This window comes from Chiloscyllium plagiosum, unplaced genomic scaffold (assembly GCF_037043375.1).
Source record: "Chiloscyllium plagiosum isolate Xiang-an unplaced genomic scaffold, Cpla_swu_hap1 HiC_scaffold_40, whole genome shotgun sequence".
Taxonomy (NCBI): domain Eukaryota; kingdom Metazoa; phylum Chordata; class Chondrichthyes; order Orectolobiformes; family Hemiscylliidae; genus Chiloscyllium; species Chiloscyllium plagiosum.
Window position 1 is genome coordinate 61,955,027 of NW_028270178.1, and position 72,089 is coordinate 62,027,115.

The 72,089-nt window shown below is 44.3% G+C and overlaps 6 non-coding genes across 6 annotated transcripts; all 6 read right to left on the minus strand.

The window, feature by feature from the left end:
• Window positions 1-23,803: 23,803 nt before the first annotated feature.
• Window positions 23,804-23,876, minus strand: trnar-ucu (transfer RNA arginine (anticodon UCU)). Its single transcript has one exon. It is a non-coding gene; the product is annotated as a tRNA-Arg (tRNA).
• A 3,649-nt stretch (window positions 23,877-27,525) lies between these two features.
• Window positions 27,526-27,598, minus strand: trnar-ucg (transfer RNA arginine (anticodon UCG)). Its single transcript has one exon. It is a non-coding gene; the product is annotated as a tRNA-Arg (tRNA).
• A 2,129-nt stretch (window positions 27,599-29,727) lies between these two features.
• trnas-aga (transfer RNA serine (anticodon AGA)) lies at window positions 29,728-29,809 on the minus strand. Its single transcript has one exon. It is a non-coding gene; the product is annotated as a tRNA-Ser (tRNA).
• A 1,437-nt stretch (window positions 29,810-31,246) lies between these two features.
• On the minus strand, window positions 31,247-31,319 carry trnar-ucg (transfer RNA arginine (anticodon UCG)). Its single transcript has one exon. It is a non-coding gene; the product is annotated as a tRNA-Arg (tRNA).
• Window positions 31,320-33,448: 2,129 nt separating this feature from the next.
• Window positions 33,449-33,530, minus strand: trnas-aga (transfer RNA serine (anticodon AGA)). The gene has a single exon. It is a non-coding gene; the product is annotated as a tRNA-Ser (tRNA).
• Window positions 33,531-34,967: 1,437 nt separating this feature from the next.
• trnar-ucg (transfer RNA arginine (anticodon UCG)) lies at window positions 34,968-35,040 on the minus strand. Its single transcript has one exon. It is a non-coding gene; the product is annotated as a tRNA-Arg (tRNA).
• Between the last annotated feature and the right edge of the window lie 37,049 nt (window positions 35,041-72,089).

The following is a 72,089-nucleotide window of genomic DNA, read 5'->3' on the forward strand; positions in this document are numbered from 1 at the left end:
TCCTCCTGCAAACAGACGGTTCCTGCAGTCTTGCGATTACAACGGAAAAAGAAATGTTCTTTGAAGAAATGCCAAAATGTCTAAACAAAATCAGCAGCTCTTGTCCATCTATGATGAGAAAGGACAGTGAATGCTTCGAGTCCAATGATTCGTGTTCGGAACTGATGGGATGTGTGGGTGGGTGAAAAATGTGGAAGAGGGCAGACAGGATCCAGAATGATTGAACTCGATGTTGGGTCCTGAAATCTGCATGGTCTTTCAGTAGAAAATGAGTTGCCAATCTTCCAGCTTGCGCTGTGCCTTGAAGGAGAACTGCAGCAGACCAGAGACTGGTATGATGGCTTGGGTACACAATGCAATGTTAAAGTGACAGGACACTGGAAGACCGGGGTAATTTTTGTTGATTCTGGACTGAACTTAAATGATCTCAGCTTTGTCACCGACTCTGTTTTCCTCTCTCCATTGTAGAGAGATCACCTTCTCAGCAGGAACTACAGTTTTCTGGATTGAATGAAGTGCAGACAAATCACTGGAAGATGTGTCTCGACGTTTCCACAGTGAGGAGAGACATCGGAAACCAGCAGGAAATGTATCTTACAACATAGAACGTTACAGTGCAGTACAGGCACTTCGGCCCTCGATGCTGCACCGACCTGTGAAAATAATGTGATGTCCATTATAATGGAAAATTAACATTTCTTTTGAAACCAATAAAAGCACAGGGAAACAAAAAAAGTAAGGGCCTGACTTTGCAGAGGGCAAGTGATGCAGACAGAAAGAGAATCTATGTATATTTAAACCGAACTAATAGCAGACTTACAAGGCCAGCAAACTACCATATCAACAGCAAAGGAATTAGAAAAAAACAACAACTCCATGTCTGGAAAGGAACTCGAATGTTTCAGGCCACTGACCTTGAAGTGTTGTGAAGAAGAAGCGAATTGTTCTTCAAAGGGAATATGTGAAAGCTATCAGGCACCCATTACATGAGGCGTCTTGCCAATGTATTACCTGGGACACGGGAAACCTGAATTTGATGGAACTCCACGTGCTACATGCTGAAAACTTTCGCCCAAGAGAAGGAAAAACGGAAATTAAAGATGGAACAGCAAACACATAAAGCTCAGCTTACTATGATGCAAATGGTCGCCCAGCCGTTGGAAGGAGGTGGTGCGTTTAAAGAAGGGCTGGCAGAGGTAAATCTGGCGGGTGCTTTGTTTGCAGAGCAATGGACCACTGAGTGAGGCAGTGCACGCCCAGACGACCTCAATCGGCCCTGGAGGCTGGGCAGCAGGGTGACTAATGGAGGAAGGTTGAGGTGGAGGTGGGCAGCCCCAAAGTTACAGGTAAACCTCTTTGCTTTATGTTTGGCAACGAATACTCGCTTATGCTCATCTCTACTGCTAACCTTATGGGCACTGAAACATGTCCCACCTCTATACTGAGCACTGAGTTTGCGAAGCGTGAACGAAATTTTCAGTACAACCATGATGCATATACTTCAATGCTTACATCTATGTTATATGTGGAAGGTGCAACTCTTACTTTTTTGGAAGATTCTCGGGCAACATATTCAGAACATAAATCAAGGCAGTTCAGAGAGTCGACGCAAATAAAGATGAACGGAAGTTTCCTGAACTTAATGGGTGCATCAGGAATCGTGACTCGAGAGAGATTTACCGCACCCCAATTGGGCGAAACCAGTAATGGGGAAACATTCCAATTCTCATTTCTGTTATCGGAATCCTGTTCTGTAAATCTGATCTCAGAGTGAGACTGGGATCGGATTTGCGCAGTACCCCGACAGGCTTGCAGGTAATGCAAAAAGAAGACTTAACAGTGCAGGCTGGAAAATACGAATTCTGGATCAGTGGTGCTGGAAGAGTACAGGAATTCAGGCAGCATCCAAGGAGCTTCGAAATCGACATTTCTGGCAAAAGCCCTTCATCAGGAATAAAAGCAGAGAGCCTGAGGCGTGGAGAGATAAGCTAGAGGAGGGTGGGGATGGGATAGAGTAGTATAGAGTACAATAGGTCAGTGGGGGAGGAGATGAAGGTGATAGGTCAGGGAGGAGAGGGTGGAGTGGATAGGTGGAAAAGGAGCTGGGCAGGTCGGACAAGTCCGGACAAGTCAAGGGGACAGTTTTGCTGGAGGTTAGAAACTAGGATGAGGTGGGGGAAGGGGAAATGAGGAAGCTGTTGAAATCCACATTGATGCCCTGGGGTTGAAGTGTTCCGAGGCGGAAGATGAGGCGTTCTTCTTCCATGCGTCTGGTGGTGAGGGAGCGGCGGTGGAGGAGGCCCAGCACCTCCATATCCTCGGCAGAGTGGGAGGGGGAGTTGAAATGTTGAGCCACGGGGCGGTTTGGTTGATTGGTGCGGTTGTCTCGGAGATGTTCCCTAAAGCGCTCTGCTAGGAGGCGCCCAGTCTCCCCAATGTAGAGGAGACCGCATCGGGAGCAACGGATACAATAAATGATATTAGTGGATGTGCAAGTAAAACTTTGATGGATGTGGAAGGCTCCTTTAGGGCCTTGGAAGGAGGTGAGGGAGGAGGTGTGGGCACAGGTTTTACAGTTCCTGCGGTGGTAGGGGAAAGTGCCAGGATGTGAGAGTGGGTCGTAGGGGGGCGTGGACCTGACTAGGTAGTCACGGAAGGAACGGTCTTTGCGGAAGGCGGAGAGGGGTGGGGAGGGAAATATATCCCTGGTGGTGGGGTCTGTTTGGAGGTGGCGGAAATGTCGGCGGATGATTTGGTTTATGCGAAGGTTGGTAGGGTGGAAGGTGAGCACCAGGGGCGTTCTGCCCTTGTTACGGTTGGAGGGGTTGGGTCTGAGGGCAGAGGTGTGGACGAGATGCGTTGGAGGGTATCTTTAACCACGTGGGAAGGGAAATTGCGGTTTCTAAGGAAGGAGGCCATCTGGTGTGCACCATACAACGCGCAGCCCTCCAATCCCTCTGCTCCAATCCTGACCACACCATCAAGCCAGCGGACAAAGGGGGCGCAGTGGTAGTCTGGCGCACTGACCTCTACATCGCTGAAGCCAAACGCCAACTCGAGGACAACTTTTCCTACCGCCCCCTTGACCATGACCCAACCCCCCATTACCAAAACAACATCTCCCAGACCATAAGAACCACATCACCTCAGGAGATCTCACACCCACAGCTTCCAACCTCATAGTCCGGGAACCCCGCACTGCCCGCTTCTACCTCCTTCCCAAGATCCACAAGCCTGACCACCCTGGCCGTCCCATTGTCTCAGCATGCTCCTGCCCCACTGAACTCATCTCTACCTACCTCGACACTGTCCTATCCCCCCTGGTCCAGGAGCTCCCCACATACGTTCGAGACACCACCCACGCCCTCCACCTCCTCAAGACTTCCGTTTCCCCGGCCCGCAACGCCTCATCCCTCACCATGGAGATCCAATCCCTCTACACCTCCATCCGTCATGATCAGGGCCTCCAAGCCCTCCTTTTTGTCCTCTCCAGACGTTCCTAACAGTACCCCTCCACCGACACTCTCATTCGTTTGGCCGAACTGGTCCTCACCCTTAACAATTTCTCCTTTTTATCCTCCCACTTCCTCCAGTCCAAAGGGGTAGCCATGGGCACACGTATGGGCCCCAGCTATGCCTATCTCTTTGTTGGCTACGTAGAGCAGTTGATCTTCCGTAATTACACCTGCACCACTCCCCACCTCTTCCTCCGCTATATTGATGACTGCATTGGCGCCAACTCGTGCTCCCGCGAGGAGGTTGAGCAATTCATCAACTTCACCAAAACATTCCACCCTGACCTTAAATTTACCTGGACCATCTCTGACACCTCCCTCCCCTTCCTGGACCTCTCCATCTCCATCAGTGACGACCGACTTGACACTGATATTGTTTACAAACCCACCGACTCCCACAGCTACCTGGATTACACCTCTTCCCACCCTACCTATTGCAAAAATGCCATCCCGTATACCGAATTCCTCCGCCTCCGCCGTATCTGCTCCCAGGAGGAGTAGTTCCACCATAGAACACACCAGATGGCCTCCTTCTTTCGAGACCGCATTTCCATTCCCACGTGGTTAAAGATGCCCTCCAACGCATCTCGTCCACATCCCGCACCTCCGCCCTCAGACCCAACCCCTCCAGCCGCAACAAGGGCAGAACGCCCCTGGTGCTCACCTTCCACCCTACCAACCTTCGCATAAACCAAATCATCCGCCGACATTTCCGCCACCTCCAAACAGACCCCACCACCAGGGATATATTTCCTTCCCCACCCCTCTCCGCCTTCCGCAAAGACCATTCCCTCCGTGACGACCTGGTCAGGTCCACGCCCCCCTACGACCCACCCTCACATCCTGGCACTTTCCCCTGCCACCGCCAGAACTGTAAAACCTCTGCCCACACCTCCTCCCTCACCTCCTTCCAAGGCCCTAAAGGAGCCTTCCACATCCATCAAAGTTTTACCTGCACATCCACTAATATCATTTATTGTATTCGTTGCTCCCGATGCGGTCTCCTCTACATTGGGGAGACTGGGCGCCTCCGAGACAACCGCACCAATCAACCAAACCGCCCCGTGGCTCAACATTTCAACTCCCCCTCCCACTCTGCCGAGGATATGGAGGTCCTGGGCCTCCTTCACCGCCGCTCCCTCACCACCAGACGCATGGAAGAAGAACGCCTCATCTTCCGCCACGGAACACTTCAACCCCAGGGCATCAATGTGGATTTCAACAGCTTCCTCATTTCCCCTTCCCCCACCTCATCCTAGTTTCTAACCTCCAGCAAAACTGTCCCCTTGACTTGTCCGGACTTGTCCGACCTGCCCAGCTCCTTTTCCACATATCCACTCCACCCTCTCCTCCCTGACCTATCACCTTCATCTCCGCCCCCACTGACCTATTGTACTCTATGCTACTCTATCCCCACCCCCACCCTCCTCTAGCTTATCTCTCCACGCTTCAGGCTCTCTGCCTTTATTCCTGATGAAGGGCTTTTGCCAGAAACGTCGGTTTCGAAGCTCCTCGGATGCTGCCTGAATTGCTATGCTCTTCCAGCACCACTGATCCAGAATATGGTTTCCAGCATCTGCAGCCATTGTTTTTACCTGGAAAATACGAATCACAACCCGTGATGCATGTCAGAGAGCGATAGGTTCCTTGAGCGATTCACTCACCCAGGAAGCAAGTAGCCATGTTAATCCCATTAACACCGCTTTTCTTGCTGGAGATATGCTGCACCGCACAGCACACATACACCGCGATGGTTCTGACAAATCATAACAGAAGGATTGGTTCAGGAGATTGGTTAAACCAGATCAGTTGTTATTGTGCGAATTTTATTGGAATGATCACAGATGTCACTTTAAACTTTTCTCAGTATCTGTGACGGTAAGTAGACCCTTTTTTTTTTATGTGGAAGGCTCTTTTCCTCACGGATCATTGGCGAAGGCATCCAGCGACAGGTGTCAGAATGTACGACGGCACAAAAAACGAAAATTGTATCTTCAGGGTCGATGTAGGTATCTGCTTCAATGCATTTATAAGGACGGATAGGAAGAAACTAAATTGGCTAATTCAGGCAGACAGGGCAGTCCATGTAATCCCCGCCAGGAGTGTCGTCTGGCGTTTACCTATAGTAGATGTCTCTGACCCAAGATTAAGAAGGGTCGCAACTGATTTCAGGGCAAAAGGCAAACACGATGTGGGGCTCATACGAACCCTTAAGAATAACCCCGAAGTCTGAGTATTGTCCTTGCATAGCAAAAGAGCCGTTAAAACCCGAGGCTGTGCAAGAAATTACTCCAGTCTTTGAATCTCTCTTCTAGGCTGGAGTGATAATCCCCCGCGAATAATCACTGGTGAGAACACCCATTTTTTTCGTTAAAAAAGGCACACATACCAGGTGAATTGGGGGAATGGAGGTTTGTTCATGACCTGCAGGTTATCAATAACGCTGTTGTTCTGCACACCCCAAATGTTCCCAACCCCTTTATTATACTGGCTCAAATTCCACCGGATGTAAATGGCTCTCTATTGTGGATTTTGCAAATACCTTGTTTTGTGTACCGTTACACGCCGACAGTCAATTCTGGTTGACTTTTCCATTCAAAGGCCAATAGTATACTTTCACGTGACATTTTCAAGATTACTGTGAGTCCCCACCATAATTAACGAGGCTCTACACAGGAGTTTGGAGACTCTTGTTTTAACCGGGAAGGGGTCAGCCCTTCTGCAGTATGTAAACGAATGCTTAATCGCAGCATCAAATAGAAACAATGTGAGAAAGGTAGGCTTGCGGTGCTCTGCCATCTAGTCTTGCAAAACTACAACTTGTGGAACAACAGTTGAAGTTCTTAGGTCACTTAATATCTGAACAAGGAAAGGTCATTGGTCAAGACAGAGTTCAAGCAAACCAGCAAAATTCAAAGCCTCACATGAAGAAACAATTGCTATCCTTTTTGGTCATGTGATCCTACTTAGAATGTTTAACCCACATTACGCAACCCTTCAGGCGCCCAAAATTGACATAGCTCATGGTCCAGGTTTGCAGAGCTAGAGTCCGTTGCCGTGACCCCTGAGGCCTAGAGTGCCTTTTTTGAATTGAAATGGCACTCCAAACTACACCGACACTGGGATTCCAAATCCAAACAAGCCTTTTGTACAAACAGTGGATGCGAAGCGTGCCTGCATGACATCTGTGCTGATGCAGAATTACGTGTGGAAAATTGAGGCCAGTAGCTTATTTGTCACCTCAATTTAGATCCCGTAACGGCAGTTTTGCATAAATGCCTCCGTGTTGTGCCTGCATTTGAAATGACTGTTGGAGCTTCCAGGGACATAGTCCGCTTTGTTGAATTAAACCTACTGGTCCCACATGCAGTATCCTTACTGCTTTCTGAGCAAAACAGAGCACACATGTCGGCAGCACGTTGGCTCACATACAATGCTATGCTATTGGAGAAGCCTGACATGTCAATAAAGCGATGTAACGTCCTTAATGCTGCTTGTCTTCTCCCCACATAAGGAGACGGAAACCCACATGACTGTGTCGCTGTAATTAATGACATTTGAAGCCCGAGACCAGACGTGTAGGATTCACCAATTTAGAATCTGGATACGGCGTTCTATTGTGGATAGGTCAGTATTCAGAAGCAAAGAGATAGGCCAGTGTCTGGTATGTTGTAGCAACTACCCACGAGGTAGTCAAAGCGGGATCACTTCCTTCTCATCTGTCAGCGCAAGCAGCAGAGCTGATTGCCTTGATTGAGGCATGTAAATTGGCCGAAGGAGGAACAGTGAATATTTACATCGACAGCAGATATGCATTCGGGGTTGGACATAATTTTGGATCCCTGTGGAAAAACAAGGGCTTCTTGACCTCCACTGGAAAGCCAATCACATAACATGGCCTGATCTCTGACCTCCTGAATACAGTCCGATTGTCTAAATCAATCACTATATGTCCATGTGAAGCCCACAGGAAAAATTATGATTCAATTTCTCAAGGCAATGAAAATGTAGACTGAGCGGCAAGGACGGCAGCCAATCAGCCGCCAAGTGATCAGTTTGACATGTGTATGTCAAATATTTGTAATCCAAAGCAGATTTATGGGAGTTACAGTCGCAGGCCACATCGAAAGAGAAGCGTGAATGGACAAGGGCAGGGTGCAGAATGAGGGAATGGATGTGGTGTGGCCCCAATGGTAAACCCTTTCGACCACGATCTTTATTCCCTTTCTATGCCAAAGTAACACACGGTAAGGATCATGTGTCAAAAGTGGGGATGTACGACAATATTTCAGCACGCTGGTACAGAAAGGGATTTACTCATTACTCAAAAAATAATGTGAATAATGTGTTATCTGTGCCACTAATAATGTGGGGAGGGGAATACAAATGAATCAGGCAGAACACCCCCAATCCCAAAGACCCTTTGAACATTTACAGATGGAGTTTATTGAACTAACACCCAGCGAAGGGAAAAGGCATTGTCTGGTAATAGTTGATGTTTTCCCAAGGGGTGGAAGTGCTCCCACGTCTAAACAGGATGCCAGTGCAGTAGCCAAGGCTTTGCTAACTGAAATAATTCCGAGATGGGGCATCCCTGAAAGGCTAATCAGCGACAATGGAAAGCCATTTATAAATATTGCCCTCCAGCAGATCAGTGATTACTTGTGAATAAAGGTGAGGCAACATTGTGCCTATCACCCAGGGAGCGGTGGGGCAGTGGAAAGAGAGAAAATTACCCTTAAAAATAAATTGACAAAATATTGTGAGGAACTAGAGGTTACATGGACAAAGGCATTTCCAATTGTGCTAATGTATATGAAGGAGAGGAAGAGTAAATCTTAGGACGTTTGAGATTTTGTTTGGAAGGTGGCCCAATACAGGAATTGGCCCAAGACCGATTGTAAGACAGGTAACAGACCACTGTGAGGACGAGATGTTATGTTACGGTATAAAACTCTCCACACTTCTGTCTCAAATACAGAATCAAAAGAAGGGCAGCACTACCCCAACCTACAGAAGGGAAGATGCACAATCTAGAACCTGAAGACTGGCTGGTGGTGAAAGACTTCAGGAGCAAAAGCATGAAGGCGAAGAGCTGGCTGGGATTGTTCCAAGGGCTCCCTACAACACAGACAGCTGTTAAGATTGCCGAAAGAGCCACGTTGATACACGCCAGCCATTGCAAACGTGTAGCTGACATTGAGGAGACATTGGACAACACCGGATCCAAATAAGTGTAAGTAGTGATTAGTAGACTCATAGAAATATGGGGCTGCATGGCAGGACGAGTCGTGAAGGCAGGGGTGTCTGGGATAGAACCGCAGTCGGTAATCTTAACCAAGGATGTTAAGTTGACATTTACATGCCACCCATGCCCGTTTGGTAACCAAGACGACTATAAATAAGTCACTAAATATTTACGCAGAGATCCTTGTGTACCCAGTTACTGGCACTTAGTAGTATCTACCACGGCTACAGATACACCTGACACGGGATATCGGTTTCCTGTTATCAAGGAAGGAGGTGCCATGGCAAGGGTAATAATAACCAAGATTCAGAAGAGCGATGACGAAGCCTGGTGGTGTGGAATAGATAGACCCTTCTCCGATATCCATAGACAGATGAATATAGTGATACAGCCTCGCACCCACCCTACCCGAGATGCAGTGCAAAAGGTCCTCCAAGAAATAGTAGCTCCTGGACTCGAAAAGATGAATGTTCAATAACCCGAACTGCAGATGGGCGGAAAGGCCTTTTCCTAGCGGACAGAAATAGAAGAAAGAAAGAAACTGATACGCAGCTAAAATGATCACAAATGAAAAAAAAAAGTGGATTCATTGAAAAAACTTACAGCGACATATTTCACTTTCCGTGGAAGTCTACTGTTAAGGACTCAGTGCTCTCACTGCTGTAGCAATGCGGGATTTCCTCTGAACGTTTATGTTGTTGACAACCTTCCCAAAGCAGGGAATGTTGTATGGAATTGGCAATTAATCGAGTATTGTCACAAACAGGATTCAGACTAGCATAAAACAAAGAAGTGCGAATCCTGGAAATCTGAATCAACAACAGGAATTGACAGAGAAACTCTGACAGCATCTGTGGAGACAAAGAGATTTAATGTTTCATATCACAGATTCAGGCTACTTATGCTTTTTATTGTTTTATTGCCGGGGTAATTGTCAATTTCACTTCGTGAAACAGCATACTCACCAGAATCTCTCATTAGCTGATAGACGTCATGTGTAAAAATGCAAAATTTCTTTATCGGCTGTAATGCTGTTGCTGTTGCCCTGAGTTGGTGAAAGGCTGGCCTTCATTACCTTTTTCTTCGCCTTTATGTCAATGAGCAGCCATAGTGAATGGATAATTTCTGTTTGTCTCCCTTTGTGTCTCTGTACCATCTCACTCTCTTCTACATTCTCCCACTCTCTGTCCGTCAATATCCCTCATTTTTCATTTCTACTCTTGGAAAAGTGTTAAAATAGGAGGCTGTTCCGTGACTTTCTCCGCCCCCCCCCCTTCCCCCCGGCCAGAGTGTGTAGAACTGGGCTCATAGTCTCCAAGTAATGTCTGTGTTACTTAGGTCTGAGATCAGATGACATTTGTTCACTCAAAACGTTATGAGCTTTTACAATTCTAAATAGTATTCATAATAGACCAGAAAAAAAGGAGTTTCACTCCAATTATAGGATTTCTATGATGCCATTGCCGTTTGCCTAAAATCAATGAATGGTGACAGCAGACAATGAGAGCAATTATCTCATTGGATGCGTTATTACTACAACATTGTCCTGCAAGTCTGCAGTGTCTCCTGCGTCTCTTCAGTATTCCCAAAAAAACTTGAAAAGACGGACGGAGAATAATAGTAGAAGAGATAGACAAATCCTTGTCGAACAGAGGAAAAAGAACTCTGCGTTGAATTAGCAGGATAGAACATAGATTAATGGGTCCACATCAGGCGGTAGGGCTTGGTAGCAGGAAATAACAACGGACTGAGCTCAAACACAAGAAGCATGCTGAGCCGTCACTTTCGCGATGTTGGATAAACAATACGGCTCTTACAAAAAGTTTAAACAATGAACTTTCAATGTACAGAACATTTGACAGCATTTGACACCATTAACGCCTGGTTGTTACTATATGCTTTAACTGACGAAACCACAGACACTATTCTTCAAATCAATAAGGGCATTTAATCAAGTATATGATCACAGTTAATCGGACCACCTTTCTGTAATAAAGCTGCTCCATGAGAATTTATATCAACGTCCGCTTGTGCAGGAAGGAAGTTCACAGCTGGTGACTCTCCACTGAAAATGTACAGGAAGAGGCAATCTCTTCTTGCTTTGATTTCAAACGGATGCCTTCACCTCTTTAACCTGACAGGATAAACGGTATGCGTTCATCATCCCTGGGCCGATTTACCGCGTGAATATGCATAGAGGGAAACTCATACCAAGAGACCAGGGTAATTGTGGTGAATTTACCAGGAGTGGTGTCTGAGTCGGTGTTAACAGTGGGCAGTAAGGGCTAAACCATTAGCACTGACATTGATCCTTGTACCAACAGCTCCTCACTCACTTTCTGCCTCATTCATCCCAGTCATCATTGACTTTCAGTTTATCCTACTTTCCCTTCGAAACTTTACGCTTGTTCCGGACCACTTTCGGGTGTCCACTTGGAAACTGCAGCTTTTTCAAACGAAATTCTGGAGAATGCACGTCACTCTTTGGGATAGGCTTCACTGCCCAACCATAATTACTCAAGAGATTGAGATGGTAAGTTACTTTACTTCGTCCTCGAAGTGCTCAACACAATGATACAGCCATGATGTCGATAGGGAGGGAGTTCCAAGAATTAGACATAGCGACATTGAATGTACAGCGAGATAGTTTCAGCTCAGAAAGGCGAGATCCTTAGAGGGGATTTGCAGTGACAATTTATTCGTGTATGTGCTGCCATGGCTGCCAGAGGATGTGGTGGAGGCTCGTACAATTGCAACATTTAAGAGTCATTTGAAATGGTATATGAGTAGGAAGGGTTTGGAGGGATATGGGCCGTGTGCTGGCAAGAGGGACCAAATTGGGTTGGGATTTCCGGTCACCATGGGCAGGTTTAAACGAAGGGTCTGTTTCCCTGCAGTACATCTCTATGACTCTATGATTCCAGTTGGATGCAATCAATCACTGGATTCCTTCTGGCAGAATCGGGTCTGTGCTCTCTGTGGAAGCAGAAAATGGTTTTCATTCAGATTAGCCACAAGAAGAGAAATAAATCTTCATTTCCTGACTTGGAATTTTATCCAGGCCTGGGCGATTCAAACCCAGACTCTGAAGCAGGGACTCCACTGAAGTTGACAATAACCCTTTCGACCGAACCTGTACAAACTCTTGTGCCTTTCGTTCTTTGTCCCCACATTTTGAAGCACCGGTCCTTGCCGTGGGTGGTGAAGGAGCTAACTACTGCCTCGCAGAAAAACCGTGGGGTCAGAGACCCGATCGATCTGTCATGCAGCGGGGATTGCATTGCTCAGAACAGACGTGTTTGCTGTGTGGGACTGAAATTGAGCTCGATCACACACAGATACGGTGCAACAGCTGCCAGCAGATGTGGAGATGGTTGGGATGGTTTCATTCACACTCTGGGAAAAAGACTGGATCCTAAATTCAGGGGAGCTAAGTGTCACAGATAGAAGGCTGAAAATTGGTTTGGGAACGATATGAGTCATGACCGAATGGTGGGCAGACCAGATGGGCTGAAAGCTCTAACTGTCCTCCGATGCCTTCTGGTCTCTGGCCATCCAGTATCTAAGGAAATAGAAACAGAGTTAATCGTGCATTTCGAAGTCCTCCTCTCATAACTCGGTGAGGTGAGAGGTGGAACAGATCTGCTATTAAATTTTGAGACTGGGAGAATGTTTGGAGACGGAGTAATAAAAGAGAAACTGAGTATAAAGTTGAGAGTCAGGAGATATTCAATAAAAAAGGTAGACGGAGATGGACATGGAGAAATAAGTGTCACTGGGCTTGAAGATTTAACTCGGTTTTCCATTCCAAGATTCTACCAGACCTGCTGAGATTTTCCCGCAATTTATTTTGTTGGTACTGAAACAGAAGGGAGAAGTGTGATCCTGGACCAATCAGCTATGTCTGCTCTGTGGACGTTTGAATTCCCTGTTCGAACAAATCACTTCTGACCCACACGGAAACCTCACTATCCTGCATCACCCCCACCTCTGTTACTGACAACAAGCTGTTCATGACGTAAACCCATATTGGTACACAACAGCATCATGTACCGAGTGAATTGGGAAAATTTCAGGGAGAGTTCCATTCGGTTTCCATCAGAGCATTCTCATTCAGTTAATTCAGCAGCACCATTTGACATGCAGCTGTCACTGTCATGTGGCCATTCGCATTCGACGTCTCTGGACATTTTGGTTGGGGCACGTTTGAAATGGTAACTCACGTTTTGGAAGGGACATCGTTTATAGCATATTCGGCTGAACTGGTAACCTTGTCTCTTGCACCTGCAGTACAGTGGAGACAGTTTTCACTCAGAAATCAAGAGATGATCAAAAACGGAGGGAAAAATGTGTCAACAAAACCTGCCTCAGCGAGCGAATTCGCTCTTGCAACATTAATGGAGAGCGGCAAACCGATTAGCAAACAACAGCTCCCTGCGTGGGTCTCGACCCCACATCATTGAGATGAAAGGTCTCAAGCTCTACCGACTGAGCGAACCAGGACAGGATTGGTGTTGGTTAATTTATGATTTCATACTGAGTTTAATTCAGCTGACACGGCAATTTTCAAAAATCTCGTTCATTCCTCCCCATTTCAAATAACATTATTCAAGTCTTTCAAATCACAGATTTATTCCTTCAGACTATTACAATCCATTTAGGCCTTGCCCCGGGATTTACGATTCTCTGCTAATATTTTGACCCTGATCCTTAGGTCGCCGAACTGATTCCCAGACACTCTGGTAGACTGCCAGTCAATCGGGAAAATACCTCAGGAAAACAAATCGTTTCTGATTAGAGTGTAGGGAATCCCATCTGCTGAAGAGACAGAGTCCTCACAATTCAACACTTTCTTTGTTCTACCTGCCTACAAAGTTTACCACTTCTAATATTCGAGAGAGTAATTCTGATTATAAAATGTTTTAAAAACAGGAACAATCTTCTGAAGCCATTTCCAATTTGAATTCGAATTTTTTACCCTTTCACACGGTAACAGCCGTTCCTGAGGAAGGAGTTTCCATTAGGTGTGTCCCAGGGCTGGGCAGGAAGCCGCTGATGGAAACTGCAGTGGCCCCTTTCTAGTGGCAGCAGGGGTTTGTAGAGAGTGGGGTCACATTCTGCTGCACGTGACCGTCTCACTCACTGTGGACTCAGGGTCAATTATGGATGAGTTCCCGTGGTTGTATTGTCAGTATATGGTCGGTCACAATACTTGATATGAAATATTTGAGGCTCTGTGCTCTTTTTGGGCTTGGACAACCAACATTTCAGCCAAATGCTCTGACCATTTGAGACACAGCAACTGGCAGCAAAATTGTGCGTCTACACATCCAAACGCACAGTGCTCGAGAGGAAGTGAACAGCAGTCGTTCTCATTATTTTAAGAATCAGTTGCTCATGTTCCCGTGTTTATCGCAGAGAGGGTGAGAGACTCGAGGAGTAACAAACACACCCATAAAGCAACATCAGGACCTGTGTAGTTCTGTCATAAGAAGCTGCCTGCAGTTGTTCTATTGCAAAGTTTGGTTTCAAACCCACGACGCAATAGAGACTGGACCCGAAACCCAGCACATTAAACCTCTCTGGATTAGTGGTGCTGGAAGAGCACAGCAGTTCAGGCAGCATCCGAGGAGCAGTAAAATCGATGTTTCAGGCAAAAGCCCTTCATCAGGAATACAGGGCTCTTCAGCACCACTAATCCTCAATCTGGTCTCCAGTATCTGCATTCATTGTTTTTACCTACATTAAACCACTCGGCGACGCTCCCTGACGATAACTAAGCGCCAAACCTGTCAAGACTAATGTTTCAGCATCGCTTCACTTCAGGCAATTTCCCCTGGCACTTTCTATGAATACCTTCGCATAATTAAAAAAAAATATTTACAACAATTTGAAAGGTTTGTACGGTGTGGACATTAGTGAGAAGCTGAATATTCTTCGATAGTTTTCCCCGGAGCTTCAGGCCTGAGGGATGTCCTTGGAAAAGTTTACAAAATAATGAGGTAGACGAGCAGAGAACATCGTCAATCTACAATTTTTCAGAGGTCACGTGAGTTTAAAGCGAGATAGCATAGGTTTTATGTGAGAGCAGTACAATTTGAAAGGGAGACATTTTTGTGCGTGTGGAATAAATTGCCACATTTAGTGGCATCTAAATGGGTATACAGACAGGAAGTGTTCGGAGAGATAAGGGACAAATATTGGCAAATATGTTCAGATTAGTTACGGTCATCTGTTCAGCAGGTGCAAGTTGGAGAAGAAGGCAATTCTGTGACACTCCAGTACCTGACAACAGTTTCAATAGACCACTTGCAAAAACGCATGCTGTTTGTTACTAAGTCAGCGTGTTTGAATTTTATTTTTTCTTGAGGCGTAATGTTTTGAAATGACACAGAGAGGAATGTTTTCCAGACATTTACAGACAATGACCATTCTCCTTGATACATTCCCAAGTTCTCCATCAAATAATCTCGTTGACTAAAAAAAACCTCAGAAATCGTGTTATCCCCTCAACTCTCCAGTGAATCCAAAAACTGACAGCTCTGAACGTGGACAAGGTGCAAAACGCAAAAGGCAGAGTCATTATCAGACACACAAACTCATTACTTCTGTCTGTGAGGCAGTGCGAGACGTGTATGTCAAGAACTGTTCACACAAATAGCACCGAAACAATTCCAAACGGAGCTTGCCGACATTCTGGAGATTTAGTGCATTGCCAAGTAACAGAAAGAGCTCAAGTAACATAAAACATAACAGAAAAATGTACCATACAAAGTGAATATTACCAATTATATTCTCGATTAAATTAGGTCAACAATGCGCTGATGCCTCCATCTGATCGAGCGAGCCAATCTCCAGGCTCCCTCACCAGGACAGTAATGAAGGAAATGAGAGAAATATAACAAAGTTTTACGTTGCGATTGCCCAACTTTTAGCCACAACAACAAAAAACGAGGGAGCAGATTTAGTGCAGGATCTGGCTTCACAACTGCGGTGAAATAACGACGTCCACTCACTTTCAGGGAAAACTGTGAACAACTCACATTGTCCAGAATATGAATACACAGCGCGGGCTGTTTAGTTCCCATATTCTACTGCTGCCCCGATATTCATACGAAAATGTACCTTTCAAAGAGAGCGTTTGTAGCTGTGGAATGACAGTGGCAGCTGTTTCCCCTCGCTCTTACTGCCGCCCTTGGTAGTGTAGGGGCCGATATTCTCATCTTACACGCGGTAGTTGAGTGTGCAATTCTCTGTTGTGGAAAAGCGGAGTGTTTTGGAGCAGAAAGATGTGAAGTTCGGATGCTTCTGGAGTTCTTGTTGAAAAGTTCGGTGACGCGAGGAAGATGGTTTGCAGACTTTTCCTCGCCTGTCTGGGTGACATTCTCAGCGCTACAGAGGTTCATGTGAAGCGCTGCTCTCATGTTTTAGTACGAATTCATTTGGTTTCATTCCTGCTGCTTCCGTTTGTTGGGGTTGCAGATTGGGTCCAACGGATGGAATCCGTGGATGAGTGCCCTGCTTCCAGGAATTGTCTGGCTGTCTTCTGCTTGCCCTGTCCGATTATTGTTGTACTATTCTAGTCGAATGTGTGGCCCTTGCCGTTTGTACGTATTGCTACTAGGGACTGCTGGACTGACGCCCACACAAATTCTTTGCCAAGAACCAATATCCACACACTTTCATTCGCAAATGCATGGCACACAAAGTTCGCAACGAGGATATGCTTTGAGGTAATTTTTAAATCATGCTTCCCTGTATTAAAAACAAATTCTGGAAAACGATATCCAGACTCCTCCGAACACTCGGACTTATGACAGCACAGAAACCGAGAGCCTCACTCAGACAACAACTCACGAGAAAACAAGGCCCAATCCGCATCATGTGCAGGTCAAACGTGGTTGACGACATTCCCCGCAGGGACTGCACGAAACACGACATAGGAGAAAGAGGCTGACAACTAGAGAGCTGCATTCATAATTTCTCCTGGACTGTAAACACCTCGGACAGCTGTTCCTTGCAGTTATGCACAGAATATTGAATGTCTCTGATTCCAAGGCTTGGAACTCGGATGATATGACCGTCTGAAGCACTGGTTACTTCCTTGTGTGAGGTAACTCCTGATGGAACACATGTAACACTCTATTGCTCATTGAGAAATATATCCAAAATAGGAGCTCAGAGCAGCATTTCTGTTGTCTTTCTGGTGCTGTCCCTGACATGCCCTGTGGCACTACACTTATTCTGTGATTCCTGAGGGTTTGGCACATGATTCCACGATCGCATTATGGGCAGTAATCTGCATTTTCGCTTCAATAACGGGTGTGTGAAGCGGAGGTCCACCATTCTCTCTTCAATTTTTCTCTTCTTTTGCGCAACTGCAATACAGTAAAGGATCAATTAATATTGTAAGATGATATACAGAGGCCTGTGAAATATCGAAGTTTAAATGACATTTATGCAATGGTTAGAGATTACCTCGATTCAGTAAATAAGGACGTAAAGTCTGTTTGGCTGGAGTTGAGGAACAGTGAGAAATGAACTCACAAGCATGTGTAGTTTACAAGCCCACTCGCAGTAACCACAAAGCGAAATAAATCGTACAAGGAAAAAATATTGTGTGTGAGTGACGAAAATGGCAATAGTCATGCGTGATCTTAACTTCCCATCTAAAACTCTCGGTTCCATTGTAAAAACGTTTGGAGAACAATAATCAAAAAAATCCCACATGTCCCATAAAACATCACGAGGGATATCTTGGTAATTGATTACTCTACTGGTGACTTAATTTCCCTATATTCTTGAAAACCATCTCTTTAATTGTGAGCATCAGAAAAGGCTTTCTTTTGGCAGCAAGAAATAAATATGTGATGAACCTTTGTTCGTTTCATGTTTTAGAACACTGAGACTCCTCTGCACTGCACATCTTTTGCGTTTCTATCGATTTTAATAGTAGCGTGTCTTTTGATTCTTCCCAACAAAGTATATGAACTCGCATTCCCGACATGAAACTGCATCTGCCAAGAATGCTCTAATTGTTGGACGGAATCCTGAGGAACAGAATGTACATGTATTTGGAAAGACAAGGATTGATTCGGGACAGTTAACATGGCTTTGTGCGTGGGAAGTCATGTCTCACAAACTTAAATGAATTTTTTGAAGTAACAAAGAAGATTGATGAGGACGAAGCAGTAAATGTGATCTATATGGACTTCAGTAAGGCGTTCAACAATGTTCCCCATGGGAGACTGATTGGCAAGGTTAGACCTCATGTAACAGCAGTGGACCTAACACCGACCCTTGTGGTACGTCGCCAGTACCTGGACATCAAGAAGAACATGTTCCATCAACTATAACAATGTTTTCTATTGGCAAGCCAATTAATGATCAAAGCTGCCATCTCTCCCACAATTCCATTCCATCGCATTTTTTATAATAGCCTATTGTGGGGAACCTTATCGAACAACTTGCTGAAACCCATATCCACCACATCAACCGGTTTACTGTCATCTCCCTGTTTGGTCACTTTGTCAAAAAAGTCAATAAGATTCGTTAGGCAAGGCCTACCCATCACAAAACCGTGCTGACTGTCCCTGATCAGATTTTTCTTTTCTAGATGGTCATAAATCCTATCTATAATAACCTTTTCCAACACGTTACTAACAACTGCAGTGAGACTCACTGGTCTGTAATTAGCAGGGTTGTCTCTACGACACTTTTTGAACACGGGAACAACGTATGCTATGATCCATTGCACAGGCACTATTCGTGTAGATAACGATGATTTGACGATCGATGCCAAATGCTCATCAATCTCTTCCCTTGCTTCCCAGAGGATACGAGGACAGATCCCATCCCCAGGGGACTTGTCTGTTATCACATTCTGCAGTATTTCTATCACCTAATCCTTGTGAACCTCAATCTCTAGTACTCTGGACGCAAGTATCTCAGTATCTTCCTCTCCTTTCATACCTTTGCTGTCATTTGTAAGGTGCGAGGCACCAATGTAAAAGAAGAAAAGCACAAAGGTAGGAAAAGATATTTGCAGGCAAACTGAGTCAAAATTATTTATTGAAAGGAAAGGAAAATCACACTTGGCAATTTGCCATATCTCTTTGCGAACATGACCAGCAGAAGTAAGCAAGGGAGATATTGATTTGAGTATTCTCGGACCTGAAGCAAACAAAGGTTAGTGACACATTCATTTCTTTTTCTGGCGAACGAAATGATCTTTCCTGATGGTTACAATGAAAGAGATGGTTCCCAATAAAAGACAGAGATTAATTCGCATGTAGATATATTTCAATGTGACACGATTCATTTTCAGTCCCTAATTACCCCAGAGATGGAGGAGGTGAGTTACTTTTCTTCACTCTTCAACTCCTCAGCACGGAGGTACAAACATGAAACCGCTAGAGATGGACTTCTTGAATTGGGAACCAGAGACACTGAAGAAACTAGGCAAAAGTGAGGACTGCAGATGCTGGAAACCTGACTTTAGATCAGAGTGATGCTGGAAAAGCACAGCAGGTCAGGCTGCATCCGAGGAGCAGGAGAGTCGACGTTTCTGTTGCCAGTCATGCTCCGCTGCACAAACAATTTTCGTTTTTGGCTCAGATTTCCAGCACCTGCAGCTATTTCTTTTATGTTAACCTTCATAATGTTTTGGACAAAACCAATGACCTGCCAACATCGGAAAATCGGCAGAAGTACTGGTACACCGATAAGTTTGCTGAACAATACAACCATTCCATGAGCGGGAATACGATCCGGGCCACGGTGCTGAGAGTACCGAATCCTCACAAGTAAATAACAAGACAAGGCGATAGATACTATCGTATTTGGTGTAAATAAAACACCCTGTCTGAACATTTTCGTTGCAGATTTTTTTTCAAATTGTCTTCGAAGATTTACAAAGTGGGAAAAGGCCATTCCGCCCGTGTGCATTGCGGCTAATCAGAGAGCCATGTATTCCAGTCGCAGTTTCGAACTTTGGCCCAAAGCCTCGTGTGTTCTAATGTTTCCAGGTCAAATGTCAATGAGGTTATCCTATGTTCTTACATTGCACAATAATGGGACAGAAGTATAACGAATTGTAACTCTTTTGAGGAACTCATGCTCATTTTCACCCACAGAGGGAGACACACCAGAAGATACCGCCAAACTGACGGAGGTGTCCGTTGTGGAGAGCTGGAATTTGAAATGGACAATAGGACAAATGCAAGCTTTACATGCGGAAGCACAGAGGAGATGTCCCGAGAGAACTTTACAAGGGGAGCGTCAACGTATACCACGGTTAAAGCGAAATATCCCCCCTCGAGCCAGGTAGGACATGAACGTACAATCTTCTGATCCGAAGTCAGACGCGTTATCCATTACGCCACTGGCAAAAGAGACAAAGCTGTACTTGGCAGAATGTCGATATGTAATGCCATGGACTTTCACGGAATCAGAATTAAAAAGGTGAACAAGCACCGAAGATAATCACCAACATTGCTTCACTTCGAAGTTTCCAATTTGTGAAGCAGTGCCTTTCACTGGCAAAGGAGAGACATTTGTCCTCAGCTGCCTGCTTCAGGGTCGCCTCCTTCTCTGCTGGAAGTTTCCATCGTTTTATTCACAGTCACGACGCGATTTCATGATCCACTCCAGTGAAAAAGTGTCATGGTGTCGTCCAAACAAGACCCTGCAGAAACTCGGCGAGAAACCTCTGGTCATTTCGAGCTCAGGATGTGGAATTAGACGAGATGCGTGACACCTTTTATTGGCGCTGCCACTTCACTGAAATTAGCGGCTCAAAACGAGCCGTTGTAAGCATCAGCTTGATTTGTACCTTCCTGCATTGCATTTACTCAACAAAATCAGATCGCTCCCATCCGGCCCAGCTGACTTATCTATTTTCACACTCTGCAGTATTTCTAATATCTCTTTCTTGTGAACCTCAATCTCTTCTCGTCTAGACGCAAGTAGCTCTGTATCTTCCTCGCCAACATTTTCATTTTCTATAGCGAACACTGTCGAAAAATATTTATTTAGTGCTTCCCCTATCTCCTCTGACTCCACACACAACTTCCCACTATTATCCTTGATTGTCACAAATTTAACTCTCGTCATTCTTTTATTCCTGACATACCTATGGAAAGCCTTAGGGTTAACTTTGATCCTATCTGCCAACAACTTCTCATGACTCCTCCTGGCTCTTCTCAGCTCTCTTTTTAGGTCTCTCCTGATATCGTCGGAACCCTCGAGCGCTCTAACTGAGTTTTCACATTTTGTCCTAACATAAGACTTCTTGTTCTTCTTGACCAGGGATTCCACTTCCTTAGTAAACCACGGCTCACGCGTTCTATATCTTCCTCCCTGCCTGACAGGTACATACTTATCTAGGACACACAGGAGCTTTTCCTTGAATAAGCTCCACATTTTAATGTGCTCACCCCCTGCAGTTTCCTACCCCATTCTACGCTTCCTAAACCTTACCTCATTGCATCGTAATTTCCCTTCCACCAGCTGAAACTCTTGCTCCGTGGAGTACACCTATCCCTTTCAATCACGAAAGTAAACCTGAGAGAATTGGGATCGCTGTCTCCAAAGTGCTCACCTACTTCCGAATCTAAAACCTGGCCAGGCTCGTTACCCAGTACTAAATCGAAAGTGGCTTCGTCCCTTGAAGGCATGTGTACGTACTGTGTCAGGAAGCCCTCCTGCACACACTGGGCAAAAAATGACTCATCTATAGTACTCGTACTGTAGTGATCCCAGTAAATATTTGGATATTGTCTTGAGTGTTCCAGAGTTTTTCATTGTCCCAGAGTCCAGATGAAGTTTGCATTCCTCACGTACGTGAGCGAGAATGATTTCAATGTCTCAGATCAGTTCCTGTCCCGAGAACATCAGAGTCAATGTCCCGTCCTCTACTCGGTCCGACAGTTCACACTTCTTCATTCTCCTCTGATTCCATTTCCCAAAGAGTTTCTCAAGATTTACAAAGCTGGAGCCTAAATTATATGGTTTGCTTCCTAAACATTTTTTCAACTGCCAACTGACAATATTTTCACAGTATCTCTTCACAATCCTCTGGCTTGCACCATGTCCAGGGATGAGAAGTCCCGTTTGGTGGAGAGATTCCCGAGGCTGATGAGTTTCACTTTGGAACAAAGATGGTTAAGTGGCGATTTCCTGCGGTTGTTTCTAATGATGGGAGAGGGAGCGGTGGGGAATGAGCACTTTGACGAGCAGGAGGAAGTGTTGCCACTGACCCGAGTCAGAGAACAGTGGACAGGGATGAAAGGAATCTAATGAAAAGCAGCACTTCTGCTCAGGATGTTCAATAACAACTGCAGAAACCCGATGTGTCGAGCAGTGTATCTGGAAAGAGAAACAGAGATAATGTTTTAAATATGGAACATTTCTGATGTAGAACTCGAGTTTCCCAAGTCTAATCAAATTACCGGCCTGGTTCACAAAATAGTTTTTCTGAACTTTGAGCGAAAACTGTACCAGCAGGAAAGCATTCATAACGTAGTTAGCAGGACTCGAACCTACGTGAGGAAACTCCCAATGGATTTCTAATCCATCGCCTTAACCACTCGGCCATGACTACAGACGGCTCAGGTGCGTTGAGCATTGACCTAATCAGCCGTGATCTCATTGAAAGCTACCGTTGACTTGATGAGCGAAATGCTCCCATCTCCTTTCATACCTTTGCTGTCATTTGTAAGCTGCGAGACACCAATGTAAAAGAAGAAAAGCACAAAGGTAGGAAAAGATATTTGCAGGCAAACTGAGTCAAAATTATTTATTGAAAGGAAAATCACACTTGGCAATTTGCCATATCTCTTTGCGAACATGACCAGCAGAGGTAAGCAAGGGAGCTATTGATCTGAGTATTCTCGGACCTGAAGCAAACAAAGGTTAGTGACATATTCATTTCTTTTTCTGGCGAACGAAATGATCTTTCCTGATGGTTACAATGAAAGAGATGGTTCCCAATAAAAGACAGAGATTAATTCGCATGTAGATATATTTCAATGTGACACGATTCATTTTCAGTCCCTAATTACCCCAGAGATGGAGGAGGTGAGTTACTTTTCTTCACTCTTCAACTCCTCAGCACGGAGGTACAAACATGAAACCGCTAGAGATAGACTTCTTGAATTGGGAACCAGAGACACTGAAGAAACTAGGCAAAAGTGAGGACTGCAGATGCTGGAAACCTGACTTTAGATCAGAGTGATGCTGGAAAAGCACAGCAGGTCAGGCTGCATCCGAGGAGCAGGAGAGTCGACGTTTCTGTTGCCAGTCATGCTCCGCTGCACAAACAATTTTCGTTTTTGGCTCAGATTTCCAGCACCTGCAGCTATTTCTTTTATGTTAACCTTCATAATGTTTTGGACAAAACCAATGACCTGCCAACATCGGAAAATCGGCAGAAGTACTGGTACACCGATAAGTTTGCTGAACAATACAACCATTCCATGAGCGGGAATACGATCCGGGCCACGGTGCTGAGAGTACCGAATCCTCACAAGTAAATAACAAGACAAGGCGATAGATACTATCGTATTTGGTGTAAATAAAACAACCTGTCTGAACATTTTCGTTGCAGATTTTTTTCAAATTGTCTTCGAAGATTTACAAAGTGGGAAAAGGCCATTCCGCCCGTGTGCATTGCGGCTAATCAGAGAGCCATGTATTCCAGTCGCAGTTTCGAACTTTGGCCCAAAGCCTCGTGTGTTCTAATGTTTCCAGGTCAAATCTCAATGAGGTTATCCTATGTTCTTACATTGCATAATAATGGGACAGAAGTATAACGAATTGTAACTCTTTTGAGGAACTCATGCTCATTTTCACCCACACAGGGAGACACACCAGAAGATACCGCCAAACTGACGGAGGTGTCCGTTGTGGAGAGCTGGAATTTGAAATGGACGATAGGACAAATGCAAGCTTTACATGCGGAAGCACAGAGGAGATGTCCCGAGAGAACTTTACAGGGGAGCGTCAACGTACACCACGGTTAAAGGGAAACATCCCCCATCGAGCCAGGTAGGACTCGAACCTACAATCTTCTGATCAGAAGTCAGACGCGTTATCCATTACGCCACTGGCCCAAGAGACAAACCTGCACGTGGCAGAATGTCGATATGTAATGCCATGGACTTTCACGGAATCAGAATTAAAAAGGTGAACAAGCACCGAAGATAATCACCAACATTGCTTCACTTCGAAGTTTCCAATTTGTGAAGCAGTGCCTTTCACTGGCAAAGGAGAGACATTTGTCCTCAGCTGCCTGCTTCAGGGTCGCCTCCTTCTCTGCTGGAAGTTTCCATCGTTTTATTCACTGTCACGACGCGATTTCATGATCCACTCCAGTGAAAAAGTGTCATGGTGTAGTCCAAACAAGACCCTGCAGAAACTCGGCGAGAAACCTCTGGTCATTTCGAGCTCAGGATGTGGAATTAGACGAGATGCGTGACACCTTTTATTGGCGCTGCCACTTCACTGAAAGTAGCGGCTCAAAACGAGCCGTTGTAAGCATCAGCTTGATTTGTACCTTCCTGCATTGCATTTACTAAACAAAATCAGATCGCTCCCATCCGGCCCAGCTGACTTATCTATTTTCACACTCTGCAGTATTTCTAATATCTCTTTCTTGTGAACCTCAATCTCTTCTCGTCTAGACGCAAGTAGCTCTGTATCTTCCTCGCCAACATTTTCATTTTCTAAAGCGAACACTGTCGAAAAATATTTATTTAGTGCTTCCCCTATCTCCTCTGACTCCACACACAACTTCCCACTATTATCCTTGATTGTCACAAATTTAACTCTCGTCATTCTTTTATTCCTGACATACCTATGGAAAGCCTTAGGGTTAAACCTGATCCTATCTGCCAACAACTTCTCATGACTCCTCCTGGCTCTTCTCAGCTCTCTTTTTAGGTCTCTCCTGATATCGTCGGAACCCTCGAGCGCTCTAACTGAGTTTTCACATTTTGTCCTAACATAAGACTTCTTGTTCTTCTTGACCAGGGATTCCACTTCCTTAGTAAACCACGGCTCACGCGTTCTATATCTTCCTCCCTGCCTGACAGGTACATACTTATCTAGGACACACAGGAGCTTTTCCTTGAATAAGCTCCACATTTTAATGTGCTCACCCCCTGCAGTTTCCTACCCCATTCTACGCTTCCTAAATCTTACCTCATTGCATCGTAATTTCCCTTCCATCAGCTGAAACTCTTGCTCCGTGGAGTACACCTATCCCTTTCAATCACGAAAGTAAACCTGAGAGAATTGGGATCGCTGTCTCCAAAGTGCTCACCTACTTCCGAATCTAAAACCTGGCCAGGCTCGTTACCCAGTACTAAATCGAAAGTGGCTTCGTCCCTTGAAGGCATGTGTACGTACTGTGTCAGGAAGCCCTCCTGCACACACTGGGCAAAAAATGACTCATCTATAGTACTCGTACTGTAGTGATCCCAGTAAATATTTGGATATTGTCTTGAGTGTTCCAGAGTTTTTCATTGTCCCAGAGTCCAGATGAAGTTTGCATTCCTCACGTACGTGAGCGAGAATGATTTCAATGTCTCAGATCAGTTCCTGTCCCGAGAACATCAGAGTCAATGTCCCGTCCTCTACTCGGTCCGACAGTTCACACTTCTTCATTCTCCTCTGATTCCATTTCCCAAAGTGTTTCTCAAGATTTACAAAGCTGGAGCCTAAATTATATGGTTTGCTTCCTAAACATTTTTTCAACTGCCAACTGACAATATTTTCACAGTATCTCTTCACAATCCTCTGGCTTGCACCATGTCCAGGGATGAGAAGTCCCGTTTGGTGGAGAGATTCCCGAGGCTGATGAGTTTCACTTTGGAACAAAGATGGTTAAGTGGCGATTTCCTGCGGTTGTTTCTAATGATGGGAGAGGGAGCGGTGGGGAATGAGCACTTTGACGAGCAGGAGGAAGTGTTGCCACTGACCCGAGTCAGAGAACAGTGGACAGGGATGAAAGGAATCTAATGAAAAGCAGCACTTCTGCTCAGGATGTTCAATAACAACTGCAGAAACCCGATGTGTCGAGCAGTGTATCTGGAAAGAGAAACAGAGATAATGTTTTAAATATGGAACATTTCTGATGTAGAACTCGAGTTTCCCAAGTCTAATCAAATTACCGGCCTGGTTCACAAAATAGTTTTTCTGAACTTTGAGCGAAAATTGTACCAGCAGGAAAGCATTCATAACGTAGTTAGCAGGATTCGAACTTACGTGGGGAAACCCCAATGGATTTCTAATCCATCGCCTTAACCACTCGGCCATGACTACAGACGGCACAGGTGCGTTGAGCATTGACCTAATCAGCCGTGATCTCATTGAAAGTTACCGTTGACTTGATGAGCGAAATGCTCCCATCTCCTTTCATACCTTTGCTGTCATTTGTAAGCTGCGAGACACCAATGTAAAAGAAGAAAAGCACAAAGGTAGGAAAAGATATTTGCAGGCAAACTGAGTCAAAATTATTTATTGAAAGGAAAATCACACTTGGCAATTTGCCATATCTCTTTGCGAACATGACCAGCAGAAGTAAGCAAGGGAGCTATTGATCTGAGTATTCTCGGACCTGAAGCAAACAAAGGTTAGTGACATATTCATTTCTTTTTCTGGCGAACGAAATGATCTTTCCTGATGGTTACAATGAAAGAGATGGTTCCCAATAAAAGACAGAGATTAATTCGCATGTAGATATATTTCAATGTGACACGATTCATTTTCAGTCCCTAATTACCCCAGAGATGGAGGAGGTGAGTTACTTTTCTTCACTCTTCAACTCCTCAGCACGGAGGTACAAACATGAAACCGCTAGAGATGGACTTCTTGAATTGGGAACCAGAGACACTGAAGAAACTAGGCAAAAGTGAGGACTGCAGATGCTGGAAACCTGACTTTAGATCAGAGTGATGCTGGAAAAGCACAGCAGGTCAGGCTGCATCCGAGGAGCAGGAGAGTCGACGTTTCTGTTGCCAGTCATGCTCCGCTGCACAAACAATTTTCGTTTTTGGCTCAGATTTCCAGCACCTGCAGCTATTTCTTTTATGTTAACCTTCATAATGTTTTGGACAAAACCAATGACCTGCCAACATCGGAAAATCGGCAGAAGTACTGGTACACCGATAAGTTTGCTGAACAATACAACCATTCCATGAGCGGGAATACGATCCGGGCCACGGTGCTGAGAGTACCGAATCCTCACAAGTAAATAACAAGACAAGGCGATAGATACTATCGTATTTGGTGTAAATAAAACACCCTGTCTGAACATTTTCGTTGCAGATTTTTTTCAAATTGTCTTCGAAAATTTACAAAGTGGGAAAAGGCCATTCCGCCCGTGTGCATTGCGGCTAATCAGAGAGCCATGTATTCCAGTCGCAGTTTCGAACTTTGGCCCAAAGCCTCGTGTGTTCTAATGTTTCCAGGTCAAATGTCAATGAGGTTATCCTATGTTCTTACATTGCACAATAATGGGACAGAAGTTTTACGAATTGTAACTCTTTTGAGGAACTCATGCTCATTTTCACCCACAGAGGGAGACACACCAGAAGATACCGCCAAACTGACGGAGGTGTCCGTTGTGGAGAGCTGGAATTTGAAATGGACAATAGGACAAATGCAAGCTTTACATGCGGAAGCACAGAGGAGATGTCCCGAGAGAACTTTACAGGGGAGCGTCAACGTATACCACGGTTAAAGCAAAACATTCCCCCTCGAGCCAGGTAGGACTCGAACTTACAATCTTCTGATCCGAAGTCAGACGCGTTATCCATTACGCCACTGGCCCAAGAGACAAACCTGCACTTGGCAGAATGTCGATATGTAATGCCATGGACTTTCACGGAATCAGAATTAAAAAGGTGAACAAGCACCGAAGATAATCACCAACATTGCTTCACTTCGAAGTTTCCAATTTGTGAAGCAGTGCCTTTCACTGGCAAAGGAGAGACATTTGTCCTCAGCTGCCTGCTTCAGGGTCGCCTCCTTCTCTGCTGGAAGTTTCCATCGTTTTATTCACAGTCACGACGCGATTTCATGATCCACTCCAGTGAAAAAGTGTCATGGTGTCGTCCAAACAAGACCCTGCAGAAACTCGGCGAGAAACCTCTGGTCATTTCGAGCTCAGGATGTGGAATTAGACGAGATGCGTGACACCTTTTATTGGCGCTGCCACTTCACTGAAATTAGCGGCTCAAAACGAGCCGTTGTAAGCATCAGCTTGATTTGTACCTTCCTGCAGTGCATTTACTCAACAAAATCAGATCGCTCCCATCCGGCCCAGCTGACTTATCTATTTTCACACTCTGCAGTATTTCTAATATCTCTTTCTTGTGAACCTCAATCTCTTCTCGTCTAGACGCAAGTAGCTCTGTATCTTCCTCGCCAACATTTTCATTTTCTATAGCGAACACTGTCGAAAAATATTTATTTAGTGCTTCCCCTATCTCCTCTGACTCCACACACAACTTCCCACTATTATCCTTGATTGTCACAAATTTAACTCTCGTCATTCTTTTATTCCTGACATACCTATGGAAAGCCTTAGGGTTAACCCTGATCCTATCTGGCAACAACTTCTCATGACTCCTCCTGGCTCTTCTCAGCTCTCTTTTTAGGTCTCTCCTGATATCGTCGGAACCCTCGAGCGCTCTAACTGAGTTTTCACATTTTGTCCTAACATAAGACTTCTTGTTCTTCTTGACCAGGGATTCCACTTCCTTAGTAAACCACGGCTCACGCGTTCTATATCTTCCTCCCTGCCTGACAGGTACATACTTATCTAGGACACACAGGAGCTTTTCCTTGAATAAGCTCCACATTTTAATGTGCTCACCCCCTGCAGTTTCCTACCCCATTCTACGCTTCCTAAATCTTACCTCATTGCATCGTAATTTCCCTTCCACCAGCTGAAACTCTTGCTCCGTGGAGTACACCTATCCCTTTCAATCACGAAAGTAAACCTGAGAGAATTGGGATCGCTGTCTCCAAAGTGCTCACCTACTTCCGAATCTAAAACCTGGCCAGGCTCGTTACCCAGTACTAAATCGAAAGTGGCTTCGTCCCTTGAAGGCATGTGTACGTACTGTGTCAGGAAGCCCTCCTGCACACACTGGGCAAAAAATGACTCATCTATAGTACTCGTACTGTAGTGATCCCAGTAAATATTTGGATATTGTCTTGAGTGTTCCAGAGTTTTTCATTGTCCCAGAGGCCAGATGAAGTTTGCATTCCTCACGTACGTGAGCGAGAATGATTTCAATGTCTCAGATCAGTTCCTGTCCCGAGAACATCAGAGTCAATGTCCCGTCCTCTACTCGGTCCGACAGTTCACACTTCTTCATTCTCCTCTGATTCCATTTCCCAAAGAGTTTCTCAAGATTTACAAAGCTGGAGCCTAAATTATATGGTTTGCTTCCTAAACATTTTTTCAACTGCCAACTGACAATATTTTCACAGTATCTCTCCACAATCCTCTGGCTTGCACCATGTCCAGGGATGAGAAGTCCCGTTTGGTGGAGAGATTCCCGAGGCTGATGAGTTTCACTTTGGAACAAAGATGGTTAAGTGGCGATTTCCTGCGGTTGTTTCTAATGATGGGAGAGGGAGCGGTGGGGAATGAGCACTTTGACGAGCAGGAGGAAGTGTTGCCACTGACCCGAGTCAGAGAACAGTGGACAGGGATGAAAGGAATCTAATGAAAAGCAGCACTTCTGCTCAGGATGTTCAATAACAGCTGCAAAACCCGATGTGTCGAGCAGTGTATCTGGAAAGAGAAACAGAGATAATGTTTTAAATATGGAACATTTCTGATGTAGAACTCGAGTTTCCCAAGTCTAATCAAATTACCGGCCTGGTTCACAAAATAGTTTTTCTGAACTTTGAGCGAAAATTGTACCAGCAGGAAAGCATTCATAACGTAGTCAGCAGGATTCGAACCTACGTGGGGAAACCCCAATGGATTTCTAATCCATCGCCTTAACCACTCGGCCATGACTACAGACGGCTCAGGTGCGTTGAGCATTGACCTAATCAGCCGTGATCTCATTGAAAGCTACCGTTGACTTGATGAGCGAAATGCTCCCATCTCCTTTCATACCTTTGCTGTCATTTGTAAGCTGCGAGACACCAATGTAAAAGAAGAAAAGCACAAAGGTAGGAAAAGATATTTGCAGGCAAACTGAGTCAAAATTATTTATTGAAAGGAAAATCACACTTGGCAATTTGCCATATCTCTTTGCGAACATGACCAGCAGAAGTAAGCAAGGGAGCTATTGATCTGAGTATTCTCGGACCTGAAGCAAACAAAGGTTAGTGACATATTCATTTCTTTTTCTGGCGAACGAAATGATCTTTCCTGATGGTTACAATGAAAGAGATAGTTCCCAATAAAAGACAGAGATTAATTCGCATGTAGATATATTTCAATGTGACACGATTCATTTTCAGTCCCTAATTACCCCAGAGATGGAGGAGGTGAGTTACTTTTCTTCACTCTTCAACTCCTCAGCACGGAGGTACAAACATGAAACCGCTAGAGATGGACTTCTTGAATTGGGAACCAGAGACACTGAAGAAACTAGGCAAAAGTGAGGACTGCAGATGCTGGAAACCTGACTTTAGATCAGAGTGATGCTGGAAAAGCACAGCAGGTCAGGCTGCATCCGAGGAGCAGGAGAGTCGACGTTTCTGTTGCCAGTCATGCTCCGCTGCACAAACAATTTTCGTTTTTGGCTCAGATTTCCAGCACCTGCAGCTATTTGTTTTATGTTAACCTTCATAATGTTTTGGACAAAACCAATGACCTGCCAACATCGGAAAATCGGCAGAAGTACTGGTACACCGATAAGTTTGCTGAACAATACAACCATTCCATGAGCGGGAATACGATCCGGGCCACGGTGCTGAGAGTACCGAATCCTCACAAGTAAATAACAAGACAAGGCGATAGATACTATCGTATTTGGTGTAAATAAAACACCCTGTCTGAACATTTTCGTTGCAGATTTTTTTCAAATTGTCTTCGAAAATTTACAAAGTGGGAAAAGGCCATTCCGCCCGTGTGCATTGCGGCTAATCAGAGAGCCATGTATTCCAGTCGCAGTTTCGAACTTTGGCCCAAAGCCTCGTGTGTTCTAATGTTTCCAGGTCAAATGTCAATGAGGTTATCCTATGTTCTTACATTGCACAATAATGGGACAGAAGTTTTACGAATTGTAACTCTTTTGAGGAACTCATGCTCATTTTCACCCACAGAGGGAGACACACCAGAAGATACCGCCAAACTGACGGAGGTGTCCGTTGTGGAGAGCTGGAATTTGAAATGGACAATAGGACAAATGCAAGCTTTACATGCGGAAGCACAGAGGAGATGTCCCGAGAGAACTTTACAGGGGAGCGTCAACGTATACCACGGTTAAAGTGAAACATCCCCCCTCGAGCCAGGTAGGACTCGAACTTACAATCTTCTGATCCGAAGTCAGACGCGTTATCCATTACGCCACTGGCCCAAGAGACAAACCTGCACTTGGCAGAATGTCGATATGTAATGCCATGGACTTTCACGGAATCAGAATTAAAAAGGTGAACAAGCACCGAAGATAATCACCAACATTGCTTCACTTCGAAGTTTCCAATTTGTGAAGCAGTGCCTTTCACTGGCAAAGGAGAGACATTTGTCCTCAGCTGCCTGCTTCAGGGTCGCCTCCTTCTCTGCTGGAAGTTTCCATCGTTTTATTCACAGTCACGACGCGATTTCATGATCCACTCCAGTGAAAAAGTGTCATGGTGTCGTCCAAACAAGACCCTGCAGAAACTCGGCGAGAAACCTCTGGTCATTTCGAGCTCAGGATGTGGAATTAGACGAGATGCGTGACACCTTTTATTGGCGCTGCCACTTCACTGAAATTAGCGGCTCAAAACGAGCCGTTGTAAGCATCAGCTTGATTTGTACCTTCCTGCAGTGCATTTACTCAACAAAATCAGATCGCTCCCATCCGGCCCAGCTGACTTATCTATTTTCACACTCTGCAGTATTTCTAATATCTCTTTCTTGTGAACATCAATCTCTTCTCGTCTAGACGCAAGTAGCTCTGTATCTTCCTCGCCAACATTTTCATTTTCTATAGCGAACACTGTCGAAAAATATTTATTTAGTGCTTCCCCTATCTCCTCTGACTCCACACACAACTTCCCACTATTATCCTTGATTGTCACAAATTTAACTCTCGTCATTCTTTTATTCCTGACATACCTATGGAAAGCCTTAGGGTTAACCCTGATCCTATCTGCCAACAACTTCTCATGACTCCTCCTGGCTCTTCTCAGCTCTCTTTTTAGGTCTCTCCTGATATCGTCGGAACCCTCGAGCGCTCTAACTGAGTTTTCACATTTTGTCCTAACATAAGACTTCTTGTTCTTCTTGACCAGGGATTCCACTTCCTTAGTAAACCACGGCTCACGCGTTCTATACCTTCCTCCCTGCCTGACAGGTACATACTTATCTAGGACACACAGGAGCTTTTCCTTGAATAAGCTCCACATTTTAATGTGCTCACCCCCTGCAGTTTCCTACCCCATTCTACGCTTCCTAAATCTTACCTCATTGCATCGTAATTTCCCTTCCACCAGCTGAAACTCTTGCTCCGTGGAGTACACCTATCCCTTTCAATCACGAAAGTAAACCTGAGAGAATTGGGATCGCTGTCTCCAAAGTGATCACCTACTTCCGAATCTAAAACCTGGCCAGGCTCGTTACCCAGTACTAAATCGAAAGTGGCTTCGTCCCTTGAAGGCATGTGTACGTACTGTGTCAGGAAGCCCTCCTGCACACACTGGGCAAAAAATGACTCATCTATAGTACTCGTACTGTAGTGATCCCAGTAAATATTTGGATATTGTCTTGAGTGTTCCAGAGTTTTTCATTGTCCCAGAGTCCAGATAAAGTTTGCATTCCTCACGTACGTGAGCGAGAATGATTTCAATGTCTCAGATCAGTTCCTGTCCCGAGAACATCAGAGTCAATGTCCCGTCCTCTACTCGGTCCGACAGTTCACACTTCTTCATTCTCCTCTGATTCCATTTCCCAAAGAGTTTCTCAAGATTTACAAAGCTGGAGCCTAAATTATATGGTTTGCTTCCTAAACATTTTTTCAACTGCCAACTGACAATATTTTCACAGTATCTCTCCACAATCCTCTGGCTTGCACCATGTCCAGGGATGAGAAGTCCCGTTTGGTGGAGAGATTCCCGAGGCTGATGAGTTTCACTTTGGAACAAAGATGGTTAAGTGGCGATTTCCTGCGGTTGTTTCTAATGATGGGAGAGGGAGCGGTGGGGAATGAGCACTTTGACGAGCAGGAGGAAGTGTTGCCACTGACCCGAGTCAGAGAACAGTGGACAGGGATGAAAGGAATCTAATGAAAAGCAGCACTTCTGCTCAGGATGTTCAATAACAGCTGCAAAACCCGATGTGTCGAGCAGTGTATCTGGAAAGAGAAACAGAGATAATGTTTTAAATATGGAACATTTCTGATGTAGAACTCGAGTTTCCCAAGTCTAATCAAATTACCGGCCTGGTTCACAAAATAGTTTTTCTGAACTTTGAGCGAAAATTGTACCAGCAGGAAAGCATTCATAACGTAGTCAGCAGGATTCGAACCTACGTGGGGAAACCCCAATGGATTTCTAATCCATCGCCTTAACCGCTCGGCCATGACTACAGACGGCTCAGGTGCGTTGAGCATTGACCTAATCAGCCGTGATCTCATTGAAAGCTACCGTTGACTTGATGAGCGAAATGCTCCCATCTCCTTTCATACCTTTGCTGTCATTTGTAAGCTGCGAGACACCAATGTAAAAGAAGAAAAGCACAAAGGTAGGAAAAGATATTTGCAGGCAAACTGAGTCAAAATTATTTATTGAAAGGAAAATCACACTTGGCAATTTGCCATATCTCTTTGCGAACATGACCAGCAGAAGTAAGCAAGGGAGCTATTGATCTGAGTATTCTCGGACCTGAAGCAAACAAAGGTTAGTGACATATTCATTTCTTTTTCTGGCGAACGAAATGATCTTTCCTGATGGTTACAATGAAAGAGATGGTTCCCAATAAAAGACAGAGATTAATTCGCATGTAGATATATTTCAATGTGACACGATTCATTTTCAGTCCCTAATTACCCCAGAGATGGAGGAGGTGAGTTACTTTTCTTCACTCTTCAACTCCTCAGCACGGAGGTACAAACATGAAACCGCTAGAGATGGACTTCTTGAATTGGGAACCAGAGACACTGAAGAAACTAGGCAAAAGTGAGGACTGCAGATGCTGGAAACCTGACTTTAGATCAGAGTGATGCTGGAAAAGCACAGCAGGTCAGGCTGCATCCGAGGAGCAGGAGAGTCGACGTTTCTGTTGCCAGTCATGCTCCGCTGCACAAACAATTTTCGTTTTTGGCTCAGATTTCCAGCACCTGCAGCTATTTGTTTTATGTTAACCTTCATAATGTTTTGGACAAAACCAATGACCTGCCAACATCGGAAAATCGGCAGAAGTACTGGTACACCGATAAGTTTGCTGAACAATACAACCATTCCATGAGCGGGAATACGATCCGGGCCACGGTGCTGAGAGTACCGAATCCTCACAAGTAAATAACAAGACAAGGCGATAGATACTATCGTATTTGGTGTAAATAAAACACCCTGTCTGAACATTTTCGTTGCAGATTTTTTTCAAATTGTCTTCGAAAATTTACAAAGTGGGAAAAGGCCATTCCGCCCGTGTGCATTGCGGCTAATCAGAGAGCCATGTATTCCAGTCGCAGTTTCGAACTTTGGCCCAAAGCCTCGTGTGTTCTAATGTTTCCAGGTCAAATGTCAATGAGGTTATCCTATGTTCTTACATTGCACAATAATGGGACAGAAGTATAACGAATTGTAACTCTTTTGAGGAACTCATGCTCATTTTCACCCACAGAGGGAGACACACCAGAAGATACCGCCAAACTGACGGAGGTGTCCGTTGTGGAGAGCTGGAATTTGAAATGGACAATAGGACAAATGCAAGCTTTACATGCGGAAGCACAGAGGAGATGTCCCGAGAGAACTTTACAGGGGAGCGTCAACGTATACCACGGTTAAAGCGAAACATCCCCCCTCGAGCCAGGTAGGACTCGAACTTACAATCTTCTGATCCGAAGTCAGACGCGTTATCCATTACGCCACTGGCCCAAGAGACAAACCTGCACTTGGCAGAATGTCGATATGTAATGCCATGGACTTTCACGGAATCAGAATTAAAAAGGTGAACAAGCACCGAAGATAATCACCAACATTGCTTCACTTCGAAGTTTCCAATTTGTGAAGCAGTGCCTTTCACTGGCAAAGGAGAGACATTTGTCCTCAGCTGCCTGCTTCAGGGTCGCCTCCTTCTCTGCTGGAAGTTTCCATCGTTTTATTCACAGTCACGACGCGATTTCATGATCCACTCCAGTGAAAAAGTGTCATGGTGTCGTCCAAACAAGACCCTGCAGAAACTCGGCGAGAAACCTCTGGTCATTTCGAGCTCAGGATGTGGAATTAGACGAGATGCGTGACACCTTTTATTGGCGCTGCCACTTCACTGAAATTAGCGGCTCAAAACGAGCCGTTGTAAGCATCAGCTTGATTTGTACCTTCCTGCAGTGCATTTACTCAACAAAATCAGATCGCTCCCATCCGGCCCAGCAGACTTATCTATTTTCACACTCTGCAGTATAACTAATATCTCTTTCTTGTGAACCTCAATCTCTTCTCGTCTAGACGCAAGTAGCTCTGTATCTTCCTCGCCAACATTTTCATTTTCTATAGCGAACACTGTCGAAAAATATTTATTTAGTGCTTCCCCTATCTCCTCTGACTCCACACACAACTTCCCACTATTATCCTTGATTGTCACAAATTTAACTCTCGTCATTCTTTTATTCCTGACATACCTATGGAAAGCCTTAGGGTTAACCCTGATCCTATCTGCCAACAACTTCTCATGACTCCTCCTGGCTCTTCTCAGCTCTCTTTTTAGGTCTCTCCTGATATCGTCGGAACCCTCGAGCGCTCTAACTGAGTTTTCACATTTTGTCCTAACATAAGACTTCTTGTTCTTCTTGACCAGGGATTCCACTTCCTTAGTAAACCACGGCTCACGCGTTCTATATCTTCCTCCCTGCCTGACAGGTACATACTTATCTAGGACACACAGGAGCTTTTCCTTGAATAAGCTCCACATTTTAATGTGCTCACCCCCTGCAGTTTCCTACCCCATTCTACGCTTCCTAAATCTTACCTCATTGCATCGTAATTTCCCTTCCACCAGCTGAAACTCTTGCTCCGTGGAGTACACCTATCCCTTTCAATCACGAAAGTAAACCTGAGAGAATTGGGATCGCTGTCTCCAAAGTGCTCACCTACTTCCGAATCTAAAACCTGGCCAGGCTCGTTACCCAGTACTAAATCGAAAGTGGCTTCGTCCCTTGAAGGCATGTGTACGTACTGTGTCAGGAAGCCCTCCTGCACACACTGGGCAAAAAATGACTCATCTATAGTACTCGTACTGTAGTGATCCCAGTAAATATTTGGATATTGTCTTGAGTGTTCCAGAGTTTTTCATTGTCCCAGAGTCCAGATGAAGTTTGCATTCCTCACGTACGTGAGCGAGAATGATTTCAATGTCTCAGATCAGTTCCTGTCCCGAGAACATCAGAGTCAATGTCCCGTCCTCTACTCGGTCCGACAGTTCACACTTCTTCATTCTCCTCTGATTCCATTTCCCAAAGAGTTTCTCAAGATTTACAAAGCTGGAGCCTAAATTATATGGTTTGCTTCCTAAACATTTTTTCAACTGCCAACTGACAATATTTTCACAGTATCTCTCCACAATCCTCTGGCTTGCACCATGTCCAGGGATGAGAAGTCCCGTTTGGTGGAGAGATTCCCGAGGCTGATGAGTTTCACTTTGGAACAAAGATGGTTAAGTGGCGATTTCCTGCGGTTGTTTCTAATGATGGGAGAGGGAGCGGTGGGGAATGAGCACTTTGACGAGCAGGAGGAAGTGTTGCCACTGACCCGAGTCAGAGAACAGTGGACAGGGATGAAAGGAATCTAATGAAAAGCAGCACTTCTGCTCAGGATGTTCAATAACAGCTGCAAAACCCGATGTGTCGAGCAGTGTATCTGGAAAGAGAAACAGAGATAATGTTTTAAATATGGAACATTTCTGATGTAGAACTCGAGTTTCCCAAGTCTAATCAAATTACCGGCCTGGTTCACAAAATAGTTTTTCTGAACTTTGAGCGAAAATTGCACCAGCAGGAAAGCATTCATAACATAGTCAGCAGGATTCGAACCGACGGGGGGATACTCCAATCGATTTCAAAATCCATCGCCTTAACCACTCGGCCATGACTACAGACAGCTCAGGTCGGTTGAGCATTGACCAAATCCGCGTGGGGAAACTCCAATGGATTTCTGATCCATCGCCTTCACCCCTCGGCCATGACAACAGACAGCTCAGAGCGGTTGAGCATTGACCAAATCAGCCGTGATCTCATTGAAAGCTACCGTTGACTTGATGAGCGAAATGCTTCCATCTCTTTTCATACCTTTGCAGTCATTTGTAAGTTGCGAGACACCAATGTAAAAGAAGAAAAGCACAAAGGTAGGAAAAGATATTTGCAGGCAAACTGAGTCAAAATATTTATTGAAAGGAAAATCACACTTGGCAATTTGCTAGACCTCTTTGCTAACATGACCAGCAGAGGTAAGCAATGATCTGAGCATTCTTGGACCTGAAGTGATGCTGGAAAAGCACAGCAGGTCAGGCAGCATCCGAGGAGCAGGAAAGTCGACGTTTCTGTTGCCAGTCTTGCTGCGTTCCGCAAACAATTTTCGTTTTTGTCTCAGATTTCCAGCACCTGCAGCTATTTGTTTTATGTTAACCTTCATAATGTTTTGGACAAAACCAATGACCTGCCAGCATCGGAAAATCGGCAGAAGTACTGGTACACCGATATGTTTGCTGAACAATACAACCATTCCATGAGCGGTAATACGATCCGGGCCACGGTGCTGAGAGTACCGAATCCTCACAAGTAAATCCTCACAAGAACATTTTCGTTGCAGATTATTTTCAACTTGTCTTCGAAGGTTCACAAAGTGGGAAAAGGCCATTCCGCCCTTTGTGCATTGCGGCTAATCAGAGAGCCATTTTTCTAGTCGCAGTTTCCAACTTTGGCCCAAAGTTTGATCATGGTGTCATGCAGAAACTCAGCGAGTTCACTCAGACATTTTTGTGTGTGCAGAATGATTTGCCACATTTAAGGCAAATTCAATGGCATCCGAATGGGTATATAGACAGGAAGCGTTCGGAGAGATAAGGAACACATTTTGGCAAATATGGTTCAATTAATTTCGGTTATCGTTTCAGCAGGGACGGGTTCGATAGTAGGGTCTTTTTCCGTGCTCGGCATCTTTGTTCTGCTCCCGCAGCTGACACCAGTTTTAATGCACCATTTGGAAAAAAAAACATGCACTCTGTTTGTTACGCAGTCAGCGCGTTTGCCTATATTTCTGAAAGGTGGATGGGACAAGTTGACCCAGCAATGAGGGTCTTTCCGGACTTTTGCTGCCAATGACCGTTCGTTTGGCACCTTCCCAGTTTTGCCATCAAAGAGTTTGGCTGAAGAATAATACCGCACGGATAATGTTAGCCCCGTCAGCTCTCCAACGAATCCAGAAACTGACAACTCTTCATGTGGAACAGAAGCAAAACAGAAAGTGTGGACAATTGCCAGGCACACCGAAGCATGCATGCTGCTTTTGTTGCAGTGCAAGCCGATTATGTCATGAACTGCTCAGAGAAACGGCAGCGAGGCAATTCCGGACATACTGGAGATTTAGTGCATTGCCAAGTCACAGGAAGTGCTCAACAAACATAAAACAAAACGGAACAGCAATAATCCATGAAAAATGAAGTTTACCAATTGCACTCGTGAAGAAATTAGGTCAACAATGCGCTGATGACTCCATCTGATCGAGAGGACCAATCACCAGCTCCCTTCACCAGGACAGTAATGAAGGAAATGCGAGAAATACAAAAAACATTGCTCATCGCGATTGCCAACCTTTTTGCCACTGCAACAACAAAAACGGCGAGCAGATACAATGCAGAATCTGGTTTCATATCAGCAATGAAGTAGTAATATCCATTCACTTTCAGTGAAAACGGTGAACAATGGAAATTGTCTGAAATATAAATACCCAGCGCAGGCTGCTTGGTTCCCCGATTATACTGCTGCACAGACTTTCATATTTAAAGGTACCTTTCAAAGAGAGTGTTTGTGGCTGTCCATATGACAATGGAAATTGTTGCCCTCGCTCTCACTGCCATTATTGATTATGTTGGGTTTGGCATCCTCACCTTGCACGCGGGAGTTCAATGTGAACTCTGCTGTGAAAAATCGGAGTGCTTTGGAGCAGAAAGATGTGAAGCTCGTTGGCTTCATGGAGATGTTGTTGGAATGTTTTGCGGTGCTGGGAAGCGGGATCCTCACAGTTCTGGGTAACATCCTCAGGGTTGCAGAGCCTGTTGTGAAGCCTACTATCCTGTGGCGGTTGGAATTGATTTAGTTTCATTGCCGCTGGGTCCGGTTGTTGGTGTTGCAGATTGGATCCTGATCAATGTGTTTATTGATGGAATCCATGGATGGGTGCCCTGCTTCTAGAAAATCTCTGGCTGCTTTCTGATTGCCATTTTCTAGTACTATTGTGCTGCTCTCGAGGATGCATGCTGTCTGTACGTATAGCTACTCGGGACAGCTGGCCGTGGCAATTAGTGACGGCCACATAAATTCTTTGCCAAGAATATGTATCCCACAACTGCATTCCCAGATGTCTGGCACACTAAATTGTCAACTAGGATATGCCATAAAGCAATTGAAACACCCATGCTTCCCTTTTTTAAAATAAATTTCTGAAAACTGATAGCCAGACATCTCTGAACACACGGATTTAGGACAGCACATAAACCAACAGCCTCGCTGAGGGAAAGCTCACCAGAAAACAATATCCAATGCCCATCTTGTGCAGGACAAATGTGGTTGTCAAGATTCCACGCAGGGACTGCAAAAAACACTATATCGGAGAAACAGTCAGACAAATAGCGAGCTGCAATAATGAACTTCAGCCAGCCCGTATACGCCACGGGCAGATGTTCTTGTAGTTGTATGTAGGGCATTGATTGTTTCTGATTCAGGGGCTTGGACCGTCTGCAGCACTGGTTAATTCCTTGTGTTGTAATTACTGTTGGAACATATGTAAAACTCGATTGCTCATTGAGATGTACATCCAAAATATTAGCCGAGAGAAGTATTTTGGTGGTTTTTCTGGTGCTGTTCCTGTCATGCCCTCTGGAACTGGACTTATTGTGTGCTTCCTGACGATTCGGTGCATGCTTCCGTGATCGTATTTTGGGCAGAAACCTGCAATTTAGCTTCAATAACGTGCGTTTGCAAACCTGGTACACCTCCCTGTATTTTGTTACCTTTTATTGTGTGCAATTGCAACCCGACAAATTATTAATTTACATTGGAAGGTGACAAAGAGAGGCGTGTGAAATGCCAAGGTATTAGTGACATTTATCAATTGGTTGCATATTACTTTTATTCAGGAGATAAGGATGTAAAACGTGTTTGTGTAGAAATGAGGAACGGTGAGGAAAGAAGTCATCCACAGGTGTAGTTTCCAAGTGCACTCGCAGTAACCACTACGTACAAGAAAAAAAACTACATGTGAGTGATAAAAGATGGCCATAGTTACGGGTGATCTTAGTTACCCATCTCCCACTCACGGTTCAATGGTAAGAAAAAAGGTTGGATGACAATAATCAATAAATCATATCTGTCCCAGAGAACAACGCGAGCCATATTTTGGTCATCGATTAGTTTACAGCTGACTTAGTATCTGTCTTTTCTTGGAAACCATCTCCTTTGTTGTGACCATCAGGAAAAATATTACTTTGACATAAATAAAATGAAGATTATGTCACTAATCTTTGTTTGTTTCATGCCCAAGTACAATGAGACGACCTTGATCAACTCTGCTAGTCATGCTAGCAAAGAAATCTGGAAACATGCCAAGTGTGATTTTTCGCTCAATAAATAATTTTGATTCAGTTTGACTGAAACCACCTCTCCCTAAAGTTGTGCTTTTCTTCTTTTAAAATGGTGTCCGGTATCTTCCAAATGACGGCAAAGATACGAGAGCAGATGGAAGCAATTTAGCCTATCAAGTCTGCGACAAAATTCAATGAGATCATGGCTGGTTTGGTTAATTCTCAACCCCCGTTTTTATCCTCATCTCCGTGATGCTCCATGTCTGTCTATCACAGCCTTGAATACACCTCGCCTTCACAGCCCTCTGTTGTTAGGAAACCTACGGATTTGCTACCATCTGAAAGAGTGAATATCCTCCTTATCATTTTCTTAAATGTTCGATCCCTTCAGCTGTGAGAACGCACTCTCGTCCCAATTTCTCGGGGTGTACATCAGAGCAGAATAAGTCCCTGAAGGTAGGTCTGCACTCTCCAGTGCCGCTCCGTGTATTTGAAACATTTTCATATTTTGACCTCTGATTAAAAATAGTAGACCTCATTTGCACATCAGATTGGCCAGTGGTGAATTTTTTCAAGAAGACTTCAATGAGCGTAATTCTACTGGCAGTGAATAGGGCTAGACAAATTAGATTACTTACAGTGGGGAAACAGGCCCTTCGGACCAACAAGTCCACACCGCCGCGCCGAAGGACAACCCACCCATACCCCTACATTTACCCCTTACTTAACACTACGGGCAATTTAGCATGGCCAATTCGCCTGACCTGACCTGCACATCGTTGGACTGTGGGAGGAAACCGGAACACCCGGAGGAAACACACACAGACACGGTGAGTGCGTGCAAACTCCACACAGTCAGTCGCCTGAGGCGGCAATTGAACGCGGGTCTCTGGCGCTGTCAGCCAGCAGTATTAACCACTGTGCCACCATGCCGCACTAATGCGAGGACATTTTTCTTTCGCGATCCAGTGCTGTGTTTATTCACCGCTCTGCGCATGAAAATGGTTCTTACCCATCCACTTTATCTCTCATCAATATGTGTGCAATTCAAATTGATGAGGCCATGACTACATGCGCGCAATGCTGTCTTAGTGTGTCTTATGTAATGGAAAGTTCCAACCTGAAACACCAGAATTTGGCTTTTCTTGGCACCCCAGCATCCTCCTCCTTTCGAAATAAAGAGAGTCTGACAGTGAATACTGGGGTTCCAGGAAAAGCCAAATCCTGGTGTTTCAGGTTGGAACTTTCCATTACATAAGACATACTAAGGCAGCATTGCACGCGTGTCGTCATGGCCGCGTGATACAGGTGATTGATTAGAAATCCATTGGGGCTTCCCTCCGCAGGTTCGAATTCTGCTGGCTCCGTTTTCAGTGATGTCATGCAGGACGAGTTTTCACTCACAGTTCAGAAATCTCGTCTCAACACACAAGACCAGTCAGTTGATTAGACTTAGCAAACTCAAGTTATTAATCAAAAATGCAACACACTTAAAACATTATCTCCGTTTCTCTTTTCACACTTACTGCCAGACCCATTGAGGTTTTGCAGTATTCTTTGAATGTACTGTGCAGAAGTGCTGCTTTTGAATAGATTCCTTTTACCCCCGTCCTCCGTTCACTAACTCTGGTCAGTGGCAACACTTCTCCCCGCTCGTCGAAGAGTCAATCCCCACCACTAATTTTCCCATCATTATAAATTGCCGCAGGAAATTGCTGACAAACCATCTTTGCTCCAAAGCGAAACTCACCAACCTCGGGAATCCCTCCAAAAAACGTGACTTCTCATCCCTGGACATGGTGAAATACAGACGATTGTGAACAGAATTTGGGAAAATATTGTCACTTGTCAGGTGAAAAAGTGTTAAGAAGGCAAAACACGTCACCCAGTCTCCAGCTTTGTCAATCTTCAGAAACTCTTTGGGAAAAGGACTCAGAGGAGAATGAAGAAGGGTGAATAGTCAGACTGATCGGAATCAGTCAGGACAACTTTCCATTCTTTAAGAGGACGGGACATTGATTCTGATGTTCTCAGGACAAGAACTGATTGGAGACATTGAAGTAATTCTCGGTCCTGTACATGAGGAATACAAACCTTGTATGGACACTGGGACAACGAAAATACCCGATACCACACAAGATACTGAGAGGTTCGAAGAGAGATGTTCCCGACTGGAGCAGAGCTGGTTCCCAGTGACATGGGTGTGTCTGTTGTGGATGGGATCAGACTGTTCCCATGTCGCCATTATGAATGTCCCAGTCCTTATTTCGGAAAAGTAAAATTGATAGAGGACAGTTGTCGTTCTAGGAATGGCAGCCTGAAGTGGTAGGTCAATCACAGACTGCTTTCGAGGATCGTCCAAGGTGTTAGGTTGGAAGTATCAGCTCATTCGACTGTTAACTGAAATGTTACTGGTTCAATAGCCCCGGGGCGACAGCGATTGATGTTCATAATACATCTGTTTTCTGTGCAGCACCGTTTCATGTTTCTAATGGGGTCAGGAAAATGTTTTCGAAACAGAACGATAAAAAAAAGTTTCTGCATTGCTTTAATGGTTAATGTAAAGAACTGTGCATTCTGGGAATCTGAAGCAAAAACAGAAACTGCTGTCGAAACTAACCAGTTTGGCAGTGCCTGTGGGAGATTACCGAGTTCTGATGAAGTTTTGAAATATTTGTCTCTGATTCTCTCTGAATAGACGCTGTAAGATCTGCTGAGATTCTCCTGGTATTTCTGTTCGTGGTTTTAACTGAATGCCTATTCCATTTATAAGGATGATACAACCAAACCCATCTCAAACCAAAATTAAGAAATAACACCTCAGCATCTCACTCCACCGCAAGCCCAAGAAGAACGACACGATACTGCACTTCTCCAGCTTCCACCCTAAATATATTAAAGAAGCCATACCGGAAGGACAAGGGCTTCAACTGCACAGGAACCGTTCAGATGAGGAATAATGCGATAGACACCTAAAGATTTTGAAGGATATCTTCATGATGATGGGGTACCTGTTGAACTGATTGATCGCCAATTCCGGTGTGCCACAGTGAAAATCTGCTGTGAACTCGTCAGAAGACAGACAGAGAATGCAACTAATAGAGTATCTTTCATCGTCAGTACTTTCCTGGAGTTCAGCACGTTCTTCACAGGATTCAGCATGTCACCGATGATGATGAGCATCTCACTAAGAACATCCCCATGGCTTCAATTCTCACCTTCAAACACCCAGCAAAATTATAACATACGACCGTTTACAGTAAACTACTCAACCTTCACATAGCATTAACCACGACACCACAGCACCATGCCTTCGCAACCTTTGCAAGACATGGACACTACCATGACCCGTTGGTACACCACCCACCACGTACACGACAGGTACTCATGTGACTCAGGCAATGTTGTTTGTCACATATGCAGCAGGCAATGATACAACAAGATACCACAAGATACTCAGTAATGGTATATTGGCGAGACCATGCAGATGGTGTGCCAATGGATGAATGGTAACGGCATAACAATTGCCAGACAGGATTATTCACACCCAGTCGGGGAAGAGTTCAGCAATCAAGGACATTTGGTTTTCAACCTTCGACTAAATGTCGGCCAAGGTGGCTTTCGAGATACACAACAACGCAAAATCGCCAAACAGAATCGGGTCGCCAACTGCCTTCGTTTTGGTGATGGCATCAACCATGATATTCGGTTAATGTCACACCACATGTAACCCACCACACTGTTCTGTATCTGTGCAATCTTCCTTAATTGTTCTGTTTTCACACCATCACCGTGACAAGTTGTTATTGTCCTTCTACCTTAATCACTTTGTTCAATATTGGCTAACTGATAATTTGGGTCAGTCTCGCGGCATGTCACTCTGCCAAAGAAAAATAAGAAAACTGGGAATTTATTAAACCAGGAGCAAGGGCAAGGGTTACTGGGCGGGGTGTGGGAACGAGACTGGGGCATCGTGGCGAAGGGGGGCAGGTGTTTCGCTGCTCTGGGGACATCTGTGGAGGAACATGAGAGTTAATGTTTCGGAGCTGGTGTCCCTTCCTCTGGTGTTTTTGTTGTGGAGCGGTTTTCCAGTTGCTTCTGTTTCTGTTCCATGTCATTCCAGTGCCTTGATTTGTCTCCAGTACAACTTTATTATAACGGTTTGTAATTATCTCTCTGTCTCACTTTGTTGGATCATCGGTCAACCATTCTATTGGCACTCAGTTATTGACACATTACTCACACTGTCGGACACTCTTGTTCACTTCTAGAGATTACGTCTTTGACACTCCGCTCCCACAATTTGCCTGATATTTTGATCTGTCTGCCCTTGATCTCTTTTCCCTAAATTCAGTGCTCTGTGTTATTCCCTCCCATTTCACCTAATGAAAGGGCTCTGGTCCGAAATCTTGTTATTTCAAATAAACATGTGCATCTATAACCTGGTGTGATTTCTGAATTGGTCCATCGCAGTCCAAAACCGCAACCTCCACAGCAGCTACACGGAAATACCACTACACGCACTTTCCCCTCCACACTATGTTCAAGCTCATTTACTCCTGTTGCCGCATGTAATTCTGAAATTGTTGTTGTTTGTGATGAAAACTTAAGGTTCAAGCGGTTCTCTTGGAATGTATGTACTTTGGAATGTGGTTCAATTTCAAAGAAAAACATACTTCAAGGGACGATATATGCTTCAAAGCTTTGCCTGAGTTGTTTAAATGTCTTTTATCTTGAACCCAGTGAGCTGACGGAAGAATAAACATGCTTTGCACTTCTACCACACGGTGCCAGGGACCCAGTTCAATTCCAGCCTGTGGCGACTGTCTGTATGGTGCTTGTACTCCTCCCATGTGTGCGTGAGTTTTCATCTCACATTATGAAAGCTGTGTAGTTTCGGTGGATTGCCAAATGGAAAATTACCCAACTTGTCCATGTATATGGACTTCAGGTTATTTCGCTGTGAGAAACTTGAAGGGGATCGATTAGGAAGTGGTTTTTGTTGGGATAATCTTCACTGCTTTGGTGTGGGCTTGATAGACCGAACGGCCTACTTCCACACAATTGGGATTTTACGAAAATTATTGCGATCGTGCGATTTTCTAGACAGTCCGAAAGATAAATAATGTTTCTAGGTGTCGTTTTGAATGTCTGCAAACGATATTCCAATTCTCACACAGGAGCTACACCTCGAAGTCTGCACTTATGCAATTTAAAGTTGTGCATTCAGTGTTCACGCTTCGGAAATCACAGCTTTTTACCATTAAGATCAAATCTTGTGTTTTTTAATCTATATCATAAACAGTCGAATTAGTCTCATTTATCTACATTTAATGCATGTACTTCAAACTGATGGGAATGGTAACTTCTCAGATTCAGGTTCATTTTGATGGTGGATAGGTAGATGACGACCACTCTTCCCATCATCCCAAGTGGATTTGCAAGGCATCGATCACCAACGCTGAGCCATGCTGCTCCCTGGGAGAGAGTGAAGCGCGCGGTGATGGCCTGTTCGGTGACATCATACATGTATTTGTCTCCACTTAGTTTCTATGGAGTAGGACTGACAATGAGGGAAAGTTCGAAGGCAAGAGCTAATTCTGGGAGGGGAAGACTCCTGAAGAGGTTTTGGCAGTATCTGAGAGACTTTCCAAATTTCAAACAGGCAAAGTCATTGAATAAAATCTCTGGGGATGCCTTCTAACAGGATAATGGTGTAACCGAAAATATATAACATAGCCTAAATGAAGATAAATACCGCAGTCTTAGCAGGACGAATGGTAAGAAGAACATATTTGATTGAGGACTTCCTGCTCCAGTCTTTAAGTAGCGCAGCTGAGTCAGCTGCTCATAAATGATGATAAAACATCTATCCTTTAACTGATCACCTTCAGCCACGTGCTGGAGTATGTCTAGTCTACATATGTCTACCTTTTGCTGCAAAATGGCTATGGAGACGTGTATGTCTTTGATATCAGGCTTATTCGGAAGAATGGCTCCACTAAGGTTTGAAGTTAGCTTTCGTGATTCGTTGGTTAGCACTGCTGCCTTACAGCATGAAGGACCTGGATTCGATTCCAGCCTCAGGCGACCATTTAGAGTTCGCATATTCTCCCTGTGCCTGCATGGGTTTCTTCGGGTTGCTCCAGTTTCCTACTACAGTCCAAAGATATGAAGGTTAGATAAATTGGATATGCTAAATTGTACCTCGTTCTCCAGAATGTGTTGGTCAGGAGCAGTGCAAAGTAATAGGGAAGGGAAATTGCTGTGGGTTGAATACTCCTTAGAGGTTGCGTGTGAACTTGTTGGGCCCAATGACCTGTTTCCACACTGTAGGGATGGTATGATTCTATTTCATTACGTCGGTACTTTAACAGCGTAAGGCATGGTACAACTCAGCAGCTTGCTGGTAAAATGGTGAATGCATCACCAAATTCAACATTTCTATTCATGGCAAGTTGCTGACTCAGCCTATCTCAAATGTCTGATAACATGAATCTGCAGCAAGAACACAGGGACACATATATCCAAACTGCTCCTCTTAACTCTCTAGCTTAAGCGTTACATTTTTTGAAGGTTTTCTCACCTCCCAGTAAGTGTTGGCCTTCTAACAATTGAGTTTGACAAAGTTTATTTGAACAGTTCATTAAACTATTTGGATGTTTTGAAGTGGGGGAGGAGGGCAACCCTCTGATCTACTGGTTCAGTGAAGGACTGACTGAAGGAATACCTATCCAATTGTGATGATTAGTAGCTTGGAAGGGAACATGCAGATTATTATATTCTCATTCGTTTACTTCCTTTGTCTTTAGGACGAAAGTAGTACTAGAGCTGGAGTGTGCTGTCAAATGGAAATTGTTGATGAATCACAAAGCTGCGACAGTGGTGAATGGTTTGAAATTATACATAAATTGCCAATCGAACTGGCTCAATGGCCATGGAATGGAACGCTCTGAAGAAACTCAGCCGACCTGGTAGCAACTGTGAAAATTGTCAGAGAAGTAATGTTTCTTGTCCTACATGTCCTCTCTTCAGTCCTGTTCTGAAGAAGAGTCATTTTGGCCTCAAAACGTTAACTGTATTTCTCTCCAAGTATGCTGTTAGAGTTGCTGAACCTCTCCAGCACTTTCTGCTTTCATTTCAGTTATTAAATGTCGGCAGCATTATCCTTTTGGACGAATGTTTCATAATGGCGCTGTCCAACATCTTGAGGTATGTTGTCGATATATTTGTTCAGTCAATCGGGGAGTATTCCATCACACACTTGACGTGAGCCTTCTCGGTATTAGAGAAGCGATTGGAGTCAGAAAGCCCATGACTGATGGCAGTTTTCTTGCCATCTGGCCTGCTCTTGTAGCCATATTATTTATGTAGGGAGGACAGTTCATTTTAGGGTTAATAGTAACTCCCACATTGTTGATCGTTGAAGACTAGGTAATGGCAACACCATTGAATTTCCAGAGGTGTTGATTAGATTATCTTAATCAGGATGTGTGAAATTCATATCACTTGTCTGCCCAGGCCTTCACATTGCCAGAATTCTGCTGCATTGTGAAATGAAATGCTTCAGGAGTTGAGGTAGTAAGAATGGGCTGAACTCTGGACATTTATTAACGAACAGAACCTTGAATAATTCCTGAAGTGAGGTCCTGGAGTTTAGATAACTGACCCGCAACAACCAATCCAGTTTCTGTGCGTCTGGAGTCACATGTATCTTGGAGCAAATAAGAATAGCAGCTTTACTTCCCTAAGGGGTAGAGGCGAATCGGAAGGGATTTTCCATGGTCAGTTGTAATGGGTTAAAGGCATTAGACATAGAATTTCAACTTAGAATTCATAACATCTATCGTTGCAGGGTTTGAATTAGGTCTCTGATATCAATTCTGGAATATCTTCACGTGAGCTGATTATCATGTACTGATGAGCAATGCTTCTCCAAAACTGGGATTAAGCTTGCTATTAAGCTTCTTCATTTCTCAGAAATTTGAATTAAAAAAAATGTGAGCAATGCTACAGTCTCAGTCTCCACAAGCTGCTTACACACAGTACCATGCAACACTTTTGGTGATACATCAACTCAGATTTTCAAACAAGGAGCTTGTCAGTTGCCTGAAGGGAGAGATAACGTCGCACAGAAAACTGCATCAAACAATTCAAACACGTGGAGAAGGTGATCCTCACTATCCTGGTCTTCATTGGCGTTCCTTATAAGGCATTATGACAATTTTACTTGTTTTAGTCTACTGTTGATCTGCTCTTTGATTTTAACTTTTGAACAATAAAGTCTCCAATTCACTGACAGGTTTCCTTATTTAGACATAGGAAGTGCGATATCAGTTCACTAAGCAGTAGTCTCCTTACAATTCTCCAGCGATAGAGACTTCCGATGTCACTGCAAATGCAGAACTTCCTAATCTCTGTGTTCTGTCATCCGTTCCGGTTTCCTACCGTTTGTAGGTATGATAAGAAATCAGACAAGTCAGTTGCAAAGAATGGTAAACGGAAGTGAAACATTAACTCTTGCTATCCCACAGATGATGTAAGACATGCTGAGCCATTTCTGTTTCTGATATACAAATGAAGCCTGTTTTTGCGACAACTTTGAATGTTAAGTGCTGACCTGAGAAAAGTAATGCAAGACACTAAAATGAAGCGATAAACTGTTTCAGATCGCTATGGATTCTGCAATGAGTCTGAAAATGAGGTTCAGATTATTCAGGACAGATGTTAGTGAGCACTTCTACACACAATATTTGGGAGAGGTTTGGAACTCACTTCCACAAACGATGGCAGATGCAGGGTTTTTATTTTGGTTGCCAGAATCAATCCTGTGATTGTTTACATCTATCTCTAAGGACAATAGCAGCAGAAACAAGAGAAAACTGTGACCACAAATCACCTATTAAGGATCTTGCCTTTCTGAGTTGGAAGTATCTGGCTATTCCTAAATCCCTGGAACTCCCTCGCTAACAGCATCTTGGCTGTACCTCTATGTTAAGTTCTCTCTAGTTTCTGTACAGTAGCTCATCATCTCAATCACTGGAGTAATTAGGGATGGGCAGTGAATCCAATGCCATTGAGTGGCGTCTATATGCCACGAATGAGTTTCGAACATCTGCAGGTTCTACGTGGATGCCCGCAAGCGATCGGCAGAAGGGAGAAGTGGAGCAGGGCGTTTGAGTAAAGTGAAAGGCAATGATGACTGGAGGGCGTGAGGCTGTAAGTGAGAGAGGAATTGGTGATGCAAGGCTCACTGTTGGTATGAATGGGTCAGCCTATATTGGCCACTGTTTACACTGACTTACACAACACTGCTGATCAATTCACCACAATGATACTGTTCTCTTGGCGTTGTATTTCCTCTGTGCATACTAACGTGGTTAATGGGCCCCGAGAGGATGAACGTATCTTCTTTATCCTGTCGACTTAAACATATGAATATATCAGTTTGAAATGAATGCAATACGAGATTGGCTCGTTCTGAGCATTTATAATGGAGAATGTCCAGGTGTGAACGTTTCTTTTGTGTATCAGCGGAGGTTAGTTTAAACTCTTATGGAGCAACTTTCATAAAGTAACAAATGTCCAAGTTACTGTGATTGAACAGCTAATTAAATACACATATGGATATGAACAGCATTGTCTGCGCTGACACCGTTGATGAATTAATTAAAGCGCCTGGTAATAACGAGACGAGTATGGTGTCAAATCCTGGTTGGCATGTCCTGTACATTGAAAGATCGTTGCTTAAACTTCTTTAAAATGTTGTATTGTTGATCCACCATACCGAACGAGCATGCTTCTTGTGTTTGAGCTCAGCGCATTTTTATTTCGTGTTACCACGTCCTGCCGCCTGCTGTGGCCCCATCAGTCAATACGAGATCCTGCTAATTCAACTGAAAGATTTTTTACTATGTTCCACAAAGAAGTTTCAGTTAACAGTTGAATGCGCTGAAACTTCCAACCTAACAAATTCGACGATCCTCTAAAGCGGTCCGTGACTGAATTCCAAATTCAATGTGCCATTCCCTGAACGACTACTGTCCTCTATCTGTTTTACTTTTACAAATGAAAGACTGAACCATTCATTATGGAGACATTTTAACAGTCTGATACCCCCACGACAGACACACCCATGTCACTGGGAACCAGCTCACCTCCATCAGGGATAATCTCCCTTTTTGCCTCTCAGTGTCTTGTGTGTTCTAGAGATTTTCATTGTCGCAGAGTCCAGATGAAGTTTCTATTCCCCATGTACAGGGGTGAGAATTTTTTCAATGTCTCAGACCAGTTCTTGTCCCGACAACATCAGAGTCAATATTCTGGTCTCTGCTCGGTCCGACAGTCTACCCTTCCGCATTCTCCTCTGATTCCACTTCCTAAAGAGTTTCTCAAGATTTCCAAAGCTGGTGCCTGGATTGATTCGGCTCCTTAACATTTTTCCAACTGCCAATTGACAATGTTTTCACAGTAAAGCTTCAGAAACCTCTGGCCTGCACCATGTCCAGTGATGAGAAGTCACGTTTGGTCGTGAGATTCCCGAGGCTGGTGAGTTTCACTTTGGAACAAAGATGGTTAAGTGGCAATTTCCTGCGGTTGTTTGTAATGATGGGAGAGGGAGCGGTGGGGAATGAGCACTTTGGGGAGCAGGAGGAAGTGTTGCCATTGACCCGAATCCGTGAACAGAGGCCACGGATTAAAGGAATCGAATGAAAAGCAGCACTTCTGCTCAGGACGTTCAATAACAACTGCAGAAACACGATGTGTCGAGCAGTGTATCTGGAAAGAGAAACAGAGATAATGTTTTAAATATGGAACATTTCTGATGAAGAACTCGAGTTCCAAAGTCGAATTAAATTACCGGCCTGGTTTGCAAAATAGGTTTTTTGAACTTTGAGCGAAACCTCGCCAAGCAGCAAGTCATTCATAGCGGAGTCAGCTGGATTCGGACCTATGCGGGAAACCTGAATGGATTTTTAACCTATCACCTTAACCACTCGGCCATGAGTACTGGCTGAAAAGCAGAGTTGAGCATTAACCAAATCAGCCATGATCTCATTGAAAGCTGTCGCTGAATTGATGGGCTAAATGCTTCCATCTCCTCTCCTAACTCTGCTGTCAATTGTAAGGTGCGAGACACCAATGTAAAAGAAGAAAAGCGCATAGTTAGGAAAAGATATTTGCAGCCAAACTGAGTCAAAATTATTGATTGAAAGGAAAATCACACTTGGCAATTTGCTAGATCTCTTTGCAAACATGACCAGCAGAGGTACTCAAGGGAGGTATTGATCTGAGTGTTCTTGGACATGAAACAATCCAAGGTTGGTGACATATTCATTTCTTTTTCTGGCGAACGAACTGATCTTACCAGATGCTCACAATGAAAGAGATTTTTCCCAATAAAAGACGGCAAAGAAGTCCCATCTAACGCTGGCACCATCGTGAGCGCTGCTGTTTCACAATGCCACAGAGTCAGGGTCAATTCCCGCCTCAAGCAACTGAATGTGTGGAGTTTGCACATTCTCCCCGTGGCTGCGTGCGCTTGCGCTGGTTTTCTCCCACAGTCCAAAAATGTACCGGTTAGGTGAAATGGCCGTGCTAAATTGACGGAGTGAATGGAGAGGAATGCATTTGGGCTGGGTGTGTAGTTGCTGGGCCGAAGGACCTGTTTCCACATTGTAAGTATTCTAATCTACAGTAATCAATGACCAAAGTATGGCGCACGTTGTTCGTTGGGGCATATATGACTTGTTGATTGTTTTTCTTCAAAGTTTCTTTACAATTCAAATGGGAGTGGAAGAAGGGAAATGAATGTCTCCCATAATTCTTGCCTTCTTTTATCATTCACAGGCGGTATTTTTCCTGTACTTTTTTTTGCACTGTGGTTACTGTTAGTGTTCTTGTAAGCTACACCGGCTGGTTTCCCCTTTCCTCAATGTGCCTCATCTCTACCCAAACACATTTCCATCCTTATCTCTTGAATCAATGTAATCTCTAACCATTGCATAATTGCCACGGAAACTGGGCTTTGAACACGCCTGTGTATGTCATTTTTCAATATTAATTTATCGTTTACTGTGTTGCAATTGCACATGAGAAGACGAAAACACAATAGAGGCAGGTGGTCCTGGGTTTCAAACGCACGTAATTGCAGCTAAAACGCAGATTACTGCACACAAAGCGATTACGGAAGCATGCACCGAACCGTCAGGAAGCACACAATAAGTACAATGCTGGATGTCATGTCAGGAACAGGACCAGAAACACAACAGAAATACGTCTCTTGGGTACTATTTTGGACGTTTTTCTCAATCAGCTATCATGTTTTACATATGTTCCATCGTGAGTTACCTCACACAAGGAAGTAACCAGTGCTGCAGACGGTCATATAATCCGAGTCCCAAGTCCCGGAGTCAGAGAGATTCAGTGCCCTGTGTGTACCTACAAGGAACAGCTGTGCATGGGGTTTATCGGGTAACTGAACTGCATGAATGCAGCTCGATGGTCGTCTGTCTGCTTCTCCTCTATAGTTTTCTGTGCAGTCCCTGCGTGCAATCTTGTCAACTACGTTTGTCTGGCTCAAGATGGGCATTGGTCGCTTGTCTCTGAGAGAGGCTGTTGGTTTATGTGTTGTCATAATTCCGAGTGTAAGGAGGAATCTGGTTGTCAGTTCCCAGAAACTGACTTTAATAAATGGAAGCGTGCTTTGTAACTTGCCGCGTGGCATATCCTCGTTGCGAAGTTCGTGCACTGCGAATCACGTTGCGGGACAATCCAATTTTGGCAAAGAATTTGTGTGGCAGTCACGAGTTGCCACGACCAGCTATCCCTAGTAGCAATACGGACAAATAGCAAGAACTGCAAATTCGATTAGAGCAGCACAAGTTTAATGTGACAGGGCAAACAGTAGGCAGACAGAAGATTTCTGGGTGGAGGGCAATCACCCAAGGTACCTTTTCATATGAAAGTCTGTGCATCAGTAGAATCTGGGACCCAAGTAGTCTATGTTGGTTATTCATATTCCAGACAACTTGTGTTGTTCCCCGTTTACTCTGAAAGTGCATAGACACAGTTATTTCACCGTTATTTCGAAAGAAGATCCTGCATTGAATCTGTTCGCCGCTTTTTGATGCTGTGGCGAAAAGGTGGGCAATCGCGATGTGAAACGTTGCTATACCTTCATTTCCTTCATTACTGTCCTGGTGAGGGAGAAAGGTGATTGGCTCTCTCGATCAGATGGGGGCACCGGCGCATTGATGGCCTAATTTAATCACGGATATAATTGGAAATGTTCACTTTTAATGGTTCGTTGTTGTTCTTTTTTTTATATGATACTTGAGCACTTTCTGGGACTTGGCAATAAACTAAATCTCCAGTCGGTTTGATATTGCCTCGCTGTTATTTGTGCGAGCGGTTCATGTCAGAGACGATTCACAGTGCCTCACAGACAGCACTTAAGCTTCGGTGTGTCTGATCATGGTACTGCCTTTTCAGTTTTAATTCTGTTCCACGCTAAGAGCTGTCAGTTGTTGGATTCGCTGGAGAGCAAAGTGGGTAATGCGATATGGGAGGTATTTTTCTTCAGCCAAAATCTTTGATGGCGAACTTGGGAAAGTGTCAAGAAGAATGGTCATTGGAAGCAAATATCTGGAAAACCTTCATCTCTGGATCGGTTGGGCCCATCCACTCTCCAAACAAAATAGCCAAACTCGCTGACTGAGTAACAAACATCATGCGTTTTTTTTTGCAAATGGTGTATTCAAACCGTTGCCGGTGCTGGAGCATCTCAAAGTTGTCGAGCATGGAAACAACTCCCGCGATCCAACTTGCCTTTGCTGAATAGATAACCGAAATTAATCCATACATATCTGCCAATAATTGTGCCTTATCTCTCCGAGGTCTTCCTGTCTATACACCCATTCAGATGCCTTTGAAATGTTGTGTGTGCACCAGACTCTGCCACCAAACAACAGTTCTGTGTGAAAAGCATGTGTCCCTCACATCCCTTTTAAATGTTTCCTCTCTCGCATTAAACGTTTGCTATGTAGATTTGAACTCGCGTGTCTTGTGAAAAAGTGCTCCCTGACTATTTACTTTGTCTGTCTTCCTCATGATTTTATAAGCTTCTGTGAGGCCATATCTAAGCAATGAAGCTCCTGGGAATCAGACGAAGCTTATTCAGTTTCGTTCTCATGTCCACGCAGTGCAAACCTTGCAAATCCTTGTAAAGGTTTTCGAAACTTACACTTGCAAGAAGTGTGTCCAGCTGCAGCACTTGTTTGACCGCGTGGTCACTCTGGAACTGCGGGTGGACTCACTGTGGAGCATCAGCAATTCTGGAGAGTTCTGTTGCCTCCCAGGTGCTCAGGCGAGGGATGTCACCCATTGGCTAAAGAGCATTCGAAAAGTGGATCGTGAACAGCCAGTTGTCTTGGTGCATACAGGCACCAACGAAAAAAAAACGAGATGAGGAATTGCAGGGAGAATTCAGGGAGCTAGGAGAGACATTAAAGAGGAGGACCTCAAAGGTAGTAATCTCGGGATTACTGCCGGTGCCATGTGACTGCCAGCGTAGAAATAAATTTAAAAAAGGCACGATGAACACGTGACTTGAGGAATGCTGCTGCAGGGCGGGTTTCAGATTTGTTGGATTTTGCGACCAGTTCTGGGGAATGTGGGACTATGAGAAAATTGACGATGTACATCTGAACCAGACGGGAACGAATGTCCTTTCGGGAGTTTTTGCTACTGCTGTTGGGGAGGTTTTATACTAATGTGGCAGGGGGTTGGGAACCACACGATTAAGCAAGTCGGCAGTGAGGTGGAAACTGGAAACGCTTAGACTCAGGAAGATAGCATTAATAATGGGAAGAGTACACAGAGAGCAGATGAATGCAAAAGAACTGGTGGCCTGAAATGCATCTACTTTAATGCATGGAGTATAGACAGATGAACTTAGGGCTTAGGTTGGTGCCTGGGAATATGACGTTATTGCGATCACAGAGATTTAGTTGAAGGTAGGGCATGGTTGGCAACCAAATGTTCGAGGATATAGATGCTTCAGACGGGACAGGGAGGGAAATAAAAGGGGAAGGAGTTGCATTGCTAGTCAGGGATGATATCAATAGTCCAACGAGGGAATAGACCATATTGGAACTGATATTGAGGAATAAGCCAGGGCTGGTGATAGCAGTTGCTGTGGGTGATTTATTTGGGAAGTGTCCAATATTCTGTAAGTTTTAGAATACTCATTGACAAAGATGAGAGTGGGCCAAAGCTAATTGTATCAAAATTATGCAGGAGGTCGGAAATGTGGATTGGACACAGCTATTTGTAGGAAAGTCCACAGTTCATATGTGGCAGGCTTTCAAAGATAGGTTAAACATATTGCAGGATAGGCATGTCCCGATGAAGGCAAAGGATTTGGAAGGCAATATTCGTGAACTGTTGATGACAGTACAATTGTACGACTCGCCAAGAGGAACAGGGAAGCATACATAACGACTCGACAGCCAAGAACATAATGATCCCTGGAGGAACATGGGAAGAGTAGGACAAGTCTTAAACGAGGAATCAAGGGGGTTAAAAGGGGGTCATGAAACAACTTCACGCTAGCACAATTAAGGAGAATCCTAAAGCCTATTATTCATATATAAGAAGCAAGCAGGTAACCAGAGAAAGGATTGGTCCACTAAAGGAAAATGAAGGAAGGCTGTATGTCGAATCTGAGAGAGTGGGTATGATTCTGAATGATTATTTTGCATCAGTGTTCACTGAGGAGAGGAACATGATGAATGTTGAATCTCGAGTAAAACATTTGATTTGGGGAGAAAGTGAGGTCTGCAGATGCCGCGACTCCCTTGTCAGATCCACACCCCCCACCGACCCAACCTCCACTCCCGGCACCTTCCCTTGCAACCACAGGAGGTGCAACACTTGCGCCCACACCTCCCCCCTCACTTCTCTCCAAGGCCCCAAAGGAAACTTCCATATCCACCACAGATTCACCTGCACCTCCACCCACATCATCTACTGCATCCGCTGCAGCCGGTGTGGCCTCCTCTATATTGGGGAGACAGGCCGCCTACTTGCGGAGCGATTCAGAGAGCACCTCTGGGCCACCCGAACGAACCAACCCAACCACCCTGTAGCACAGCATTTCAACTCCCCCTCCCACTCCACCGAGGATATGCAGGTCATTGGACTCATCCACCGCCAAACCACAACAACGCGACGGTCGGAGGAGGAGCGTCTTATCTTCCGACTGGGAACCCTCCAACCACAGGGGATGAACTTGGACTTCACCAGTTTCTTCATCCCCCCTCCCCCCACCTTGTCTCAGCCGAATCCCTCCAGCCTGGCACCGCCTTCCTGACCTGCAGTCTTCTTCTTGACCTCTCCGCCTCCATCCTACTCCGACCTATCACCCTCACCTTGACCTCTTTCCACCTATCACATTTCCAAGTCCCTCCTCCAAGTCCCTCCTCCCTACCTTTTATCTTCTCCTGCTGAACACTCTCTGCTCATTCCTGAAGAAGGGCCTGTGCCCGAAACGTCGAATCTCCTGTTACCTGGATGCTGCCTGACCTGCTGCGCTGTTCCAGCAATAAAGTTTCAACTAAAACATTTGATTAGTCTGGATCATGTTGCCATAAGTAGGGAAGCTGTGTTGGGCAGGCTAGGGGTAATTAATGTGGACAAATCCCCAGGAACGGATGGGATCTATCCCTGGTTCCTGAGTGAGGTGAGAGAGGAAATAGCTGGGGCCCTGACAGATATCTTCGTGGCATCCTTCAACACAGGTGAGGTTCTGGCCGACTGGAACGTTACTCATATTGTCCACTGTACAAGAAGGATAATAGGGATATTCCGGATAACTACAGAACAATGGGCCTAACATCAGTGTTGGGAAAGTTGCTGGAGAAGGTACTGAGGGATAGGATCTATTCATATTTATAAAATAATGTGCATATCAGTGAGAGGCACAGAGTTTTTCGGGGAAGTGCCCGTTGATAGATGAAGGAAAGGCTGTTGATGTCATATACATGCACTACAGTATGGAGTTATATAAGGTTCCCCATGGTAACCAAATACAGAACGTAAAGTAACATGGTGTGCAGGGTGTTCTAGACAGGTGGATAAAGAATTAGTTGAGCAATAGGAGACAGAGAATGGCAGTTGAATGGAGTTTCTGGAAATAGAGAAAGATGAGCAGTAGTGCTCCACAGGGGTCAGTGTTGAGGCCACTGTTGTTTGTGATATACATAAATAATCTGGAAGAGAGCACTGTTGGAATGATCAGAAAGTTTGCAGATGACACGAAGTTTTCTGGACGAGCAGAAAGTATAAGTGACTGTTTAAGAATACAGGAGGATAGAGATATACTGGAAAGTTGGGCGGAAAAGTGGGAGCTGGAGTTCAAAACAGACAACTGTGAGGTGACGCATTTCGGTCAGTCTAATTCTAGCTGGGGTTATACAATGAACGGAAGAGCTTTGGGAAAAAAAAGGTGATGGACAGAGAGATCTGTGAGTGCAGGTCCATTATACACTGAAGGTTGCTGCACAGGTGGATAGAGTAGACAAGCAGGGATATAGTATGCTTGGCTTCATTGGATGGGGTATTGAATAAAATGGCTGGCAAGTCATGTTAAAATGGAACAATACATTGGTCTGGCCACACTTAGGATACTGTGCAAATTTCTGGTCGCCACATTACCAAAAGGATGTGGACGCTTTGGAGAGGGCGCGTAAAAGGTTTAAGCGGATGTTGCCTCGTATGGAAGGTGCAATCTAGGAAGAGAGGTTGAGTAGGTTAGGTTTGTTTTCATTAGAAAAAAGGAGTTTGAGGGGGACCTTTTTGAGGTTTACAAAATCATGAAGATACAGACAGGGTAGATAGAGAAAAGTTTTATTTCCCAGTTGAAGGATTAAATACCGAGAGGTCACGCTTTCAAGGTGAGAGGTGAAAAGTTTAAGAGGGATACACGCAGCAACTACTTGACACAGCGGGTGGTGGTTGTCTGGAACGCGTTCCCAGCAGAGACGGGAGCGGTAATCACGGTAGATACATTTAAGATGCGTCTGGACAGATGCATGAGTAGGTGGGGAGCAGAGGGACACAGATGCTTAGGAATTGGGTGACAGATTTAAACAGTAGATTTGGATCTGCTCAGGCTTGAATGGATGAAGGGCCTGTTCCTTGTCTGTACATTTTCTTTAGTCTTTCTTCTTAAATTATGCCAATTTCATTACAAAATTTACGAGGTCTAAGTGCCTGAAGTGAATCGATGCTGAAACACTAGTCAAAACAAATCTGAGTGATGGCTTTTGTGTGGTAGCGTGGTCGAGCGGTCTAATATGCTGGATTTTAAGCTTCAGTTTCTATCGAATCGTGGCTTCAACTACCAGCATCGTAAGTGAGCTACTGTGTGGAGATGTATGTGAGCGCAGTGCGCATGCGTGGATGCCTTTTAATTTGAGTATTTGCAGCTCCTCAGTATGCTTACCCTCTCGGTGATAAAATCAGCGACCGTCTCTGAAAACAACGCAAGTTCCTGCTGTCCGACGTATCCTCATATCCCGTCGATAACATTGGTTTTGGATATCTGCGTTGCCAGTTTCTGTATCTCAAATGGTCAGTGCAGTTGGCTGAAATGTTGGTGGTTCGAGCCCACCCAGGGAATAAGCCTCAAATATTTCAGCACAAGCATTTACCCCGACCATATATTGACATTTCAACTGGGAAAACTCATCCATGATTCACCCCAAGTCCGCAGGGAGTGAGACGTTTACACGCAGCAGAATACGACATCACTTTCTCCAAGCTCCCGATGCCAACAGAAAGCGGCCACTGCAGCTTCAATCAGCGAATTTCTGCCAAGCCATGGGAAACAACTCGTGGAAACTCCTTCCTTAGTAACAGCTCTATCCGTGTGAAAGAAGCAAAACTTTCACTTTAAATTGGAAAGGGCTTCAGGACATTGGAATGTCGCTCCAGTCCTTGGAACATGTTATAAATAAAACTCCTGACTTGAAAATAAGAAGTGGTAAAGGTTTTAGATAGAAAGAACAAAGGAAGTTTTGATTCAGACGACTCTGTCTCGTCAGCAGATGGGAAATGCCCAACACTGTAAAAATGATTGGGTTTCCTTAGGTAATTTCCTGACTGATTTACTGTCTGCCAGAGTGATTGGAAATCAAATCAGCGACATAAAGGTGAGGTTAAAAATATGAAGATATTAAGGCTGAACCTTAAATCCCGGGACAAGTGCTAAATAGATTGTAATGCTTTGAAGGAATAACTGAAGTGAAAGGTGTGAATGATATTTTTGTGATGAGGAGGAATGAACTGGATCCTAAAAAATTGCTGATGAATTATGCTCGCAAAGTAATAGCAAACGAATCCACAGTGCACCGTGCTTGGTTAGCTCAGTCGGTGCAGTGTGAGATGCATAATCTGAGGGTGGTGGGTGCAAGTCTCACAATGGGCACTTTCACTGCTTAATACAATTCCGGCTCTCCGTTTCACATGCAGTATTGCAACCCTTCGCAGGGGAATGTTCTTGCTGCTTTCATTGTCCGCCTGCTTTTGATCACACGTCGGTTTCTGAGTGAACACTGTTTCCATTTTACTGGAGGCGCCAGAGACAACTTTATCAGTGCAGCCGAAAATACAATGAATGATGTCCGTTTCAAAACGCGAGGTTCCAAACCAACCGTGCACCACCCAAAGTGTTCAAAGGCACCGAAAGCGAATGGCCACTTGCTGGGGGTCTGACAGAAACGGATCAATGTCACATGGGTCCTGAACCAATTTTCAGTGATTCAGATTGTTCTGATGGAAACCGAAGGGAACTCTCCCTCAACGTTTTGCAATTGTTCTTCTTGTGTTTAACGTAATGAACAGTATATTGTCAGTAATGAGGGTGGAGGTGCGGCAGGATCGTGAGGTTTCAGTGTGGGACATAGACACAGTAAGTCAAATATTCCCAGAGAACGGGAGAACTGTTTGGTCCAGGATCAGTGCCATCTTCTGTTTCTAAACCAACAAATGAAATTACTGGAAAATCTCAGCAGGTCTGGTAGTATCTTGGAAATATAAATCGATTTAAGACTTCGGGACTATTGACACTTCTTTTCCATGTCTATCTCCACCTGCTTTTGAACACTCTTCCTTTTTATTGAATGTCCCCTGACTTCCAACTTTATATTCAGCTTCTCTTTTATTACTTCCTCTCCAACCGTTTTCCCAGTCTCCAATTTTGTATCAGAACTGTTCCATCTTTCACATTGCCCAGGACTTCGAACTGAACAAATAACTCCGTTTCTATTTCCTTAGATATCAGATGGCCAGAGACTGGAAGGCAGTGTTGTTCCGAAAACTCATCCATGATTCACCCTGAGTCCACAGGGAGCAAGACGTTTACACGCAGCAGAATACGACACCATGTTCTCCAATCCCCCGATGCCAACTGAAAGCGGCCACTGCAGCTGCAATTAGCGGCTTCCTGCTAAACCCTGGGACACAGCTCGTGGGAATTCCTTTCTCATTAACTACTCTTCCCATGGGAAAGGAACAAAACTTCCATTTTAAATTGGAAACGGCTTCAGGAGATTGGAAGGTTGCTCCTGTTCTTGGAACGTGGTATAAACAAAAATTCCTGTCTTCAAAATAAGAAGTGGTAAACGTTTTAGGCCGGAAGAACAAAGAAAATGTTGATTGTGAGGACTCTGTCTTGTCAGCAGATGGGAAATTCCCAATACTGTAAACAGAAATGGTTGGGTTTCCTAAGGTAATTTTCCGACTGATTTACTGTCTGACAGAGTGACTGGAAATCACTTCATGTGAAAATATTCGGGTTGAATCTTAAATGCCGGGACCAGTGTTAAATAGATTGTAATGTTTTGAAGAAATAAAAAAAGTGAAAGATGTGAATTATGTTCTTTGTGATTGAGAGAAATGAGCTGGATCTTTGCAAATTTCTGTGCCAGGTGAATTATGCTCAGAATGAAATAGCAAACTAATTCATCGTGTCCCAAGCCTGGATATCTCAGTTCGGTGCAATGTGAGGTGTTTAATCAGGGAGCCGTGCGTCCAAGGCCCATAATAGTCGTTTTCACTGTTTAATCGAGTTCCAGCTCTTTGTTCCACATGCAGAATTGCAAGCCAACGCTGGTGGAGCATTCTTGTTGCTTTTATAGACGCATATGTCCTCCTGCTTTGATCACATGTCGGTTACTGAGTGAAAACTGTCTGCACTTTCCTGGAAGCGCCAGAGACAAGTTTATCAGTGCAGCTGAAAATACTATGAATGATGTCCATTACAAAACATGAGATTCCACTACATCCGTGCACCAACCAAAGTGTTCAAAGACACAGAACGCGAATGGTCATTTGTTAGTGGTCTGACAGAGACGGCTTAATGTATCATGGGTCCTGAACAAAAATTAACTGATTCAGAATGTGCTGATGGAACGGAACGGAGCTCTCCCTGTACATTTTGCAATTGTTCTTGTTGTGTGCTCATGTAAGTTTATGTAATGAACAGTTTATTGCCAGTAACGAGGGTGGGGGTGGGGAAGGATTCTGAGGTTTCAGTGTGGGACAGACCTGATCTGATCGAACGGGTAAGTCAAATATTCCCAGAACATGAGAGAGCTGATTGGTCCAGGATCACTCCCATCTTCTGTTTCAGAATCAACAAATGAAATTGCTGGAAAATCTCAGCAGGTCCGGTCGCATCTTGAAAATAAAAACCGAATGAGATTTCGGGACTGGTGACACTTCTTTTTCAATCTTCATGTCCCTCTGCCTTTCTACAAACTTCCTTTTTATTTAATATATCCTGACTTCAAACTTTATATTCAGCTTCACTTTTATTGCTTCCTCTCCAAACATTTTCCCAGTCTCTAAAATTGTATCATGCTTGTTCTATCTCTCACTTTGCCCAGGACTTCCAACTGAACAAATAACTCTGTTTCTATTTCCTTAGATACCAGATGGCCAGAGATTGGAAAACATAGGAGCGATTAGCGCTTTCAGAATATCTAATCTGCTTCATCATTCGATCTTGGCTAATATCGTTCTTAACCCCATTCTCCAGTCCTCTACCTGAACACTTAATCCCCAGTCTTAGGATCCAGTCTTTTTCCCAGAGTGGGTCCTCATCCGTCCCAAAACCCTCCACATGTGTTGGCAGCTGTTACACCGTGTCTACGTGTCATCAATCTCAGTTTCATATCATGATCGATGGGGTTTTATTGCATTCTCATCAGCAAACCTTGTTTTGAATTTACTCGCCAAATACTACTGTAGCGGTGAATAAAATATAAGTCCGAATACCTGCTGCGTGAAATTCATTTTAAAATTTCTATTAGCAATGGTCCTTCATATGTGGTGATGTCTATATCACTGCTGGCCATCCTGTTTAAGAGTGCCGTTACATATGTTCCTCTGTCTTGGCGCTGCAGGGAAAATTGTCTGCGCCTTTTTAGCCAATATTTCCTGGATATTTCAACGTGGTATTCTTTATTTTTTCAATCATGTCCTCTTTAAGGACACAGTTACCGAGCACTGATCCTTTTTGTAACAACAGTACCGCATTTGCTTGACATGCGAAGGTGGCCTGGATCAGTAACAAGGAGAACATTCATTTCCTTCTGTCACAGCGAACACTGGATTCATGATGTTAGTCTCTGTCAAATGCATCCGAAAATGTGCTCTGAAAGCTTCATTTGAACGTTGTCTGGCGTTTCTCAAGGTGTGTCAACCAAAACCAGAAATCCTCAATCATAGTTTGGAGCAGTTCACATATTCGAGTTTCGAAGCAGCAGACACGGATACAGTTCATTCAGTCAACAACAGGAATGAAAAGATTTACAGGCACAGATGAACTATCGACTCTTGTTCTCATACTGTTACTAATATTACCGTGTGGCCTGAAGTCTAAGCCATATTGTAACTGAAAATTTGGAAATCACAGACAGGCTGCCGAATGACGCAGTATGTATTTTGTTTTCTTGTTCTCACAGAGTTCCAGGAAAGTATGACAGCGAGGGAGAGGAATGCAAGTCAAGTGCAGCTCTGGTGAAACACCTTCTGTCTGATTCAGTCATCAACAAGAAATGTGAATGCGACTAAAGCGGGAAACCTTTTCACAACTCGAACAAAGAGCAATCACGAACAGTGACCACCTCTTTGACATTTCAGATCGTCTTTGACCTTCCCTGAATATGTATAGAAACTAATTTTTGTACACCTCAAAGTGAGAAGTGTTTGATTTACCGACAATAAGTGAGTCGCATGTCCTTGATTGCCACATAGGTTTCCAACTCAGCTTGCAGCCAGGTGGCAGTTGCTCATGGCTCTGCTGGATAATGCACTATTATGGAGAAAGAAAAGGAAAGTTGGAATTCTTATTGGCTCTGGGTTTCGAATAATCTTGCTACGTGTTCTGCCATTCTCGGATTCCAGTACTAAATCAGTTTTTCAGTTCATCCGAGATGCAGGAGAGTCAGCGTTTCTGGCAGGAGCAGAATTCATCATCTCCAGTGATCACTTTATCTGAAGAGAGAAAATGAACAAAGTTTCACACAGCGACTAATCGGAATTGCATTCCGTTTCAGCATGGTAGCAGGTATGGGCTAGCAAATTCAAAGCCAGATTTGCTGATGAGAACAACAAGCACTACCGCTCAGATAGAGCAATTCCTTCCCACCGCTTATTCTGCAGAACTGGTGCAGTTGCTGTGAGTATGCTGCAGGGTATCATCAGCTACATGCTCTTGGGTTTCCGGTTTTGGCCTGTGTGCTCGCGTGGCTGAGCAACCTGAGATTCTGATTTCAGATTCCACTTCTTAAGAAGGCTTGTGTTTGCATCCCTGCGCGGCCACGTGTGCTAATGGACTAAGCTGGCAACGTTTTGCAGGGATGAGTTTTGTTAAAGTTGAACATAAAAAAAAGCAGTCATTTCTTCTAACCCGGCTGTGATGTGGCACAGCAGAAAACAACCAACATGTCAGTGCCCATGTTTTCCCCTTCTGCTGCAGTTGTCACGTTCCCCTGCAGCTCGAAAGGCCACCAGCATAATATGCGACTCAAAAACAGGCTGGGCCAATCTTTCATATTCCAGACAATTTGCATTTTTCACCGTTTCTCTGAAAGTGAATGGAGATATTTATTTCCCTGTTTATGTGAAATTAGGTTCTACATTGAATCTGCTCGCAGTTTTCTGTTGTTGTTGCGAAAAGGACGCAAATTGCGATATAAAACTTGGTTACTTTTCCCTAATTTCCTTAATTTCTGTCCTGATGAGAGAGGCTGGTGATTGGTCCTCTCGATCCGGTGGAGACATCAGCCCAATTGTTAACCTCATCTAATCGAGACTGTTACTGGTAATCTTCACTTTTCATGGTTCATTGTTAGTCAGTTCTGATTCATGTAACTTGAGCACTTTCCTGGAAGTATTGGTGCACTAAGGCGTCAGTACGTTGAAAGCACGATTTGAAATTGCCTCGCTGCAATTTGTGTGAGCAGCTCATGACCCAAACGACTTGCTCTGCCTCACAGACAGCATTCATGAGTCGGTGTGTCTGAAAATAGGTTATCTTTGTCAGTTCTGCTTCTGTTCATGAGATGTCAGGTTTTGGTTTCGCTGGAGAGCTGCGCGGGCAACATTATTTGTGAGGTATTTTCCGCAGCCAAAACCTCCCACTGAGAAGTTGGGAATGTGTCAAGAAGAATGGTCATTGGCAGCCTCAGATCAGAAAAAAATGATTCGTTGCTGGTTTTCACCGAAGCAGCCTGTGGGAGTTATCTCAAATGGGAGAGTACTCTCTTTGCATGCGAGAGATTGCAGGGTTGCTATCTGCGTTCTCCATCCCCTTTTAGGGCGGCACCGTGGCTCAGTGGTTAGCACTGCTGCCTCACAACACCAGTGTTCCACGTTTGATTCCTGTGCGTAGTTTGCACATTCTCCCTGCGTCTGTTTGGGTTTCTTCCCACACTCCAAAGACGTGCAGGACAGGTGAATTTGACATGCTAATTTGCCCATAATAATCAGTGCTTTAGTTCGAGGGAAATTGATCTGGGTGCGTTACTCTTTGGAGGGTCGGTGTGGACTAGTTGCGCTGAAGAGCCTGTTTCCATACTGTAGGGAATCTAATCTAACCATCTTCCAGAAAACTAGCCCAACGCACTGACCAAGTGATGAGTGCCTATTCAAACTGGTGATCGCCACTGCAGCATCTCAGAGGGGCTGACCCCTTAAACAACCGCTCTATTTGCCAAATTTTCACGTTTTTTCTTTTACAACTTTCCTGTCTGTATACAGATCCATATGCCTTTGAAATGTTGAGAGTATACCAGACTCCACCACTAAATCTGACAATTCATTCCAAACATGTAAACCTTTCTGTGTGAAAAAACAATGTCCTTCAGATCCCTTTTAAATTTTACCATTCTCCCCTTAAAACATTGTTCCCTTGTTTTGAACTTGCCTGCGTTGGGAATAAATAGTCATTGACCATTTAGTCTACCGTCTCCTTCATATTGATATAAACCTCTGTAGGCCCATCCCTCAGCCCTCAAGCTCCAGGGAAAATTTTCACATCCTATTCAGCTTTACGCTACAGTCCAAACACTGTATGCCTTGCAACATCCTCATAAATATTATCAAACTTACGCCAAGTTCGCCATTGAAAGTGCGTGTGGGTAAGTGCCTGAAGTGAGCTGAAACACTAATCATGAAAAACGTGTTTGCGGGTGTTTTTGTGGCAGCGTGGCAGAGGTGTCGAAGGAGCTGTCTTTAAACTATAACCTAGATCCAGTCATTGATTTGAATTCCCACCACAACCAGAACCACAGGTGAAGTCGGGAACTCTGTTTTTCATGAAAGACCTATAAACATTGAGATGTCAGGATTTGATCCCATATTCGGCTGTCTTTTCACAGGAACTTTCACTAACTAAGGCTGAGGGACTGCCCAAGCTCAACGATTCAAAACTATGCGTGCATTTACTTGACTATTCGAACACAGGAACTCGGACTCATTTTTGTGTGTTTCACAGTTACTCGGTGTAAATTTAAAACAGCCTCTGGTTATGCAGAAGAGTTCAAAGCTGGATATTCTCCACTGAAAATGCACAGGAAGAGGCAATCTCTTATTACTTTTGTTGTAAACTGATAACTTAGACTGTTTAAACTGACAGAATAACGCGGATCCATCCATCCTCTTGGGCACCTTTAACCGCGTTAATATCCGCAAAGGTAAACTCACACTAAGAGGAATGGGCTCATTGCGGTGAATTGTTAAGGAGTGGTGTGTGAGTCAGAGTGAATAGTGATCAGTAAGTACTGACACTGACATTGAACGTTGCAACACCAGCTCCTAACTCACTTGCTGTCTCATGCCTCCCAGTCATCATTGCCTATCACATTTTCCTCTCGTCCGTTCCACTTCTCAACTTATTCCCGACAGCTTGCAAGTGTTCCCTTAGAAACTGCAGCTTTAGGAAACGTATTACTGGGATAGAGTCATTGCTCAATGTGATGGGATGCACCGTCAATCCCTAATTACTCGAGAGATTGAGATTATGAGTTACTCCGCATAACCCTGGGTGACCTCAGTAGCGGGGTACAGGCATAATGCCATGAGGCAAGGGTTTAGACGTCGTGACATTGAAGGAACAGCGAAATATTTTCAACTGGGAAACGCGAGAACCTTGGAGGGGTAATTGTTGTGATAGCTTTCGCTTGTATTTGCTGCCATTGTCCTTCCAGACAGATGCTGATCAATCACTGAATTGTTCTGGCAGGATCCGTGTGTGTGTCCTGGGTGCAGCCAGGATTTATTTTTCATTCGGATAATTCACAAGAAGATAATTAAATCTACATCTCCTAACTGGGAATGAAAGCCTGTTCCTGGCAATGCAAACTCAGACTCGTATGCAGGGATGTCCATTGATACTGCAGTAGCCTCTGGGACCTGTACAAACTCTAGTGCCTGCTCTTCACGTCATAATTGTCTTTGTCAGCAGTGTTTCTCTCTCCAAGTTTCCGAGTCGGTTCATATTATCACCCTTGGTTTCAATGTGAAGAAGGCAATGCTGTGATAATCTGATGTTGTTCAGCAGATATACTGCAGCAAGTTAAGTAAAGACTGATGCAAACACGAGCTCGTTTTGAGCTGTGCTGATGTTTTGGCAGCAAGAAAGGCATCGTTCAACTCGCCTCATTCCGGGTGACGGGCTCGAAATGACCAGTGGTTTCTCGCTGAATTAGTTCAGGCTCTGGAATGTAAAAAACTTCAAATATGAAAGTACAGTGAAAGGAAATGGTTCACAGAGTGGGGAATTCCAAGTGAAACAGTGACGGTGATTATGTTTGCTGATTTTTCACCTTGTGAATGCTGTTCCCCTGATGTGGACGTTTACATTACCTATAGACAAACTGTCACAGCCAAACCTGTTTTTTTGGTTCAGTGACGGAATTGGTAACACGCCTGACGTCGAGTTAGGGGATTGTCGGTTTGCATTTAAAATCGCGAGGATGCAGCGTGCTCGTCAATTCCTGTTGTCTGTCAGGAACGGAAGGGTTTGGGTTTTCGAATTTGCAGTTTCTTTCGTCCACTTCAAATTCTAGCTCAGAGCAACGTCTCTCATTGTCTGTAGAACTGGCTTTGGTTTAACCAAAAGCTGCCTTTTGGCGGTTGAACTTGCATGTTGGAGCGGACAGCTGAAGTGAAGCACAAGGAGCTGGTCAAATCCTGAGAACTCTGCCACTCTCGGGGAATGTGTCTGTGTGTCTCTTTCTGTCGGAGACACGACGTGGGTAATAACACAGTGTGACTATGTCAAACTTCAATCCCATTGTTGTGTCATCTAAGATCAAAGCGAGAACCTCACTGCAATTTGCACTGGAAACATCAGAACACATAAGATTATGGACCAAAGCTGGAAACAGGGAATGGATAGACGAATGTCTTTAAACCAGACTGCACCATGGGCCAAATGGGCTTTCTCATTCTGCAAAACTTGACGACGAGTAGAAAACAATCTGCAGTGAAACTGATCAGAAATGAAAAGGAAAAGCCATTTCATTGAGAATAAGTGCAAGAGCGTCTGTCTTCATTCAGTGTAATGTCGTAGGTAGGATTTGGAACTAGAACTGCCATGGCATTAGTTCTATTTTCGGACAGGGAATGAATGTTTTATTGTGCAAATATATCGTGGTAGCAGTATTTCTGACCACTGGTCCGATCCTGGTAATTCTTGGTTTTGTGCCAGGTTATCAAAAATCAAAAAGATGCAGGTTTTGGAAAGCTGAACTAAAAACGAGAATTGATAGAGAAACCCACTACACCTGGCAACATCTGTGGAGAGAAACAGATTTTTTTTTAGATGGACAGGAAACAGGTTAGTTATAGATTCCTAGATTATCCTGTTGGGAAAATGATAATCTTACCTGTCGAATCAGGATATTTATCAAAATCACTCTTGAGCTTACAAACGTCGAATTTACAATCTTAAAAGGACTTAATCAGCTGTCATGCTACTTTCATTTTCCTGAGCTGGTGGAAGGCTATATTTTAATGGCAACATTTCCTTTTGCTTTCTGTTATTTAGCAGTCACGCCGAATGGAGAATTGTTTCTTTTAGTGTCTGCCTCAAAATGTGTCCTTGTTCTTTCTATATTTGTCTCTGTATCCTCCTGGGCCTTTTTTCACATTCTCTGGCTGTCCATATCCCTCATTTCCCATTTCTGCTCTGAAAAGCCTGACATTCAGAGACAGTTTGAGATTCGAACTGCTGAGAGGCTTTCTGACGCCTGGCTGGAGTCGGTCGAAGTAGTCTCACATTCTCTGGATAATGCGTCTGTCACTTCGACCTGAGGCAAGGAGACATTTCTTCCTCAAAATCTAAAGACCCTTTCGAAGTTAAAGTTGAATTCCTTATCCAACAGAAAAAGAAAGTAATTACATGATAGCTGAAGAAGAACAAGGATGCATTTACTGTTGGTGTACAATCAATGAATGGTGACAGCAGAGAATGAGGGTGATCATGTCGTGGTGTCTGTGCCATTACAACAACATTCCCCAGGAATGCTGCAGTGTCTCCTGCCTCACCACTTAATTTCCACAAATCTGGGAATGAAGGAATGAGAATAAGAGGATGAGAAGCAGAAGTGCTTGTGGAACTGCGGGAAGAATCTCCAGGTTAAAATAGTAGTTAAAAAGAGCAACATACACTACTGGATTTAAACCTGGAAAATGAAGACGGAACTCGAAATCAGAATATAAAGCAATTCAAACAGACACTGAGTTTCTCGATCAGCAACGCAATACTTGTGAGAAATAATGAGCTTTCAATAAAATGAGCAGGCACCAGTGTGATTGGAGATGCTTTCACCAGCTAAGCCACGGGGCACCACGTTAAAAGCCAGATTTGTCGTCCATATGTGCAATGTCTGAACCACTTGATCACAGGAATTGGAAAACGCGTTTTCTGTATTAGCGTTGCTCAGTATGAATGGCAATCAAACTCTGCTTGTGCAAAAACAGACATTTCAATGCTGAGCATACCCCACTGAAACGGCACAGAAAAAGACAGTATCCTCTTGCATTGGCATTCAACAGATATTTTCATCTGTTTAAACTGACAGAATAAAGAGGATGTGCTCATCTCCTCTCGCGTCCCATTAACCACGTTAATACACATGCAGGGATTTTCAAACCAAGATGAACAGGCTCATTGTTGTGAATTGACAGCAGTGGTGTGTGAGTCATTGCGAACAGTGAGAAATAAATAGCACTGACACTGAACCTTGCACCATCAGCATAACACTCACATCTTGTGTCATGTCTCCTCGGCATCAGTGCATTTGACTTTAATTATTCGACCCTGCACCTCTCCTCAAATTATTCCCGACCGCTTGCAGTGTCGAATTAGTACATGCAATTATTAGAAATGCATTTCTGGGACACAGTTGTCTTTCAATGAGATGAGATTCACTGCCCATCCCTAATTATCCCAAAGATGTAGAGGACGAGTTACTTTTGTCAACTCCTCAAAGACGCCACTCCTGACGCCACCTTGCCAATGTAACTCACTGAGGGAAGAACAAACTGACGCCACTCAGTCAGTGTTACTCACCCAGGGAAGGGCAGACTGACCCCACACTCTCAGTGAAACTCAGCAGACTGATCCCAAACTGTCAATAAAAGTCATTCTCTGAAGAGCAGTCTGACCCCACTCTATAAATATAATTCCCTCAGGGAAGAGCAGACTGATTCCATTCTGTCTATGGCACTCACCCAATGAACGAACACTAAACCCACTCTACCAATGTAACTCGCCAGGGAGGAGCAGACGGAAGCCAGACTGTCAACATAAATTATCGAGGGAGGAGAATACTGACCCCGCTCTTTCTATTTCACTCAGGCAGGGAAGAGCAGACTGTTACCACTCTGTGAAAGAAATTCGCCCAGGGAAGGGCAGACTGACCCTACTGTATCTGCGTGACTGAAACAGGTAAGAGCAACTAACCCAACTCTGTCAACGTATCTCCCTCAGGGAAGAAGACCCTGACCCCTCTCTGTCCATGTAGCTCACCCAGGAAACAGCAGATTAACCCCACTCTGTCTATTTAAGTTCACAAAAATCCTCTGAAGTACGTCCTATCCAGACACTCCTATTACAGAGTCATCACTGTCTCTGTAACCGTGTGCGTTCAATGGCGATTCCAAATAACCTGCAAATGTTTAGAATGTGGCAGCAAACCAGAGCAACCACAAAGAAATTGGGCGAATGTGCAAACTTCCATCAGGCTGTCACCTAAGCCTGGAATGGAAACCAAACCCGACAGCAGTCGTGATTATAAAATGGCAGAACAGAAACCTAGCAAAACGAATTGCGTCCCTGTGTGTTGCAACGATGCTGAGTATTAATTTCCATTATCATCACTGCCAACCTTCTTCAAAGCAAAGCACGCACTTGCTTTTTTCAGAATTCCTATATCCCGCTTTCATCCCGCTTTTTACCTCATCATATTTCTGACTTTACAAACTACGTCACAACAGGTTGACAACTGCAGAATGAGCTTTGTTCCGTTCTCCACTGATGTTGATGGTAGTAAAC